Raw genomic sequence first — 72089 nt, 5'->3', positions numbered from 1 at the left:
CATCCTTCATTTCCTTCATAGTCCCCACCATCACCACCTTGCCCACTGCTACTATTGAGGTTAGATCCGTCACCACCAGCATCATCGTCGTCATTATCATCATCACCACCAAAGGGCATAGTGGATGAAGTTCCATATCTAGATCCAAGATCCATTTGAGAAACATCACTACTAGATATTACTTCTTCTACCATTACCTGATTAACATCAATGCCAAAGTCATCTTATGCATTCTTGGCCATTTGTGGATAAGGACTTTCGTCTTGTTCATCAAGATGGGATGGCCTAATCCATTAAAAAAGTGGATACTCATCCTCATCACCCAATTCAACTGATATGTCAAGAAGGTCCAGGGGAACTTGTTCAGCCACTTTGTCCATTTTAGCCTCCATATCTCTTATTCGAAGCTTTATGTTGTAATAACAAAAAACAAGCTGATGAAGTCTGGTGTAGGCTAGTCTATTTATTTGCCTTGTGTGAATGAGTGCAAATGTGCTCCAATTTCGTTCACAAGCTAATGAAGATGTGGTTTGTGACAAAATGCGCAATGCTAGCTTTCTTAGGATTGGAGCACTTGATCCATACATCATCCACCAATCAGCTGTGCAAGATGCTTTAAGAACACAAGTTAGTATTTACTACTTAGTAGATTGTACTTGAAGTTTGTAACTTTGTATCGCACATTTATATAATAATACTTACCAGGGGCCATGGTTGCCCTAGCTGCTTTAGCAGCTGCTTCTCCAAAGCTTCTTTTAGCATCTCTAAATATAATAATCTAAAAAAATATATTGTTATTGAATAATTAAACATGGATTAAGACTTATTTTATTTAAAAAATATACCTCATTTCCAGTTTGATCCAGGCCCGACGAATGTGGCTCAAGGGTGTTAAAAACTTTATGAACTGCATCAAGAAAATAAGGATCTTCCCCAACACCTTCTTTATATTGACATTTTGGATTTAAGAAATAAGCTGCCAATCAAATAAAGTAAAATATAAATATGTAATAAGTATTTTGATATATGAATTTCTTGAAATTTATAAATATTTTATACATGTTGCATGAAGAGGATGTTCAAGGGTTCTTTCCCACCGATCATTGATGACTTTGAGAACCCATCTTACACTTCTTGCACCTATTTCAATGGCCTCTTTCATCACCCTTATTGCTTCAAATACAACTCCTAATGTTGGTCACACTTCACTATCAACTATACGCAATACTCGATATATAGGCTCATAAATGTTACAAACTTTTGCCACTCTATCCCAAAATTGATGGTTAAGAACTGTACTTTCAATTTCTCTACCCACTTTTTATTCGACTAAGAGCATGCTCAGCCTATTCATCATATGTGAATAGAGATTTTAAACCTACTCTTTTTTTTTTGTAGGCTATCAAGTGCAATGTAGTTTGTAGCAAATCATGTGGCCCCTGGACGCACAATATCCCTTTGAAAGCGCTCCCTCATTTTAACAAGCAACCATCCATGATTATATATAAAATTAGTGATCTGTCTCCTCTACAAGATCATTATGCTTATTGCCTCTTTTTTTTTTATCTCTTCAAAAATGAGATCAATACAATGAGCGGCGCAAGGAGTCCAATACAAGTTGAATTTTTTCATTAATTTTAGACCCGCTTTCTTGTAGGCACTACCATTATCGGTCACCACTTGGACAACATGTTGCTTTCCTACCTCTTGCACAACATGTTGCTTTCCTACCTCTTGCACAACATGTTTTAATAGGGAATATATGTATTCATGGTCTTTTATTTTGTCAGAAGCATCTACCGACTTTAGAAAAATTGTGCTTCTTTTCGAGTAAACCATGAAATTTATGATGGATAATTTTGTAGGGCCTGTCCATCCATCACACATTACAGTGCAACCATATGTGGCCCACTTTTCTTCACTTCTTCTACGTGGCCTTCCATTTCTTTTACCTCTAAATCAAGGTATTTTGTTCTGATTTCATAGGGTGTCGGTGGATCGACTCTTGTTCCAGTTGATTGGCAACCCCATACCATGTTTTTAAAATGAGGTGATTTTGCCTTCTCAAGTGGAACATTATCATATATAAAAAACTTTGAAATCAACCTATTCATTTCTTCTTTTATTTTACCTCCTTTGAATAAATTTTTCAAGTTTCTTTGTTTTGCTGCATCTGACTTGTAATATTGAGAAGGCTTTGAAATATATGGCTCTATTTCTAACCCTCTCACACTTTGAGATCGCCTCATCGGAGGTTGCCCTGCACTACTACTAGCCCCTGAACTGCCTCCTTGTTGGCTACCTGCAAACCTACGAGATTGGTCTCTTTCCCATTCCGTCTGTTTTGAAGCATAGAATGCTTGACGATATTCAGACCTTTCTTAGGAAGAAATGTTAGGCAGGTATACAATATCGTCAACATCATCAACTTCATCAATTTGTTGTGATTGCATCAAGTTCCCACGCAATTCATTTTTTATTTGATCCATTCTTTCTAATTTTTTGGCCTTAACTGTTGTTTTTCTTTCTAAAACAATTCTCATTTCCTGCTTAACTTCTGGAGGTACTTTGTTGCAGAATTTATATTATGTTGTGGGTCGTAATTTGCTAGGTGCATTTTTAATCTTGTTGCACCACCACTCTTCATTTGTATTCCGTAGTATTTGCAAATAAATCCATTCTTTACATTGGGCATCGAGTATCCATGTTCCCATGCTGGATCTTGTTTTCTTCCTTCTGACATTTTTGTAGATAATTTTACTTTCCTACAAGGGAACAATGAATCAAAAATTAGGTGTTAAATTTGTCAACAATTTTAAAAGAAAATTATTTGAGATGTTTTATTATCAATATAATATTAATAAATAAGACAAACATTAAAATATTAAATTAAATTTACAAAATTTAATGATAATGTACAAAATTACCAATAAATTATGGAAATTAAATTAGTCAAATAAATGAAATAATTTAAACTATATTAAGCTAATAAGTACTTTAATTTATTTAATTACTAGGTTATACTGATTAGGTGTTAAATTACTCTAAATTTGTAAAAAAAAAAAAAAATTATTTGGATGTTACTCTACAATTTTAAAATAAAAATATTTAGATGCTAAATAAAGATAAATTAATAACTAAAAGAAATATTAAATTATTAAATTAAAATTACAAAATAAATGATAATTTTTACAAAATTATTATTAAGTAATAAATTTTTAAAATGAATATATTTAAATAAATGAAATAATCTATTAATTTATACTATAATAAGATAATAATAGTAAATTATTCTAATTTAATTTAGTTATTAAATTTACTAGTTATTAACTAATTATTTACTATACTTACTTATTATTTAGTATACTAGCAAAGTAGTAAGTAGTAAGTTAGTAACATTAACTAATTAAGGGGTAAATAGTAAATGGGAGAGGAGGGCATTGCTATAAATATATTGGGGGAAGGGGAGATTTTGAGTAAATTAAAAAACTTAAAAGTTAAAACATGTTATTTAAAATATAAACCAACCTTTAGTTGGCAGCCCTGACAGCCCTTTTATTTCGTGGAGCTGCTGCTGCTCGTGGAGGGAGGGGCGACAGTGGCTCTAAACTCTCATCCCTCATCTCTCGTCTCTCTTCTCTCGGTTTCTTGCTCGCAGCTCTGCGAGAGCCTCAGCAAAAAGGAAGATTGCAGGCTGGAGTTCTTGCGGCTGGCCGCGACAGTGTGCGACAACGATGGAGGTTGAGGCTGAAGCCGAAGGCTAAAGGTAGAGGCTCGAAGGGTTAGAGCAGGAGGGGATTCAAAGGCTAGGGCTTTTCGGAGTTCAAACTTCAAAGGGGAGGTAGGAGGCAGCAGAAAATTTGGAATCTAGGGTTTTTTTTTTAAAGTTTGAAGATGGAAGAAGAAGAAGGCTTAAGGCTTTGAGAGTTTGAGCTTGAGGAATGTATCCGAATGCATGTTAATTTATACAAATAATTTGGGTAGTTGTCGGTGGAATTATTGAGTTGAATAATGGATCTGCAGAGTATCTCTGCGAGATTTTTGTTTTTCACTGTACAAGCTCACGGGTTGCACAATGTGCACAATCACGTGGGAAAAGCAAAAAAAAATATGAGAATACTCAAAATAGCATTGAAATTCCTCCTTCCAATTTTTTTTCCCACATGATTTCCAGAAAATTTCGGAAGAACAGCCGAAATTTTCTAAATTTTTGAAATTTCGAACGAAATTTGTCGAAAGCTCGAAATTTTGGTCAATTTTTTTCAAAATCAAATCTATCTCTCAATTTCCTTTCAGGACCCCTCGAAATTTCGACATTTCGACTGAAATTTAAGTCCTTGCCCATGAGATGGTAGTTAACACGATTAGTTGTAAATGATTGCGTTAATTATACATGACGTAGGAGTGCTAATAGATTCCTATTGTATTTCAAAATGAAGCCTAAGGATAATAACTTGGAGAGTGGCTCCGAGAAGACTGCGAGCAATGAGTCTCCTTCTATGCCTCAAGGGTTGACGAGGCAGGTTATGCGGGAGATCGGGCGAAGTGTTATGATACGTAAACGCTCTCCTACTATTGCGGGGTGTACCATCAGGACGTTCACATGTATGCACCCTCCGACTTTTCCAGGAGGACTCGATCTGATGATAGCGGAGGACTGGGTCGAGAAGACTGAGAGGATTCTGGAGCTCCTACACTACACAAATAAGCAGAGAGTTCTCTATGCTACCTTCCAACTATCTAGAGAGGCGGGGCGATGGTGGACTGCAGTGAGTCTGCTGGAGAAGCAGAGAGCCAGTCCTATAGAAATGACATGGAGTTGTTTCAAGGAAGTGTTCTTTAAAAGATACTTCCCGACCTCCACACGTGATGCAAAGGCAGATGAGTTCTCTGCTCTAACATAGGGAGATATGATGGTGCAAGGGTATATAGAGCTATCCCATTTCGCGCCGTGTTTGATCTCGAATGAGTACGAGAATACTCGAAGGTTTGAGAAGGGCATGAGGAAGGACATCTGTAGATTAGTGGGTATGCTTCAGATCCATGAGTTTTCGTCTTTGGTGGACAAGGCCATGGTGATCGAGACCGGCATCTAGGAGGATAAGGTGGATCAAGAATCGAAGAAGAGGCCAGTATCTGCTAGTTCACAGTCTGGATCTCGCCAGGGATCATGGAAGAAAAGGAACAAAGGCTCGGGTTACCGTCAGAATACTGAGTATTAGAGTTCTCAAGTGAGTCAGTCGAGTGATCGTTGTATCAGGTGCCACAGATGGCATAACAATGAATGCCACCCGTTTGGGGGTAATCGCTACAACTATGGCCAGTCAGGTCACATAGCTCGGGATTTTCATGCACCAAAGAGGGGTACACCTGCTTCAAGTCAGAATCGGGGAAGTAATCAGGTATCCCGGGGAACTTAACAGGCGAATACAACTCCGGCAAGGGTATACTCGCTTACTCCAGTGGATGTTGAGCATATGGGGAATGTGGTGATAGGTACTATGACGTTGCTTTCAAATAGGGTTGTGTTTTTATTTGATTCGGGTGCGACCCACTCCTTTATATCTGCTAACTTTGTAAAACTATGTGGAGTTGAGACCCAAGTCATGAATGAAGAATTATATGCAGCTACACCATCTAGGAGTGTATCGTTCTGTAAAAGGATGTTAAAAAACTGCCCAGTGGTAATTCAGGGAAGGTTGTTACCGGCGAATCTTGTGGTATACAATATGTCTGGGTTCAACGTCATATTGGGGATGGATTGGTTATCCTCCAGTTATGTTGTGATCGACTATCATGGAAAGGTGGTAGTGTTTAGACCTCCTGGGGAGCAAGAGTACGAGTTTGTAGGATCGTGTGTGCATTCGACACCACAGGTTCTATCAGCACTACAGGTGAGGAGGTTACTCTTGGATGAATGTTAGGGGTACCTAGCTTGCGTGAGGGAACCACCGCGAGAGGAGTTAAAGCTTGACGATATTCGAGTGGTTAGCGAGTTCCCGGATATGTTTCCCCGAAGACCTACCTAGTTTACCTCTGGATCGTGAGGTGGAGTTTGCGATAGAGTTGCTTCTTGGCAAGACACCAATCTCTAAAGCTCCATACTAGATGGCTCCAGCAGAACTTCAGGAGTTGAAGGAGCAATTGCAGGAATTACTGGACTAGGGCTTTATCCGACCTAGTGTTTCGCCCTGGGGAGCTTTAGTGTTGTTTGTGAAGAAGAAGGATGGGTCGATGCGTATGTGCATTGATTACCATGAGATCAACAAGGTGACTGTGAAGAATCATTACTCGTTGCCTCGTACTGATGATCTCTTTGACCTGCTATAGGGGACGTAGGTCTTTTCAAAGATTGACCAACGGTCAAGGTATCATTGATTACGCATGAAAACTGCGTAATTGGGCATTTTAACCCAGTCTTAATGGCTTATATTTTTAATTAAATGTCCAAATTTGTCCAATATTTTAATAAAGTGCCAAAATCATCATTCTTGAACTTTATTGCACTATTTATGAAGTTTTGGTAATTTTTTGTCGCATGAAAATTCCCGGGAACCAAAATCGATACCTATTCGTATTTTGTGTATAACTTTTCCATTAGAACTCCGATCGAGACAATTAAAATTTCTAGAGAAAGAGGAAAGGATTATCTACAACTTTTGTGTTTTACATTTTATGAGAAACTAGCTCTAAAAGAGTCAAATTTGTGATGAACAGAGAACGAAAAAAATAAAAAAAAATATAATAATTCGGGTCCTCTAAATGGGTCAAATCTCTCATCCGGGTCGGGTCAAGTTGTGCGGATCCAATTGCTGGGTCCTAGGGATCTAGTTCTCCCTTTCCCCTTTTTATTCTTTTTTTTTTCTTTCTTTCTGGGGGGGCTGTTGGGCGCTGCTCCCAGCCGAAGCCTTCTTCTGTCCTCTTCCTCTCTCGTTCCTTTCTCTTCTCTTCTCCTTCCTATCTTTCTTCTCCTCTCTCCTTCTTCCTCTTCTACTTTGTTCTCTCTTCCCTTAGCTCTGTCTCACTCTCTGTTTCCCCTCTGTTCTCTGAGTTCTCCTCTGCTACACCAACTCCGGCAGCATCTTCAGTCCTGCAACTCAGCCACTGCACGAGCCTCCCATGCCCGTCACAGCCCAACTTGCTGCAACTGCCTGCTACCAGCAACCACACACAGCAACAACCCGAGCCTCCACAGCAACACCAAGAACTCTACGGCAACACCAACAGTAGCATACATGGCTCACTGCATTCTCTCTCTTATCTCTCTCTCTCTCTCTCTCTCTCTCTCTTCTCTCTCTCTCTCTCTCTCTCTCTCTCTCTCTCACTCTATTATTTATTTTTGTTCAGTCTTTAAATACTAAATAAAGTTTAGTTTTTTTAATGTTATTTGAAATTTCTTTTTAAGTTGGACATTGTTAGTAGGAGTTTTAATTTAGTCTTTTTAATTAAGTATGGTTTGATTTCTCATGTTTTTATTATTATTTTTTTTTTTGTTATCGTTTATGTGTTAAATTTTTGTTTGTTTTGTGTTTAAATTGTGATTGTGGTATAAGTTATTGTTTTGGTTAAAGATCCAATTTTTAGTGTGTGTGTGTTAAATCCGATTAAGTTTCCATTGCGTATTTTTAATTCCATGTTTAAAGTTTTCATTTTTAGTTACTGTGCTCCGGTGTTTCCTTAAGTAGACTAGGGTTTCCGTTATTGTTATTTAATTCCGTGCGTGCCAATTTTAGGACTTTAACTTGCATGTGTATTTAATTTGAGTCTCTACAATTTTGAAAATCTCGAATCTGAACCGAGTTCAGTACCATTTTTATTTTCGATTGGAAAAACATGAAGTTTGAAATTAAAATGCATTCCCTGAGGAGACGATCTAGCCCTTGGGCTTAATATTACACGACGCAACTCCTATACTTGGGATAGCTTTTGAGCTGCTCATTTTTTCGAGTGAGTCAATCATCAAGCGAGGGTTCGATCTAAGGATGTTGCGAAGACTGCTTTCCGAACCAGATACGACCACTATGAGTTTTTAGTCATGCCTTTTGGGTTGACGAATGCTCTGTTAGTGTTCATGGATCTCATAAATAGGGTTTTCCATGAGTACCTGGATCAGTTCGTAGTGGTATTTATTGATGACATTCTGGTATACTTGAGGAGTTTGGAAGAGCATGAAAACCATCCGAGGTTGGTGCTATAGATTCTACAAGAGAGGAAGTTGTATACCAAGTTGAAGAAGTGTGAGTTCTGGTTGAATCAGGTTTCATTTTTAGGCCATGTGGTGTTTAAAGGCAGTATCTCAGTTGATCCTAGCAAGATCGAAGCTGTGGTCGATTGGGTGAGACTAAAGAGTGTGCAGGAGGTTCTGAGTTTTCTAGGATTGGCGAGTTATTATCATCGGTTCATGAAGGGATTCTCTAAATTTTCTGGACCTCTGACACGATTGACCAGAAAGGGAGTGAAATTTGACAGGACCGAGGATTGCTAGCAGTGTTTCCAGGAGCTGAAACAGTGATTGGTTACTGCTCTGATTTTGACCATTCCTTTGGGGGATGGCGATTTTGTGATCTACAGTGACGCATCTCTAAAGGGTTTGGGATGTATGCTTATTTAACAGAGTAAGGTAATAGCTTATGCTTATCGAAAATTCAAGGAATACGAGAAGAATTACCCTACGCATGATCTGGAATTGGCTGCTGTAGTTTATGCACTAAAGATCTGGCGACACTACCGGTATGGTGTTCAGTATGAGATTTTCACTTATCACAAAAGCCTCAAGTACTTTTTCACACAGAAGGAGTTGAACATGAGGCAGCGGAGGTGGCTTGAGCTGATCAAGGACTACGATTGCACCATCAGCTATCACTCGAGGAAAGCCAATGTGGTGGCTAATGCGTTGAGTCGAAAATCAGAGCATGCGACAGTATCAGCAGTGGTAGCTTAACATCATATCAGACGGGATCTGGAAAGCCTTGGTATAGATTTGGTGTGAGTAATCATCAGGCTTTCATTGCTAGTTTGGTGATCCAGACGACTTTGTTTGAGCGTATTAAAGCCTCGCAAGCTAGTGATGCAGAGTTAACTAAGATTGTGGAGAAAGTGCAGCAGGGGTTGGCTACGGATTTTAACATCTCTGAAGGAAGTGTGTTGAGGTTTGGGACCAGGTTGTGTGTTCCAAACGACGACGAGATCAGAAGAACGATTCTAGAGGATGCGCATCATTTGTGTTATGCGGTACATCCTAGTAGTATGAAGATGTATCAGGATTTGCGCAAGACCTTCTGGTGGAGTGGTATGAAAAGTGAGATTGCTCAGCTCGTGGAGCAATGTATGATGTGTCAGCAGGTGAAAGTTGAACATTAGAGACTGGTATGGCCATTACAGCCCTTAGATATTCTAGAATGGAAATAGGAGCATATTTCCATTGACTTTGTGATCGGATTGCCGCCAACACTTCACAGGCAGAATGCCATTTGGGTGATCATGGACAGGTTGACAAAATCTGCTCACTTTTTACCGATGAAGATTAGCTACTCTTTGAGTAGGCTAGCAGATTTATATGTGCATGAGATAGTTAGAATGCACTGGGTACCAGTGTCCATTGTGTCAGATCGAGACCCGAGGTTTACCTCTCATTTCTAAAAGAGCTTGCAGGAAGTACTAGGGACAAAGCTTACTTTCAGTACGACGTTCCACCCCCAGACTGATTGACAGTCGGAGAGAACAATACAGATCTTGAAGGGTAAAATGATAAATTAAGCAAGCTTCGTTAACGAAGCCTGAATTCATCAACGAGGGCCTTTCTGTTGTTCGGTGACGAAATGCAGGTGCTTGTCGACAAGGAGAAGCCGAGAGGTTTCGGGAAATCCAAAAATCTTAGGCTCGTCGACGTGGCCACTGCTTCGTCGACGAACTGTCTACATTGGCTCATCGACGAAGACGCCGCCTCATCGACGAGGTTGGCCGAGTCAAAGGTGCTATAAATATCCATTTGGGTTTCTTCTTAGCTAAGCTAGCTAATTTCTCTCTCTCTCTCTCTCTCTTTCTCTCTCTAAGAACTCGAACCTCACTCTCTCTCTCTTTAGATTTCTTCACCGTATGTTGTTAGAATCGACGATCCAACATTACTACGAGGATCAAGGAAGGATTCTCTTCGAGATTTGTGGAATGGATCTTCGTTTCAAGCGTTTTTGGGTTTTGACCCAAAATCGAGGTAAGGCTCGGTTTTCATTTCTGTTTTGGTAGTTCTGTAGGGAATGGAATTTTAAGTATGTTTCGTACTGTGATTTATAGTTTTTGGGAACTCAGTTTACTGTTTAAGATCCGTAGAGTGCGAGTTTTGGATTTTGGGGAAAGGTAAGGGGATTATGTTTATATCGGTTATTTTCAAAATCAGATTCAGTAGAACTATGGTTCACGATCCTGTGTGTGTTTTGACTACTCATTTGGGGAAATCTAAAGGGTGGAAATTACGGGGTTTTCATGTTACGATTTTGGGAAAAAGGGGGCATTGGGTTGCATCTCTGGTTTCATTAGAAAATCGTGAATATATTGTGATATATATTGTGTTATGGAGATGGTCGTGCTTTGACTTGTTTAAACTGTATTTTTAGAAAACCATGATTTTTAGATTACCAAATGGGTGTGGATTGAATTTTTATATGAACATGCATGAGTTGTGATTTTTTGAAATGAGAAATAGGAACGGGATTCCGAATTGTTCTAGGTTGTGAAAGAGTGTCCGGCTCTATATCCGAGGGTGTGACATACCACCTTCCAGTGGCAAGAGTGTCCGGCTCTATATCCGAAGGCGTGAGCCTTACCGGCTGATCACCGAAGGGTGTGGATCCACCAGTTGTATTGGTACGATGCCATGGAAGCCTGAGGCTACGCCATGTGCCGGGGATGCCATGTAATGCGAGCCGGCTTTGGGCCAAAGGGTGTGACGACATCGGTTACTTGATTATGTGTGTGAGTGTGACGAACACTATACTAGAACTGTTTTGTGAAAATACTGGAATTGTATTGAACTGTGTATGTTTATGTCGTGATAGCACTCATATGCCACACACCGATATAACCTGTATCTTCCATACTGAGATGTGTCTCACCCCTATCGTACGTACATGTTTTCAGGTCCTTCGAGTAACGGGAACTAGCGTCCTTGTGTTGGGAGCATAGTGATCGGTGTACTACGTGAAGTGCTTGTGTAAGTACTAGGACTATATCGGGTTGTCATTTTGGGTTTTGGCTAGCACCCGAGTTAATGTTTTGTATTATGAAGCTTAGACTCCTTTTGTATAGACTTTGGTATGGTACAATGTAAGTATAGAAAGAAGAATTTCCGCTGCGTATATGTCATGTATGTGAATATGTCTAGGGTGTACGGGAACCCTACGGGGTTGGACCCTTATCCATTATTGTATCATTGGTGTTTTTTATGATACATGGACAGGTTAGGTTACTAATTCACCCCTGGGTCCCATTACCGGGTTCGGGACGTGACAGCTTTCACCGTGCAAATCAAAGGCAAGGACAATAATATTGAAAAGAAGAAGGGAAAGAATAATAAGAGATTTTCTGGTACGTGCTACTACTACAATAAAAAGGGGCATGTAGCCAAGGATTGCAGAAAATGTATCCACGATGAAAAGAACCACACGTTGAAGCCTACGTGGAATTTCAGATAGGTAGCAAATTGTGTTGAACGAGAATTAGATTTTTTCATGGTTACTGAAGAAATGTGCTCAACTGCTCAAATAGTACTAGGAGATTGCTCATGGGTACTTGATAGTGGAGCTTCTCGACACATGACCAGAAAAAAGGACTAGTATGGTTCCCTTAAGCCTCTACATGAACTTATGAATGTGATTGTAGGAAATAATACAAAGTGTCCAGTAGAGGGCACTAGACCCATTTCTTTAAAAACCACGAATGGCCAAAGTAAAACTTTTTTAGATGTCCTTTATGTTCCTCAAATTAAGAGGAATCTTTTATCTATAGCTATTATCACTGACCATGACTATGAAGTACGATTTATGAAAAGAAAAGTTGTGATCATTGATAGCAATGGTAGCATTGTGGGCAAAGGTATTCGAAAGAATAACCTATATGAGTTTGTGGCACTTGCCGGAACAACTAGAGGTACAACAAGTAGACTTTGGCATGAAAGATTTGAACACATCTCCAATGCAGTTTTGAAGGAGATGCAGAGAAAGGAAATGGTGGTTGATCTGCCTGTAGTAGTTAATACTGCATAGCCTTGTGAAGCTTGCATGCTGGGCAAGAAATATCGTATGTCATTTCCACAAGAGAGCAACAACAAATCAAAGCTTCCTCTAGAGTTGGTACATGCAGATCTCTGTGGTAAAATGACTACTCCTGCACTAGAAGGATCTTTCTATTTTATGATATTAGTCTACAATTATAGTAGAAAGATTTGGGTGTACTTTCTTCGTGATAAGGCTGAGGCTTTTGTAAAATTTAAAGTGTGGCATAAACTTGTTGAAAACGAGACAGGTTTGTAGTTAAAGAAACTTCGAACAGATCGAGGTGGCGAGTTCACATTAGGGGAGTTCAACAATTATTGCAGTGCATTTGGCATCAAGCACCAATTGTCGGCACCAAAAACTCCACAATAGAACGGCGTTGTGGAATGGCGAAATCGCACTGTGATGGAGATGGCTAGAGCAATGATGAAGGCACAAAACCTTCCAAAATCGTTTTGGGCAGAAGTTGTTAATACAGCTGTGCATATCCTCAACAGATGCTTCATTGAAGCTTTGGGGAACAAAACACCTCACGAGGCTTACTCTGGTAAGAAACCCTTCGTTTCTCATCTTAGAACATTTAGTTGCAGATTTTTTGTGCATGTTCCAAATGACAATCAAAGGAAGTTAGATGACAAGAGTCGCAAGTGCATCTTATTGGGATATAGTATAGAATCGAAGGCATATCATATGTATGATGTAGAGGCAAAAAAGATCGTCACAAGCCGAGATGTGGTATTTGATGAAGGACCACACTCTGTGGGAGATAGAGATCGGCCCACTTTATCATCAACCGATAAAGTAACCCACTGTGTGCCTCACTCAGAGCAGCAGATTGAGGTGAATGATGAAGAAATTCAAAACTAGCCTATTGTACTAGTAGTTCCTATTCAGAAGCCACACCCTAGGTGGGTACAACAGTTCTTTGATGAAGGCAATCCCGAATGTGTGAATCAAAGTTCACAAACTGATGGACCTCGAAGGTCGAAGAGAATAGAGGAACTACATCGATTAGCAGAACACTTGGTAAATATAGCCTTAATAGTTTATATAATCAATACAGTTAAGGAACCAAGTAGCCTAGATGAAGCGTTGGCTCATCAGAAGTGGAGAACGACTATGGAAGCTGAATATGAAAGTATAATGAAAAATGATACTTGGGAGATTGTGGATCGTCCAACTCATAAGAAGGTAATCGGCACGAAGTGGATATGGAAGGTAAAATATAAAGCTGATGGTACTTTAGAGAAGTACAATGCTCGCCTTGTTGCACAAGGATTTTCTCAAGTCCAAGGTTTTGATTTTATTGAAACCTTTGCACCAATAGCTTGCATGGAAACAATCTGTCTGGTTTTGGCTACTACTGCACACAGAAGTTGGGTGCTATTTTAAATGGACATGAAGTCTGCATTCTTCAATGGTCATCTTAAAGAGGAGGTTTATGTGATGCACCCACCTGAATTTGAATTTCCAAATTCAGAAAACAAAGTGTGCAGGTTGAAGAAAGCCTTGTATGGGCTGAAACAAACCCCTAGAGCTTGGTACTAGAGGATTGATTCTTTCTTCACCAATTATGGATTTTGTAGAAATACCCCTTATGCAAATTTATATGTACTGAAGGAGAATGGGATGTATGTAATAATTGTACTATATGTAGATGATCTTGTGCTTACAGGTGACCACAAGGAGAATATCAACAACATCTATGAAGACCTATGCTCAGAATTCGAGATGACAGACTTGGGGCTACTCCACTTCTTCTTAGGCATTGAAGTGTGGTAGCATCCAGGAGAAATCTTTATTTCTCAACAACGATATGCTCAAAAGTTATTGAAGGCATTTGGGATGGCAGAATGCACTCCTATGGTTACTTCAATGAAAGTAAACATTAAACTCTCCATTGAAGATCCCTCTCCACTTGTTGATACAAAGAGGTACAGAAGCCTAGTTGGGAGTTTAGTGTACCTATGCAACACAAGGCTATATATCAGTTTTGCAATTAGTATTCTGAGTAGATTTGCAAATAAGCCACGAGAAATTCACTAGAAGGCTGGAATGAGGGTCCTTAAGTATATAAAAAAAAATCCTCATTTTGGCATCTCTTATACATTAGGGAACTCCCTAATTGGATATTGTGACTCCGATTGGGTAGGAGATATTGATTCTAGAAAGTCAGTTTCTGGATATTGTTTTCTCTTTGGGAATGGAATTATCTCATGGACAAGCAAGAAGCAACCAATAGTGTCACTATCATCCGCAAAAGCCAAGTACAAGTCATCTTGTCTCACCTCATGTGAAGCTGTCTGGATAAGAAGACTTCTTACTGATATTGGAATAATGATAAATGTTGCAACTCTGATTCACTGTGACAATCAAAGTTGCATAGCTATCAGTAAGAACCCAATGTTCCATGCAAGAACCAAGCACAATGAGATTCGGTATCACTACATACGAGAATTCATTGAGGATGAGGTTGTTGAGATGGAGTATTGTCCAATAGAAGATAATCATGCAGATATCTTCACCAAAGCATTGGGTAGTTCCGACTTCCAAAAGCATCGGGATGCTCTTAGTATTGGTTCAAGAGCGTAGGTGAACATTGAGGGGGGTTTGGGTGTATATGTGTGCAATGCCCACCTCCCACAAGTTAATTGGCACACTTACCTAACGTATGGTTCAGATGAGGTCAAATCGGTAGATTGCAATGGTACTACGAAGACAGAAGACGTTCCCCTCTGAGACACAAGGGTTTGAGGGCAGTGCCCCCAGTGGGGGGGTATAGGGGCAACACCTCCCTAGATGGTATGGCTTATCCAATGTGAATGATGGACACAGTATGTCAAAGACGGCCACTAATGTCAAAGACGGCCACTAATGTCAAAGTCGGCCACTAATGTCAAAATTAGCCACTAATGTCAAAATCGGACATGGTAGATGAGCTACCACCACCTACCATCGTAGGTGAGCCACCCATGTGCTTCTTCCACGAACCAAAGGCTATAAATAAACCCCTCGCCCCCCCGCCCCCCCCCACCGAAGCAACACACACATCTCAACTGCAAGATTGTGTCCTCTTTTATTTTTCTATTTGTTGTCCTTTTTCCATTGAAGCTCATTTAATGAGTGCATGGTTGGACAAATTGTTGTAATCCAATTGTTGTAATAAAAATTTGTGTTATCTCTTCAATCGTTTCTTCAAACAGATCTTGGTGTTGTTATTCTACACTCACGCGTCGAGAGCTCTCATATTGAATCCTTCCTTGACTTGGGATAATTGCTTAATCAGGGAAAATAATTGTTATGTCCTCCTTTCTTGAACAATCCATCCATACTTGTGATCCAGTATTGTGTCTCTTAAAAATTTGGATTCTACTTCTCATCATAGCCTTTTTGACCCTTTCTTGAACTATTATTCATTCTTTCTTTTTCACTAGTTAAGGATATGTATAAGTGAAGTGAGAAGGCCAAAAATGAGATATAAGAAGATAAAAGGCCGAGAGATAAATCATTTGGAGAAGAAGAATGGTAGCAAATGAAAAGGTTAGGAAAAGGAATTATTTGGAGAAGCATAAAGGTAATAGAGGAGGGGCATTACTAATTAAAATTAAAAACCTCTTAAATAGTTAGGGCAAAATAAGTATTATGAAATTTGTCACAATGAACTACCGAAAAAATGTTTTGTGCTTTTAGAAGTTGTGTACTAATGATTTTATAAGATCAATCAGTTCTATATTGTCTAAAATTCGCATTTAAATGTATTGCATTTAGTTTTCATATTTGATCTGTAATAATGCATTCCATGCATGATATGATTGAAAGCTCAGGATGACCATAGACCGACCATATGGAATCAAAACACGACCATAGATTGACCCTAGGTCCCAAAACTTTTCATGAAAAATCCCCTAACTTAAATACCATACTCATACATACAGGGATGAAATTTTGTAAAGTCAAAACTAGGGCTAAAATTAAAAAATTTACACAGTCTGGTCGACCGACCATTCGCGTTATAAACACCTCAGTCAACCAACCTCGGCCGACCAACCTATTATCAAAGGCTCAAGCACAGTCGACTGGCCTTCATATTTGAACAGCTTTCTTTGATCGGCCAACCAACCACTTAGTTCAAATATGCCACCGCCGACTGACCTGTATGAACAGTCAACTGGCCTTGTGCCTAGGTCGACCAAACCTACGAAGGGTTCAAAATCGCATTTGGGCAGTTGCCCATCACTTTTCAAGATCAACCGAGCTTACTTTGAAATTTCATTTTTTTTTTGGCTTGCACGATCGACCGACGATGCCCTAGGTCGATTGAACCTCTCAGGTTGACTAAATTTTCAGCGCTAATCAAGGTTTAAATTTTTCATTAAACAAATTTTAAAATGCTTAATATATCCCTAACAGTTAGATTTTCTAAGAAGTCTATATATACCCCCTCATTACTTAATTTTCAAACAAGAGATTAGATTGAAAATCCTCTAAAATATTTTTGAGCTTTATTTTCAAAATCAAGCAAAAAGGTTTTATACTCTCTTACATTATTCATTTGAAAAAAAAAAAATTAAGAGAGTTTTAATTTGTTCTTTTTACTCTCTTCATTGGCAAATTTATTGCTCTTGAGGATTGTTTAAAGAATCATTTGTTTGGGCATATATTTTTAAATTCAAAGCATTTTCACTCTCATTTAAGCTTTTCTTTTTTAAATCATTTTGAGAGTATTTCTTGAGTTATTCCCATATTATTTCTTTAATAAATATTTGTTGGGAAAACTCTTCTTAGCCTATGAATCTTTGCATTTTCATTGCAAGATTCATAAGCTTACATTGTGTTTATTGCATAAATCTTTTTGTAAGAAAATCTCCAACTTCTCCTACACTTTATTTTGAAAAACATTTTAGGAGATAATTTCCTTTGGGCTATTGATCTTTGAAGAACACTTATTGAAATTTATTTTAAAGATCATTATCCTCAATTTCTCTCACATTTTTCATAACTATATTTTTTAGAGAAATACCACACATTCTCACTTGAGCTTTTAATTTATATTATCTGAAAGTGCATTGTATTTCAAGTCGTACACATCTGCTTTTGAGAAGCGTTTCATTGTACGAAAAATTTTCATTTAATATATGTTGTATTCCCGATGTGTGATCGTCGAAAGGGGGAGACTTGCCCTATTAAGAGTCCCGGATTGGTTCAGACCCAGTTAAGAGAGTCTTGGATTGGCTCAAACCCAGTTAGGAGAGTCTTGGAATGGTTTAGATCCGGTTGAAGAGTTCCGAATTAGTTCAGACCCGGTTAGGAGAACTAGGTGCACCGTCTTGTTGGGGTCAGCCACGTAATGTGACCTGGGGTATTCTTCGCCCAATAAGGAGAGGAGGTTGTAATTGGTATCGCTCCATCCGTTAAGTGAGCATTAGTGAAACTCTCTTATTTGTGAGCTTGAGGCGGGGACGTAGGCAAGATTGGCCTAACCTATCATATCATGCTGTGCTTTTTCTTTACTATGCTATTTAAATTTCCGTACTTGAATGTTTATATCTTAAGTATTGTGAATGATTGGGAAGTACTTAGCATGTTTGATTTGTTTTATTTATCTGTTTAGTTTTATATTATTGGATAATTGGTATTTGCTTAGACAGATCCTAGGTTTCGAATTACTAATTGTGGATTTGAACCTAACCTAGGAGAAATTTTTTTAGATCTCACAATTCACCCCTCCCCTCTTGGGATCACACCAATTACATCATCTTCCTTTTTTAGCTCTAAAAATTTGTATTGTAACACTCTTTATTTAAAGAAAAAGATAAATATCCATGGAAATATTTTAAGGATCTAAAAATTCACTTAGTAGATATGGTTTTTGAAAATTGTAATATTTTTAAAATTAATTTGTCAAATTATTTATATATCAGTGTCTGAAAAATGTTGCTATTAAATGATAATTTTTTATGAATGTTTTTTCAAATGTGATAAGCAAAGAAGTGATAAAATACATTGGCTTCATTTTTTTCCTCCAAATTTAATTTTTACTTATAGGATGAAAAATGATTAATAAAGTTATCCCAACTCTTTCAAAACTTTTGTTGCGAGCTAAAAGTTTATGAAAGCCTCCCCCTCTCTCTTACAACACGTTTGGTAAATAGGAATGCAATGAAATGAAATCGAACAAAATCAAATCAAATTTATCACTTAAAATTGTTATGATCACTATTCAAAATTTCACCATTTTTCCCTATTTCCTCTAATTTCGCAAATCAAACATGATATTATAGTTTGAACAACTTTAATAGCATATACCGTTACAGGTTGTGATTGATAGGGGTGGGCATAGTTCAATTAACCAAACCGAAGTTTCAATTCTCTAGAAAATGCGAACCGAAACCAAACTATTTAAAACGGTTAACCAATTTTTAGACCAATATCCTGGTTAACCGAACCAAACCATTTAGTATAATTTAAAATTTTAAAGTCACTAAAAATAATATTTTTTTCCCTTTCATAATAATCAACATATAAATTCCAATTATTTAAATAAAAATTTAAGCATAAATAATAGAATAAAACAAATTTTAAATTTAAATTATTAAAATTTCTGTGTTTGTATTATGTATTTTATTTGTGCATTTATAATATATTGGTTCAGCTCGAGTAATTATGATTACTGAATGAGTGAAACTAAAATCAAATCAATAACTAAAAAATTAAAATTTTCAAATCAGAATTGAACCAAAAAAAATGGTTATCTAATTTTTTTGATTTGAGTTTACTATTTAAGTGGTAAACCGTTTTAAATTTGAGTTTTGAATGAGTTGAAAAGGGTATGAAAAGAGAGATGGTTCATTTTTTATGAGGCTTTGAGTACGAAGAAGCCAATTGAGACATGATAAGGATGGGATTTATTAGCATTTTCTAAGAACTTAATTTATAATTAAATTAAACAGTGACGTCTTTGGAAAAAATAATTAAGAAGGAAGCAAAGACAATCAAAATAAATCAATAAATAAATAAATAAATAATAAAATAAATTTAAAAGAAATCACGGTCACAAATAGTTAATAGCAGGTAATTCTTTCACCCCTTTGCCCAATCAAAAGAAGGGGAAAAAAGCGCAATAATTGAGAGAATATTTAAATAATTAATCAATTCATGGGGACTAATTTTAATTAATTTTTTTTATTTTAAAATATCATAAATATATAAATTCGCAATAATAGATTCGCCGGAACAGTAATGATGAATGCATGCACATTAAAAGACTTAAAAAAAAAAAAAAAAGGAACAATGATTGAGAGAATATTCAAATAATTAATGAGAAAAATCCATCCAAAGATATTGAATTTTAATTAATCAAAATATCATAAATATATAAATTTGTGATGAGAAACACTAATGATGAATACACGCACATCCTTAGGAATCTGCCACCCCATCATGCCTAAATTATGACTCAGATTGTTATCTTCCTCTGGTCCATAAAAATAAAATAAAAATAAAAATAATATTAAATATGCATATTGATGTAACTAAAAAAAAAAAAGACAGCAGTATTCAACTCGATATTAATTTATATATGTTGTGTGAATAAATATTTTCTTAATCAGGCTTGGCACACACGCACACGTTGAAATAAGTAGGTTTTAGTTTAAGTTTGGTTGTAATTGTTGCATAGATAAAATCATATTCTTATTGTGGTTCATTTATAATTGATTAAAATCTGTAAATTAGAATAAGCATTAAGGTTGTTCACACAACAAGTGGTATCAAAGTCTGGCTATGTGATGGGAATCGTTAAGTTTGAAATATAAAAATTCACCGAGAAAAATGACTTCGGTTTATGAAGGATTAAAATGCGTGTCATCTTGGTACAGTAGGGGCTTGAGGAGGCACTTCTTGGAGAAAAGAATGGGGCTTCCACTTCACAAAAGGGGAAACCAAGTTTACCTTCCACCGACAAAGTGAAGCTCGAAATCCTCTAAAAGGCACATAGTGTCATTATCTTGTCCCTATGAGACAAAGTGTTTAGGGAAGTTGTCAATGAGAATACGGCAACTGGAGTTTGGTCAAAACTAGAAAGTTTGTACATGACAAAATCTCTATCAAACAGACTTCATAAGAAGACTAGACTCTATACCTTTAGAATGACCCTTGGAACATCTATTGATGAACATTCTAAATGAATTTAATAAAATTCTTTTGGATCTTACTAATATTGATATTAGTATAGATGAAGAAGACCAGACAATTCTTTTATTGAGTTCTCTTGATTCCACATATGAAAATCTTAAAGAAGCTATAATGTATGGGAGAGAGAGGCTAACTTTAGAAGATGTGCAAGCAGTTTTGCGCTCTAGGGAATTGCACACTAAGTTTGAGTCTAAATCAGGGTCAGGGGAAGGGTTAAATGTGAGAGGTAGGTCTGAAAAGAAGGACTAGAAAAGAAAAGGCAAGAGGTCTAGATCAAAGTCTAAAAGTAAAGCAATAAAGTGTTTTTCCTGTCACAAGGAAGGGCATTTTAAGAGGGACTGCCCTGAAAAGAAAAAGGTTGTCAATGCCACCACCTCTGAATCAAAGGGTAAGGCAGTTGCAGTTTTAGATGGATATGATGGTGCAGAAGTGTTGAACGTGTCTGAGAAAGATTCGGGAAAAGAATGGATATTAGATTCAGGATGTTCCTTCCACATGTGTCCATTGAAAAACTAGTTTGAGTCCTTTACATGCTTAGAAGGAGGTCATATTGTCCTAAGAAACAATAAGTCATGTAAAATACAGGGTATTGGAACAGTGAGGCTTCTAATGCATGGTGGGATTGAAAGAGTGCTAAGAGATGTGAGGTACATACCTGAGCTAAAGAGAAACTCGATTTCTCTTGGTAGCTTAGATAAGACAAGGTAGACGTTTAAGTTGAAAGGAGGTAGCCTGAGTGTAACGACCTGCTAATTAAAACAATAATAATTTATTTATTTTTTTCATCCATACTGAAACTTACTCTGCTTTAATACCTACCAATTCAAGTATAGCTGACAACCTAAGCAGCGAGAAACTGAAAATATATTAAATCCACAACCTTATATTTTAAATACAATGCCAGAGTACTAGATCATTCCAAAAGCACACACATACAACTGAACAAGGGCTACACAAAAATACTCTCCTCCCCAAAAGACTCACCCTACTGATAGGGCAGTACTGTAGCCCCTCTATATGCAAGCCTGGTCTGCTCGCCTAATTGGATCACCTGAAAAATATCAATTTAATGGGATGAGACGACGCTCAGTAAGACAAAATATGTTATTACTAGTGTGTGGCAAATGAGTTACAATTCTATAAAATCTTGTTTCTATATAATCATGTATAACTGAGTCTGTAAAATACGGTATAAATAGTAAAAACCACCACCTATATCCATGTTGCTTAACATATCCGTATTTTAGGTTTCTACTCATAATACTTCTAATGTACATACGTTATCCTCTGTTTCTGTAAAACTATACATGCATAATAATAATAATAACTGAAAAACTTCCCTGGATGGATAATTGTATGTCATGATTTAACCCCTCATGACAGGGTTGTGTGGCCCGTAGGCGGGATTTATCACTGGCTGGCCTACCAGGATAAACCACTATACTCCATCAGTCACATCAGCCCTCCTCAACCCATATCTGATGGGGAGTCTATCCACTACAAGGCACAATCGACTTATCTACCACATATTATCTGAATACATGGTTGCACTCTGAACTGTATATAGTTACGGTATCGTGCTTTGTAAACTGTATCTGTAATGGTCTATTAGGGTCTGATACTATATAATATGTTTCTGTATATAACTATCTGTTTTACCATGATTCTGTAATAACTGTATTAACCATGATGTTGAAATAAACTATATCTATATCAACTGTATTTCTAAAATTAACTGTAAATCTATATGTCATGGTTCTGTAAAACTATGTATCATGGTATACTATAAAGCATATTCCCTGTCTATATATTCTGCAAAACATAATCCTAAAAATACTGTAAAACATGTTTCTGTATAAACACTGTAAAACACAATTCTATACTGTATCCATATTCTCATGTCATATGGTAATTTAAAACATATTAAAAATAACTAATAAACTGTATAAAATCCTGATGTGAATTATAATCTGGTAGAATATATATTTTATACTGAAAATCATTCTAAAATTTAGCTAACATAGCATATTTCCCTTACCTGATTCTTGCTAAAATCCCCTACTGTACGGGTCTTACCCTCGCAGGGCTCCTCACTCAGCTTCCTGAAAACAATATTTGTCAGAACAAAATATTACTATTTCTTCATCTACTACATTTCCTATAACTGCTAGAACGTCAAATTTTGACAACAAGACCTTACCCTGAATCTGGGATGAAATCCAACTTCGTCTCACCGATGATCCGCTCCGACAGACGTAGGGAGAACTTTCCTAAGAGTGTCATGGTAGCCTCAGATCGTCGATCCGGCAACTAACGGGGCCAAAATCAAAGAGAGAGAAGGGAGACACTATAGAGAGAGGAGAGAGAGGGTTTCGGTCGATTTTCCTGCGTAAAAACTAAGTTTAGCACTATTTATACTGTGGGCTTCGTCGACGAGCTACGTCATCTCATCAACGAGTCCAAGAAGGAGGTTCGTCGACGAACGCCATCTTCTCGTTGACGAAATTCAGAGCTTAGAAAACAACCTCTCGGTATCTTCTCATCGACGAAACATATCCTCGTCGATGAGACCCTCTTGTAACCTTGTCGACGAATCCCCTGTGTTCGTCAACGACACCATTAGAAATTTTCTTAGGTTATTACACTGAGAGTATGTAGAGGTCCACTGGTAGTGATGAAATGGGTGCTAAAGAATGGGTTGTACACCTTGGTAGGAAAGATAGTGATTGGTGAGGCTTCACCTATCAATCACAGGGTAGAAAATCAGGTTTCCTTGTGGCATAAAAGGCTAGGACATGTTAGCCAACAGGGCCTAAAGGAGCAAGAGAAATAAGGGCTACTTGGGGATAGGAAACTTGAAGAATTGTCATTCTGTGAGGAGTGTGTCTTGGGCAAGTCTACTAGGGTTAGCTTTAAGAATTCCACTCACACCACAAAACAGACTCTTGATTACATATATTCAGACTTCTAAGGGCCTGCTACGATTAGTTCTCATAGTGATTCTAGGTATTTTATGTCAATTATAAATGACTTTTCTAGGAAAGTATGGGTTTATATTCTAAAACATAAAAGTGATACTTTTGAAAAGTTTAAAGAAATGATAACCTTAGTTGAAACTCAAGTTGGCAGAAAAGTTAAAACATTGAAAACAGACAATGGATTAGATACTTGTCAAATGAATTTTCTGAATTTTGTAAAGTTGAGGGCATTGCTAGACATAAGACTGTTAGGGATACTCCCCAACAGGCTGGATTAGCTGAAATGATGAATGGGACTATTTTGTAAAGGGTAAGATGCATGTTAGCCACTTCAGGTTTGCCCAAGACCTTTTTGGGCAAAGGTTGTCACCACTGTTGTATACCTTATTAATAGGTGTCCCTCCTCAGCTCTAAACTTTAAAACCCTTCAAGAAATCCGGTCGGGTAAGCCTGCTAATTATTAGGTTTAAAAGTTTTTGGGTGTGTAGCTTATGCCCACATTAGAACTGATAAATTAGAGTCCAAGACTATTAAATGCATTTTTGTGGGATACCCAGAGGGGATTAAAGGCTACAAGCTCTGGGTTACAAAACTTGGAAAACAAAAATATATTATTAGTAGGGATGTAGTTTTTAATAAAACTAAAATTAGGGGAAAACCAGAAAATTCAAATGAAATTGTTAAGCACTCTATGTAACGACCCGACCCTTTATATGGACCCAGGTGTCACTCACTTATACCAAATATGTGTACTTGTTCAAGATACGTAAACAACCCGCCCTAAACAGGGACATACGGGTATAAATCATACATAACTTTGATGTAAATGTTGCGGAAAAACATAAACATCCATTGGGATTTCTATCAGTCTTATACCAAAATTTAGTAATACATCCACAATTACATAAAACCAGACATAGAATAAATCTTGTTATTACAACACTCCAAAAAGGACTTTCATCTAGGTTTAATACAAGATTCAAATGCTTATGTAAACTAACCAAAAATAATCTCCCCAATCCCTTTAGCTATTAGGACCGACGTACTGATGGACCTGAAAACAAAGGTTGTATGATAGGGTGAGGCATCTCTCAGTAAGGAAGAAAATGTTACAACAGTGTGTGACTGCATAAATGCACATTTTCATACAAACTCATACATTTGAAACATTTGTTTATAATACTGTACCATATAACATTTATCTGCACATCAAATATTTAAATCATGCATATGATTATTAGAACACCTCCAGCTTGATATGACAATTTGCTTGTTTACTCCGTGGCACAGGTTGTGCACTGATTGCCTCTGACAGTGTCCTATTCGGGCAAACAAAGCTGAGCATTTTTATGATCCGACCGCCCCCTGGTTTATTTTTACCAACAGCTTACTAACTCCTTGCAGGTCGACCATCTAATATACCCATACTGATTTTCTCATGTATGGTTGCACTACCAGCATCGGTACCTAGCCCTAGGAGTTTATTTCAACCCCCGAACTGGAGTATCTTTCAGCCCCTTTTTTTGAAGTTTTTTTCAACTTCTTTTACTGAAGTTTCTTTCAACTTCTTTTGGTCACAAGTTGTGGTTCTAGTATCATATATACAATTTATAGCAAAATAGTAATCTGTGCAATTCCAGTATTTTTCACAAATTCAGATAATCACATTGGGTTCAAACCGGCGCCTTTCCACTCAGTTTACCCCTTTTTATTTACTGATTCAACTTGGTGTATCACCAACCTCCGTTTTTCACATTCTCAATATAACAAATTGGAACTTCGTTCCCATATGTATATCAAAAGTAAAGAAAATTCATACATTTTCATTTCAACATATTCAGTATAACAAATCGGAACTTCGTTACCATAATCTAAATCAATAGTATAGAAAATTCATACATTTCCATTTCAACATATATCACACAAGTTTAATCCCAAAACCCGCTAATAGAAATCCAGTAAACATCATTTAAATGAATAAGTAAAGGATTCGATCATCTCCTACTATAGTATACATACAAATAAATGATTTTTGTAACGTTTGGAGATTATACGCCGAAATCCTCGTTTTTACCAAAAATTGTAAAATCATAAAACCGGCATTTCTACTCTTTAGAATTTAGCAAATAAGCAGTTAAATCATACATAATAACATAAACTAATTTTTTAGCGGTTTGGTTTTTCCAAAAGTGTTGTTGTAATCAAATTCCCCTTACCTTACACTTGAAACGAAACTTCGTATGAAAATGATCCAAACTAACAACTCAGAATCCCGAAAACCTAAAACCACATAACATAATCTTACTATATTTTCTACTACTATCCAAATATCCAATCAAAACTAAGATCAGATCCCTACCTCGATTTTTGGGAAAGACCCAAAAATCTCTGAAACGACGATCTGATCCGCTAGAATTGTAGAGTTCCCTCTTCTGATCCACGCAGTACCCTCCATTTTTGGAAATGGACAACAAACGGCGAAGAATCGTAGAGAGAGAGAGAGAGAGAGAGAGAGAGAGAGAGATTCGCAAGTTAGAGAGAGAGAGAGCTTTTGGGAGAAACTTAACTCTTAAGCAACTCAAATTGGATATTTATAAGGCCTTTGACCAAGTCCAATTCGTCGATGAGGAGGAGTCTTCGTCAACGAATTCGCCACACAGCTCGTCGACGAGGCCATCCCTTCGTCGCCGAGTTCAAGTACCGGATATTTATCTCATCCGCTCAGTATTTGCTCGTCAACGAGGCTCTAAATTTATCGACGAGGATTTGAAGGACTTCATCGACGAACGTGACCCTTCGTCGATGAACCCAGCTTATACAAGTTTGGGTCTCTATAATCTCCCCTCCTTATAAGAATTTCGTCCTTGAAATTTACTAATAATTATTAACATAATCTTTTCTTATTATTCAACTTTACCAAAAAGTCGACCGTCACCTACAAAGTGACTTTGGTCCAAATTCATTACATATCCTCACATATGGTGGAAGAATACTGTGGTTACACAAAAGATACTTCGGGAGATTATATACATAAAAAAAACTCTCCCAAAGATCATACCATTCAATCTATACCACTTACACTACTATATACCTACGTACTGTCAAGTAACTACGAGTATTTCTAGCATATTTCAGATTCTAATTTCCATGAAACTTCTTCCACTGCATGGTTACGCCATAATACCTTTACAAGAGGTATTTCCTTAGTCTGTAACTGTTGCACCTTCTGATCTAATATTTGCACTGGTACTTCCTCATACAACAAGGTATCACTGATCTCTAGAGGTTCGTAACTCAGTTCATGTGATGGATCTGGTACATACTTCCTCAGTATAGACATGTGAAATACATCATGGACTCTAGATAATGCTGGAGGTAGAGCCACTCGATAAGCAACCAAACCTATCCTTTCTAGGATTTCATAAGGTCTGATATACCGAGGACTTAGCTTCCCCTTCTTCCCAAATCTCATCACCCCTTTCATCGGAGCGATTCTCAAGAATACCATATCTCCTACCTCGAATTCCAACTCTCGTCGACAAGTATCAGCATAACTCTTCTGTCGACTCTGAGCTGTTTTGATTCTTTCCCTGATCAATCCGACCTTCGCAGAGGTTTGCTGAATAAATTTTGGACCCAATATATGCCGCTTACCTACCTGATCCCAGTACAATGGAGATCGACATCGACGACCATACAAAGCCTCATAAGGTGCCATTTCTATGCTCGCCTGGTAACTATTGTTATATGCAAATTCAACAAGTAGTAAATATCGTATCCAACTATCACCGGAATTTAGTATACAAGCCTGCAACATATCCTCTAACGTCTGAATAGTCCTCTCTGACTGTCCATCCGTCTGCGGGTGAAAAGATGTACTGAACGTCAGCCGTGAACCCAAGGCATCCTGTAAACTCTTCTAGAAATGAGATGTAAAACACGGATCCCGATCTAAAACAATAGATATAAGGACACATGGAGTCGTACCACCTCTTGCACATAAAGTTCTTTCAGTCTATTTAAAAAGTAGCTGACTCTGATCGGAATGAAATGTGCAGTCTTCGTCAACTGATCTACTATAACCCATATGGCATTCTGCCCACACATCGCCGCAGGTAAACCCGTCACAAAATCCATCAAGACGTGTTCCCACTTCCACTCAGGGGCGTTGAGTGGCTGTAGTGGTCCTGCCGGCCTCTGATGTTCCGCTTTAATCCGCTGACATGTTAGGCACTGCTCCAAAATGGGCGAGATCTCTTTTCATGTCGAACCACCAGAAAGATTCCCTCAAATCTCGGTACATTTTCGTACTACCAGGATGTACAGTGTAAAGTGAATGATGTGCTTCCTCTAGAATGACCCGTCTAATCCCGGCATCATTTGGTACACAAACCCTGTCGCGAAATCTCAATATCCCATCACTAGAGATACTAAAATCCGGCTTTAACCCCTTTTGGATTCCTTCCGTAATCTCAATCAACTCGGGATCCTCACAGATCCTCTCCTGCAAAGTCGGTTATACCACTAAGCTAGCAAGGACAGCTTGACGGTTTCCTCCCACTACCTCCAAACTCAACCTCTCAAGGTCCATACAGATCTGATGCTGAACCTCCACTGCTGAGACTGACGCATCAACAGACTTCCGACTCAGAGCATCAGCTACCACATTAGCCTTTCCTGGGTGATAGCTAATAGTACAGTCGTAGTCTTTAATTAATTCAAGCCACCTACGTTGTCTCATGTTAAGCTCCTTCTGAGTGAAAAAGTATTTCAGACTTTTATGGTCGGTAAAAATCTCACACCTTACAAGTAGTGCCTCCAAATTTTCAGTGCAAACACTACCGCTGCTAGTTCTAAATCATGCGTCGGGTAGTTCTTCTTGTATTCTTTGAGTTGACGAGAAGCATAAGCAACTACTTTTCCCTGCTACATTAGAACACAACCAAGACCCTTTTTCGAAACATCACTATAAATAACAAAACCACCATCACTGGATGGGAGAGTCAGAACTAGAGCCGCGACCAGTCGCCGCTTCAACTCCTCGAAACTCAGCTTGCACTCATCCGTCCAATCATATCTCATGTTCTTCCACGTGAGTTTCATCAAAGGACTTGCCAAACTAGAGAACCCTTCCACATACCGACGGTAGTAACCTGCAAGACTCAAAAAACTTCTGACCTCCTGAACATTCTTCGGTCTCGCCCTGTCCACTACTACTTCTATCTTACTCGAGTCTACCGATACACCTTCTTTAGACACCACGTGCCCCAAAAATGCAATCTGTTCCATCCAGAACTCGCACTTCTTTAGCTTAGCATACAACCTCTTATCCCTAAGCATTTGTAATACTAGCCTCAAATGCACTTCATGCTCTACAGCGCTCCTAGAATACACTAGGATGTCATCGATAAATACCACAACGAACCGGTCTAGATATTTATGGAAAACCCTGTTCATCAAATCCATAAATGCTACAGGTGCATTAGTCAAACCAAAAGGCATAACCATAAATTCAAAATGGCCATACTAGGTTCGAAATGCAGTTTTCGAAACGTCCTCCGCTTTCACCTTCAGCTGGTGATACCCAGACCTTAGGTCAATTTTAGAGAAAACCTGTGTGCCCTAAAGTTGGTCAAACAAATATTCGATCCTAGGTAGCGGATATTTATTCTTTATCGTCACCTTATTCAGTTCTCGGTAGTCGATGCACAACCTCATCGACCCATCCTTCTTCTTCACAAATAACACTGGTGCTCCCCAATGAGAAACAATGGGTCGAATATACTCCTTGTCAAGCAGCTCCTGAAGCTGTTCTTTCAACTCTCTTAGCTCAGCTGGAGCCATACGATACAGAGCTTTCGATATCGGCGTCGTACCTGGAGCTAACTTGATAGCGAATTCCACTTCACGGTCTGGAGGTAAACCAGGCAAGTTCTCTGGAAACACGTCTGGGAACTCGCGCACTACAACAATCATCTCAAATTCCCATTCTTCTGCTGGCGTGTCTTTCATAAATGCCAGATATCCTTAGCACCCCCTAAGAAGTAGCCTCCTAGTTTGCATAGCAGAAAGGATTCGTGGTGCAGAACGCACACATGATCTGAGGAACTGGAATTCCTGCTTTCCTGGCGGTCTGAGCAACACCTCCCTCATGTGGCAATCAATACTGGTATAACTAGCAAACAACCAATCCATTCCTATGATGATGTCAAAGTCATACATGAAGTATACCACAAGATCAACTGGTAGTATCCTCCCCTGTATGTCAACCGGAAAGTCACGTACTACACTGCTACACCCGACCGCAGACCCGGAAGGTGTAGCTACTACCATTTCATAACCTAACAATTGCACTTCTAATCAACACAATTTAACAAAACCTCTGGAAATAAAAGAATGTGTTGCCTTGGAATCAAATAATACTACAGCTTTATAAGAAAGCATGTAAATGATACTTGTGACTACGTCACCAGCGTTCTCAGCGTCACCAGGAGTTAGAGAATACACCCTAGCCTAGGTCGTACCCCCTTGTTGACCATCACGCTGTGTCAGAGCATTCCCTATGTATTTCTGTTGCGAGGCTCCACTATTCCTCTACATCTGACAATATCTTATCTGATATCTTTGCTTACAGCACCGCATACAAGCCCTCGTAGATAGCCAACACTGCCCATGGTGTTTCTTACCACACAAAGAGATATGTTGAACACGTGCGGTATTCTGGGACATACCACCACTGTTCTTCTTCCACTTACTCGGTCCCGGACAAAGAATTAGGAGGCACTGGCCTCTTCTTCGTGACCTGAACCTCTCTGTCCTCCAACAAACACTTTTCTGCTACCGTGGCTTTATCAACCAACGTGGCAAAGTCCTGCAACTGCAAGATCGGCGTCTGCTTACGGATCTCGCTCCTCAGTCCCCTCTGAAAATTCCAGGCCTTCTTTGCTTCATCCGGTATTACGAATGGAGCAAATCGGGATAGCTCCTGGAATTTGGCAGCGTACTGCTGCACTGTTAACGATCCCTACGTCATATTTATGAATTCCTCCATCTTCGCATTTCTAATTGTGACCGGAAAATAATGTTCAAAGAAGAGCTCTTTGAATCGGGCCCACGTCAACGTTATTTGTATCGGTCGGTGTTCTTCCATCTACTTTACAGACACCCACCATCTCTCAGCCTCCCCTGCCAACTTGAACGTGGCGACGGTGACTTTCTTCCTCTCAGTGCAGTTCAACTCATCTAGGATCTTCTCGATCTCTTGGATCCAATTCTCAGCACAAACTGGATCTGCACTACCCACAAAAGTCGAGGGCTTCAACCTGGTGAATTGCTTAATAGAGCAACCCAACTCAGTCGTTGGACGATCTTGCCCCCTATTCGTCTGCACTACCTTAGCCATAAGCTGCTGTGCGAAGTCACGCAACACACTAGTGGAATCATTACCAGCCTCAGGGCCGGCACCCTCACTACTACTGCCACCCACGTTGGCAGTGATATCCTTGGATTCCATCCTGAAAACATTTACGAGAATCCATTAGAAAGTAATAGCCTACCCGTCACTACTACTATCATAATATAAGGTCAATTCTCCAAGTTCACATTCTTAACATTGACATACTCCATAAATTTGACATCCTCATTCTAACTCAAGTTCCACTCTTCTACTAGGAAACAAAACCGTCAATAGATTGTCGTGTGACCAGTGCAAACTGCAAGTGCACAGTATGGTAGTTTTATAATATAATGATGTGTAGAGTATCGTCCTCAGGGATTGATGTCTTAATTTTACCAAGTACCGAAATTTTACTAACCTTGATTTTATTTAGACAAATTAATAATTTTAGACTGCGAAATTCAAACAAAGCTACTTTAAATAAACTATTCAAGAGAATTTAAAACTGGATACCGCTTGTCAAATTGATGATGGTGAAAACTTTTAGAAAACCGATTTCACCTAGTTTCTCACTATGCTTTACTCATTTAGCTAATTCAACTTCGTTTTCTCTATTTGTTAGCAAATCGCCAATTTTTCCAAAAGCCTCTTTCGATAGTCAATCAGAACCTATTCTTGTTTATTATTTAACATAAGAGTATGCAAATTAATAATGCAAGAATGCAGTAAGACCCTTGATTTTTAATGCTACGTAGGTTTATACAAGTCTTTCGATCTCTATATTTACCTACGCTGAATTATCCAAGATCTATCCTATAATCCCCCCTTTCGGTAGCAAATCACAAGACTAAAATCATTAAATTAATGGCCAATTAATTAAAAGCATTAGGTACAGAATAACTCAAACAAACATTAATGAAAACTACTTCAGATTAGCATCAAAAAGTAAGCATAGTTTGAAACTGGCTACATCGTTTTCCTAGAATACAAAAATTTAGTTCATTTCGAAAATTAAATCCAACATAACAGATTTCACCATATTTTCTTCTATTTGGAGCGTACGGGAAAGATCAACACTCACAGCACTGCCGTCGCGCGTCACGAACACCCCGAACACCGCCTTTGTTCGCCGCCTTCTGATTCTGAAAAGATATTATTTTTGCATTTCTCCAACTCTCCTTTCCTGGCTGTGTGTGTATCTTTGCAGCACCCCCAAAAGAAAATCACAAGAAATCTCCCAAAAAATAATTTTTCAAAAAAAAACTGTGTGGTCCGGCCTCCCTTCCGTGTCTCACCAAAAAAATAATTTCTTTTTTTTCTCTTGTATGGTGTGGCCTCAATCTCCAGCCCCAAAACACGCTGCCCCCTCTTCTCCCATCCAAAACAACCTTCTTGCCCACAGCCTCCCACAAGGAAACCCTAAGCCTATTTTTCCTTTGACTTTTCCAACCTCCTTTTTCTTTCCTTTCTTTTCCTTTCTTTCATTTCCTTTCCTTGCCTTTCTTTCTTTCCTTTTCTTTGTACCCAACGCCTCATCCTACTGAATTGACCCAGCTGCATGGCTAGGTCACATCTCATTTTTTTATTTTTTTATTTTTTTATTTTTTTATTTTTTATTTTCTTTTTTCTTTTTTTCAAAGGTACACGAACTGCCCTCCTCTTTCAAGTCCACTTTCGACCCTCGTACAACTCGTAACTCTCAAATCTTAAAACAAGAAAGGTGTATAGATCTTTTTCAAATTTCCCTTGAATTTTGAATCGACTTGATCGGAGCTCATATGAGAAAGTTATGCCAAGATTACGAAGAATTGTCGAAATAATCCATAAAACGGCGTATGCTAACTTCACGTCTAATTTCGATCTTGATTCATCTAGTATTTCGCAAAATGCAAAACATGAAAATTTTAGAGCATTTTCTTATATTTCTATGGCATCCTAAATCATCTGAATCGAAGGTTGGATGAGAGAGTTACGCATAGATTAAAAAGTGTCGTCGGTTTTTAGCTTCCGATAATTACCTTACAATAAAAAATACCAAAATTTCATAAATTACTCAATAAAACTCAAATATTATAAATAGAACACAATGTTAAAATATTGAGAGTAATTAGGCATTTAAATACAAAATATAATTCGCAATGTATGAATTAAAGCACCTAATTACGCAATTTAAACGCGTAATCACAGTGATTTTCTTGAACCTTTCGATTGATCCAGAAAAACACAGAAGTCTATCAATGGATTTACGTCTCCAAGTATACAAAGCAAAACTCAAGGTCTTATCAATGTCCTATACTCTGGTATATTCTAAACTATCAAAACTAGGAAATCCTATGTTCTGCACATATCCCTAACCAGGCAGCATGAAACAAATCATACTTTCGACTGGCTATGGCTCTGATACCAACTGTAACGACCTGGCCCTTTATATGGACCCAGGTGTCACTCACTTATACCAAATACTTGTACCTATTCAAGATACGTAAACAACCCACCCTAAACAAGGACATACGGGCACGGTCTGTACCATATAACATTTATCTGCACATCAAATATTTAAATCATGCATATGATTATTAGAACACCTCCATCTTGATATGACAATTTGCCTGTTTACCCCGTGGCACGGTTTGTGCACTGATTGCCTTTGATAGTGTCCTATTCGTGCAGACAAAGCCGAGCATATTTTATGATCCAACCGTCCCCTGGTTTATTTTTACCAGCAGCTTACTAACTCCTCGCAAGTCGACCATCTAATATACCCATATTGATTTTCTCATGTATGGTTGCACTGCCAGCATCGGTACCTAGCCCTAGGAGTTTATTTCAACCTCCGAACTGGAGTATCTTTCAACCCCTTTTTCTGAAGTTTCTTTCAACTTCTTTTGGTCACAAGCTGTGGTTCCAATATCATATATACAATTTATAGCAAAACAGTAACCTGTGCAATTCCAGTATTTTTCACAAATTTAGATAATCACATTGGGTTCAAATCGGCGCCTTTCCACTCAGTTTACCCCTTTTTGTTTACTGATTCAGTTCGGTGTATCACTGACCTCCCTTTTTCACATCCTCAGTATAACAAATTGGAACTTCATTCCCATATCTATATCAATAATATAGAAAATTTATACATTTCCATTTCAACATATTTAGTATAACAAATTGGAACTTCATTCCCATAATCTATATCAATAGTATAGAAAATTCATACATTTCAATTTCAACATATATCACACAAGTTTAATCCCAAAACCCGCTAAATGATAGAAATCCAGTAAACATCATTTAAATGAATAAGTAAAGGATTTGAGCATCTCCTACTATAGTATACATACAAATAAATTATTTTTGTAATGTTTGGAGATCGAACACCGAAATCCTCGTTTTTACCAAAAATCGTAAAATCGTAAAACTGGCATTGCTACTTGGTAGAATTTAGCAAATAAGCAGTTAAATCATACATAATAACATAAACTAGTTTTTTAGTGGTTTGGTTTTTCCAATGTTATTGTAATCAAATTCCCCTTACCTTACACTCGAAATGAAACTTCGTATGAAAACGAACCAAACTGACAACTCAAAATCCCAAAAACCTAAAACCACAGAACATAATCTTACTATATTTTCTACTACTAGCCAAATATCCAATCAAAATTAAGATCAGATCCCTACCTCGATTTTTGGGAAAGACCAGAAAATCTCCTAAACGACAATCCGATCCACTAGAATTGTAGAGTTTCCTCTTCTGATCCACGCAGTACCCTCCGTTTTTGGAAACGGACGACGAACGATGAAGAATCATAGAGAGAGAGAGAGAGAGAGAGAGAGAGAGAGAGAGAGAGAGCTTTTGGGAGAAACTTAGCTCTTAAGCAACTCAAATTGGATATTTATAGGACCTTTGACCAAATCCAATTCGTCGACGAGGCGGATTCTTCATCGACAAATCCGCCACATAGCTCGTCGACAAGGCCATCCCTTCGTCGTCGAGTTCAAGTACCGGATATTTCTCTGATCCGCTCGGTATTTGCTCATCGACGAGGCTCTGAATTTCATCGATGAGGATCTGAAGGACTTCGTCGACGAACGTGACCCTTCGTCGACAAACGTGACCCTTCGTCGACGAACCCAACTTATACAGGTTTGGGTCTCTTCACTCTGATACTAGTGACCTGCAGCTTGAGGTGGAGCAACCCTCCACTTCTCATAGCCATTAAAAACAGATGCTGCAGATTTGGAGGGGCAAAACTCAGAAATAAAAACCTCTGAATTAAGTAAAACCTACCTTCTATCACGAGATAGGGAGAGGAGGGTCATAAGACCTCCTCAAAGGTATGGTGAAATTAGGAATAGCTTCCCAAGAGGGGGGGGTGAATTGGCTTTTAAAACTTTCTTTTAACTTCTTTTAAGAATCCTTAACTTCTTTAAACACTTAACCAATTCTTTAACTTATTTGTTTAATTTCACCAATCACACAACAACTTAATTAAACAACCAATCAATTAAACGCAATCTTCAAACCAAACAATCAATTTATTTTCCAAGTATAAGTCAAACAACAAACAACCAGACCAAGATATAAAGTATTTAGCACTTTGGTAATATAACAACTCAAGATGGTTGTTTGTTTATATTTGCCAAATTTGAACCAAGCCCTGTAATGAATGAAAATTTATGCTTGCTGATGTAAAGCCCTGTATAGATGAATCAAATCACTCTTTCCAAATATTTAAAACTTAAATAAACTCTTAGTAAATTTATCTTTGGGATGTTAACCAAGTAACGTACTCCCGTAAGGTTTCCGCAAGATATGGTGTCACCAACGTACTCCCTTTGGGTTTCCGCAACCCAAATCAAAATTAAACCTTAAGTTTGTTTGATTTTCCAAATATATGTAGTTTATATGATTCCCAAATTTTAAACCATCCACACAATTTAAATATGCTGAAAATAAAGAGTAAGGGAAAAAGAGAATAAGACAGAGATTTTTACGAGGTTCGGCTTATACCCAGCCTACGTCCTCGCCTTTGGAAAACCACCAAAGAATTCACTAGTTCAGTTCCATTGACGGGTGGAACAATACCGATTACAACACTCCTTGATTAAGGTTAAAGCCCGCCTTCTCCAAACGATATTCCCTCGTTCGGTCACTCCTTACATAGGCTAGAGCCCGCCTCTCTAAGCAATATTTCCTTGCTTAGCCAATGATCCAAACAACCCTTGGAACGTCAAAGAACAATAAGAAACAAGATATAATCTACATACAAGTATACTCTCTCAAAGAGCAAGTTAGTACAATTTCAGCACTATGTACTTTGAATGTAAAATACCAATGTGAAATACAATGAAGCTCAAGTGTAGAATTCACCAATATCCTTCTTAGATAAGGATTAGAAATAGAAATTCAAAGGAGGAAGAATTAGCACTTCAGAATTTCTCAGCAAAATAGATTTGCAATGAGTGAGCAAGAGAACTTTTGGAAGAACAAGAATACTTTCAGCTTCTCAAAACAGATTTTTCAATTCTTGGATATGTTTTGATTTTCAAAACCATGTATTTATAGGATTTCAAACTTGTTTCCATGTTGCAAAAGTTTTCTTTGAGTGTTTCCCAAAATTTTGGAAAGTTTAGAGCTTAAACGGCTATATTTTAAAAACAAGAGTTTTAAAATTTTTGCCCGTTGAACAATGTTCAGTTGACTGAAGTCACAAGTTCAGTCAACTGAACTCACTGCTGCAACTTTTTGCCTGTTCTGGAAATACTTCAGTCAACTGAACTTATTCTTCAGTCGACTGAAGTCACTTGTTCAGACATCTGAAGTCCCTCCCGTGAACAGTGTTCAGCTGACTGACAGCAGTGACCCCACTTCAGTTTTTTAGACATAACTTTTTATATATAATTCCAAATTAGGTGTTCTTGGTGTCAAATGAAATCTAAGATAAAATCCTACAACTTTCATGTTCATAATTTTTTAAAATAATGAAGTTTTGATAGTGAAAAATACACCTGAATACGACTATATAAAAACTGACAGCAAACAGAAAAACCCTTTTTGGTGCTTTTTATTCTAAAAATGATTCTAACCCTTTTAAAATAATTTTTGACTTTATAAAATTATTTTAAAGATATTTTAAAAGGTATTTAGGTCCAAGAAGTTAACCTAAGAGCTTCAAAATATTGCAAACGATATTTTAAACATTTAAAGTACTTACATGAAAACTTCTAAAACTTTTCTCATTCTTAAGTTTTTATGTTTTGTTTCTTCAAGCTTCTATCTTTTCTTCAAACTTTCATATTCTTTGAACTTTATCACTTTGCCTTTCTGTGGATCTTTTAGTATTCCTTGGCTTTCAACAACTCATTCATGTCTTCATATTCTTCAAGATTTAATATATCATCTTTAAATCTATGCTTGGACTCTTTTAAGCTTCATTTGATCCTCTTGAACACTTTGACCTTTGCTTTCTCATATATAAGCCCTAAAATATCATTACTCACACAAATACATTAAATTTCACTTGTTTGTTAGCATCAAAACAAGATAACAAGATTTTAAGCCTTGTAAGGCCAACATATGGGGAAGCTGATATGACAATTTTTTACTCTTTCTGTTGTTGAAACAGAAATTGAGGTGGAATCTAAGACTTTTAGAGAGGCCATGGATAGTAAAGAGGCTGAAAAATGGATTCTTGTAATGCAAGAAGAAATGGAGTCTTTAAATAAGAATAAGACATGGGTGATGGTACCTAGACCGGAAAAATAGAAACTCATAGGATCCAAGTGGATCTTTAAGAGGAAAGAGGGAATCCCTGGAGTTGAACCACCTAGGTATAAAGTTAGGTTAGTGGCTAAGGGATTTACACAAAGTGAAGGGGTAGATTATAATGAAATATTTTCCCCTGTCGTGAGGCATAGTTCAATTAGAATTCTATTATCTTTTGTTACTATACATGACTTGCATTTGGAACAACTTGATGTTAAAACTGCTTTCTTGCATGGTACTTTAGAAGAAACAGTTTATATGCAACCTCCTGAGGGTTTTGATTCAGAAATGAATAAAAATCATGTATGTTTATCAAAGAAATCTTTATATGGGTTGAAAAAATCACCTATACAATGGTATAAACGATTTGATTCTTACATGATTCAAAACTATTTCTGTAAAAGCAATTATGATGACTGTGTTTATTATAAATCATGTGATAAATGCCATATATATTTGCTATTATATGTTGATGACATGTTGGTTGCTTGAGGAGACTTGGATATGTTAAATCAAGTTAAATGCATGCTTAAATCTGAATTTGAAATGAAAGACTTAGGACCTGTCAAAAGAATACTTAGTATGAAAATAATTAGAGAAAGGAATAAAAAGCTTCTCTACTTGTCTCAAAAGTCTTATGTTTTAAAGGTGTTAAAAAGATTTGGAATGAGTCATATTAAATCTACTTCTGTTCCCGTTGCACAACATGTTAAATTATCTCGAAAACAGTATCCTGAAACTGAAAATGAGTCACTGTTTATGAATAGAATACCTTATGCTAGTATGGTTGGTAGTGTAATGTATGTTATGGTATGTTCTAGACCTAATCTATCTTATGTTATAAGTCAAGTGAGTAGATTTATGAGCAAACTTGGAAAACCACATTTGCATGCTTTGAAACAAATTTTTCAATACTTGTCTGGAACAAAACAACAAGGATTAATATTTGGAAAAAGGGATATGCATTGTGAAATAGGGTTAACAGGATATGTAGATTCTAACTATGCTAGAAATCTAGATACCAAGAAGTCTTTGTCTGGTATGGTCTTTTCTTTTTTAAGTAGTGCTATTAGTTGGAAATCACACATGCAGTCGTTGGTAGCCTTGTCTACCACAGAGGCTGAATATATTGCCATGACTGAAGCCTTTAAGGAGGCTATATAGATAAAAGGATTGTGTCTAGAGTTAGGTATATGTAGTGGAATCGTTATAATTTATTGTGACAATCAAAGCACTATTCATTTGGCTAGGAATCATGTTTATCATGATAGGTCCAAGCATATAGATGTTAGGCTGCATTTTGTGAGGTATATTATTTCTAGTGGTGAAATAGAAGTAAGGAAAATTCCAATAGAGGATAATCCTTTTGATATGATGACTAACGCAATACCTAAATCCAAGTTTGAACATTGTTCAAACTTGGTTAAGCTTGGAAGTTGCTAGTGTTTGTTTTGCAGGAACTGCCATAGGAGATGCTAAGGAGGTGCAAGAGTCACAAGCTTGCCAAGGTGGAGAATTGTTGGAGTGTCAAGCATGAATCCAGGCCATCCATTTTATTAGAGATCCAACGATTGCTGTTTTCTTTTCTTTTCTATTTGGGGGGCATTGATTTAATTTGCTCCTTAATTAGTTGTAAATTGAAACAATAGGGGCGGGGGGGGGGGGGGTTTAATTTGGTTACTTTAGAACAGATTTCAGGAGAGAGCCTTCGCCTGTGAGAGAGCACCTGCAACCCGAGTCTTCACTAGCCAAGAGAGATCTTTCAGCCGCTGCGCAAAAGAGAGGGAGACAGCAGGAGGAGGGTTCGGCGTTGGGGATCTCGAGCTACTAGCGGAGGTTCATGCATGGGTAAGGGGAAGGTAAACACAGATCTAGGTCTTGAGAGGGTTTCTTTCATGGAAATCAGGGAGGAAGATAGTAAGAAGCCTAAGGTTCTTCGCAGGTGCGAAGAGGGTTTTCTTGGATCGTTCTTGAGCTGATTTCAGAGGAGATTGGTAAGCCATAGAGGTAAATTTGTATACATGTATTTATTTCCACCGTCTTTAATAAAGTGTCTCTGAAGGTGAGTTCCTGCCGTGAATGTAGGCCAATTTTTGGGTCGAACCACGTAAAAGCGTTCTTGTGGTTTTTGTGATTTTGCATGTTTATATTTTGCTGAAATTATTGTGGTTTTGCTAAATGTTGATTGGTGAATAAATATTTTCTTGATCAAGCTTGACACACACGAACACGTTGAAATAAGCAAGTTTTGGTTAGGTGTGGTTGTAATTGCTGCATAGATAAAATCATATTCTTATTGTGGTTCATTTATAATTGATTAAAATCTGTAAATTAGAATAAGCAATCAAGATATTCACACAACAATATAAGATCAAAAAAGGAAAACGCATCAATGAAGCAAAAGAAAGAAGGTAATGTTCGTTAATTGAAGTAAGGGATAACATACCAATCTTCACTCCCTAATAACGAGAAATTATCTTCACTCCCTAATAACAAGAAATTATATAAGGAACCACCCCCTCCACATGTCCGTGTGTCTGTTTTCTAAACTTTACACTAATGACAATTCACGTGGATGGGAAGGTTCCCTGTATAATTTTCCCCTAATAACATATCTATAATCAAAATGTAACCCCTACAATGTAAATGAATATCCATTAAAAGAAAAATCAAGAAGGAGATATCTCCAATGTTTATAAAAAGGACCTCCTAAGGAAATTAAGACATCTTATCTCATTCTAACTCGTTATAAATGTATAATTCTTCCAAATTTCCTAATTAAGGCATCAAAACAGTCATTAAAGTACACTCCGAGTCCTTCAAGCAGTTTTTCTTTCATTCTTGACAAGTGATTGAAGTTGTCATTGATCCAAATTATTCAAGACAAATTTTGGTAGCAGCAAACATGTTTGATAAAAGTAAGTATTATTTCAATGAGATTATGGTCATCTTTGAGTTGAATTTTGTTTTAAAAGAATAAAGAGAAAATATATTTTTTTATTATATTTTATGTTCATATCAAATAATATTTAAAGTAAAAAATGATCAAATGTGATTAAAAATTAAATATTAATCATAATTTTATTCATTTATTTGTTACACATTTTATTTTTCTCTTTACTTTTGTGGATAACCAAACATGAAAAAGTAAAAAAAATAAATAAATTATATTTTCCTTATGTTTTATAAGTTCCAGATCTACAAGTTAAAAAGTTAAGATTCAAACTATTATGACATGTTTGGATAAATTTTTTTTTTTTTAAGAAAATAAAATAAGACAAATTAAACATGAATGATGTATAAAATTACGTTTTTCGCTAGTTAATTTTCTTTTTACTTTTCTTGGTAATCAAATATGAAAAATTTTATTCATTTGTGTTTTCAGACCCACTCACGATTTTCTATACGATGGTATCTGAAACCCTTTAGACACTTTACTAACTTACTTGAAACGAATCCATCTCTTTTTATATTATTGTCAAGTATCAAAGGTAATGAATTACTTGAGGTCCGATAAGAAAATTATAAACATCTATTGAAGTTTAAAATTTGTACAGACTCTGGACATGGACTCCAGAATTTCATGAACCTCCTTTGACATTTGATTTTTAGGCACTTATATCTCTCATTAAACTTATGTTTTTGCAAAACTAACTGAAGGATTGTATGTGTGTGTTTTTTTTTTAATAACCTTAGATATAGGTTCTTAAAATTTTTAGGAAATATTTACATTCTTTTTAACAAATCTAATAGAAATTTGTATAATTTTTTAAAAGAAAAATCTTTTTGCCAAGTCTATTAAAATCCAAATACAAAATTAGAAATTTATACTAGATAATCTTTCTTTTCTTTGGAGGGGGGAAGGTAATAAATTTAAAATATGAATTTTAATTAAGACCAACAAACAATACGTTAAAAAATAAAAATAAAAAAAGAAGAAGGGCACCGCATCGTTTAAAAGCCCCTTTCTTTATTACCAAGGAAAGGACGAGGAAACTTCCTAAATAGTTAAAATAATCCCTCTTTCTCACCTAACAGTAATCTTTTATTTTATTTAATTTGAAAAATAGTGGAATATTCTCCAGTATCGACTACACCACAGGCTGTCACCTACGGCCGGCCTCTCGTCGCTGGCCACCGCCCCACGGGAAAGTACAGTCAAATTACCGTACCACGTGTAACTGCCACGTGGATCAACGGTTGAAGATGCTGGCCATTTTTTGACGTGGATAAATTCCATTGGACAATGACATGTGGCCCCGCGGCCTCTAAAACGACGCAGGATAGTGGGAAAGAAGGGGAGGCGACTTTTAGACCTATAGAAGCGCTCGTCTTTGGACTTCATAAACAGTAGCCAAAATGCCAAATCACCAAAAATAAGCAGCCGAGCTTCCACACTCTCTTTCCTCTCTCCTCGCTCTCTCTCTCTCTCTCTCTCTCTCTCTCTCCAGAGCCCTCCAAATCTGATAAATCGAAACCCTAACGCAATCTCTATCTAGATGCTCTTTCTTCGAATTTGCAGAGGTCTTGTGTCTCCAAATCTGATAAATCGAAACCCTAACGCAATCTCTATCTAGATGCTCTTTCTTCGAATTTGCAGAGGTCTTGTGTTCTGAGTTCTGATCAGCCATTTCTCTTTTTTTTTCTTTGGTTGAATTTCGTGACGTCCTTGAACTCCCGATTGTGAGGTTTCCTGTCTGTCTTTGCAAAATTGGATTATGAAATCGTGAAAATTTTACTTTGAGATTGATTTTCAGATCCAGTTTGTTCGGGAATTTGCTGTTGAGTCGAATGGAGATGGGAAGAGGAGGGCAAAACTACGGAGAAGGAGACGGTACTTTAGGTAATTCGGTGAGCCGGGACACGTTTTCCGCTTGGTCGACGGATGGTCGCGAATGCGAAGAGAAGCTCGGGGTGCAAAGGGAGCGTGGACTGTCGGCGGAAGAGGTCGAGAGGCGGCGCGAGATCTTCGGCTGGAACGATCTGGAGAAGCACGAGGGCCCGTCCATCCTGCGGTTGATATTGGATCAGTTCAACGACACTCTGGTGAGGATCTTGCTCGCTGCCGCCGTTATATCGTTCGTGTTAGCGTGGTACGATGGCGACGAAGGCGGCGAGATGGAGATAACGGCGTTTGTGGAGCCTCTGGTGATATTTTTGATCTTGATTGTGAACGCAATTGTTGGGGTTTGGCAGGAGAACAATGCTGAGAAGGCGTTAGAGGCTCTTAAAGAGATTCAATCTGAGCACGCGACGGTGATTAGGGATGGCAGAAAGGTTCCAAATTTTCCGGCAAAGGAGCTTGTGCCTGGGGATATTGTTGAGCTTCATGTGGGCGATAAGGTACCTGCCGATATGAGGATTCTGAATTTGATAACCTCGACATTCCGGGTTGAGCAGAGTTCATTGACTGGGGAGAGTGAAGCAGTTAATAAAACTGTGAAGGTTGTTCCAGAATATTCAGATATTCTAGAGAAGAAGTGTATGGTTTTCGCGGGTACAACTGTGGTGAATGGGAACTGTATTTGTTTAGTTACACAGACTGGTATGAGTACGGAGATTGGGAAGGTTCATTCGCAGATCCAAGAGGCATCGCAGAGTGAGGAAGATTCTCCATTGAAGAAAAAGTTAAATGAGTTTGGAGAGACTCTGACCGCTATAATTGGAGTAATTTGTGCGTTGGTTTGGCTTATAAATTTGAAGTATTTTCTGACATGGGAATATGTTGATGGGTGGCCTAGGAATTTTAAGTTCTCGTTTGAGAAGTGCACATACTATTTTGAAATTGCAGTGGCATTGGCAGTGGCTGCCATTCCTGAAGGTCTGCCGGCTGTGATCACGACGTGCTTGGCTCTTGGGACGAGAAAGATGGCTCAGAAGAATGCATACGTTCGAAAGTTGCCTAGTGTTGAAACTCTTGGTTGTACAACTGTGATTTGTTCAGATAAAACTGGTACCTTAACAACCAATCAGATGGCGGCGGCAAAGCTTGTAGCTATGGGTCAGAGGAAAAATATTCTTCGGACTTTTAGCATTGAAGGAACAACATATAATCCTTTTGATGGCAGAATACCAGACTGGCCATTTCAAATGGATGCAAATCTTCAAATGATTGCAAAGATTGCTGCTGTGTGCAATGACGCTAGTGTAGAAAAAAAAACTGGAAATCAATATGTCGCCAATGGAATTCCTACTGAGGCAGCGTTGAAGGTAAGAAATTTATCAATTTGGGCTGATTCCTTCCATAATTTTCCTATTTGGAATACATGAGATCCTTGTAGCTCATAGAGTTGAAATTCAGACTGCTTAATAATCCTATAGCTGAAATTAAGCGAGGGCAAAGGGCAGGTCACCATCTTTACCAAATTACCACTAATCATCAGTAGTTAATATATCTAGAATTGAACCCAGTCTCTCTAGATGTTGGGTGCACCTGAATTGGTGTTAATTAAGTGGTAGTCATAAGTCCTTGTCTTTGCTTTGGTGCTGCCAAATTTCTCAGGCATTTATGTTAACTGAAACATGATTTGATATTGCTGCATAAAGTTGTACAGCAGAAGCCATTATGCATTTATTTTCTGCTCCTAAATATATTTAATTGTGTTTGCATTCATACACACACCCAAAATATATTTCTAACATATAAACTAGTGGACTCACTGTTTTCTCCAAGCAACGCCTGAGAAGTTGGTAAATTAAATTAGAGGTCTATCTCAGAATTGAGATTCTGAAATGGGAGTGCATCTGGATAGGAGGTTGTAGTAACTGATTGAGGACCTGATTCTGGTTCCTTGTCTTTTCAGGTTCTGGTTGAGAAAATGGGAGTTCCTGGAGGTTTAGATAATGTTCCATCTCAGGATCAGAGCGATGCACTACGTATGTTGCAAATCCTCCTTATTTCAGCCCCTCTCCCCGCCCCCCTCCCAAAAAAAAAAAAAAATCATGTTTTGCTTTGGTGCTAACATTTTTTTTTTTTAAATCTGTTGTTTTTTAAAGGTTGTTGTCAAATATGGAATAGTATTGAATGTCGAATTGCAACTCTTGAATTTGACCGTGATCGGAAGTCCATGGGAGTTATTGTGAATGCCCAATCTGGAAGAAAGTCATTGCTAGTGAAGGTACATTACCATCCATCTTCTTAATTCCTATATGCTCAGCATTTGGTATCAATCAGTTTTGTTCCGTGGTTCAGCTGACCTCCTTGACTTGGTAGGCACGAGAACTTAAAATTATTTTGCATTTATGATCTTAAACTGGAAATCATCATATTCTCACCTTTAGTTCTCCCTTTATGCATGCAAATCAAATTTTATCATATTCATGTCTTACCATTATTTAGGGGGCATATGAGCTCTGAAGCTAATTTTTGAATTTAAGTTGGTGAAACAAGAGAAGCTGTCAGATATAGACAATATAGCAGAAATGAAAGCTAAATGAAATTTGAGCCAGTCTTTTTTTATGTGTGTGTGTGTGTGTGTGTGTGTGTGTGTGTGTGTCACCTAGCCTTCTATCCTTCCAACTACCCTGATTCTGCCCATGACATTACCCATTCCCAGGTGTGTTGAAGATATTTTCATGCATGTAGGCCATAGAATATTGACCTGATATTTTTTGAAATTACCACATGGATCTCTAGTTTCTTGGGCATTTGGATGAATATCATAGATCCGCAGAATGAGAACACATAGTATGCATATGAGAGCAGGCTTTCTAGCCTTTCCTAACAACTTATTCCTTCCATGGAAAACCAAGTGGTTAACCCCAAGAATTTTAATTGCTTGGTTAATGGGCTTTATCAAACCTAGTCTAGCCCAAGGTGGTATTTTCTACCAATGGGTCCGTTTGGTGGGTAGGGTTCTGAAAAAATTATTTTGCATTAGCACTTAGAGATAAATGCTGTCAGTACTCGGTAGTCTCATCTGAGGGTGCTGGACGACATATCATATTTCGGATTGAAAAATGAAATTATGCAATTCCATTTCACACATTTTTTATTGTTTGTTCACGCCATAGTTGTCAAATCGAGATTCAATTCGTGAATCAAAATTCCAATTTTGGAAATCAAGAATTGAATCGAATTGTAAGATTTGGTACAAATTTCCAGAATCATCTTGAAATGGCATGTATATATTGATATATGAATAACAAGCAAAATAGGGGATTACATTTAAATTTTGACCATAAAAAAATCATATTGCATATGTATGCTTTCCCTAAACGAATGAAAATTAAGGGAATGAGTCAAGAAATATTAATTAAAAAAATGAACTTAATGCTGTTTAAGGCAAGGAGTCAAGAAAAAAACAATAAGAAACTGAACTTTGGTTTTATCAACAATTAAAAAATAATAATATTTCATGCTTATTCTTTCTTAGATTTAATTTTTTTTAAAAAAAAAAACTTGAACAATGGTAATAATTGAAAAAACTACTGAAAAAAAAACAACTTTTGAATCTTAACAACACAACAAAACATAAGTACCACCTTAGCTGATGAGTTGTTTGCCACTTTTTCACAATTGCAGTGCACTATGCTCCTCCCAGAGTGATGAATGATTTTGTGATGGCAACATATGACCTAAAGTACTGTTTTCTCCTCTTTTTAGCACAAACTTGACAAGGATTGGAAGGTAATTATGTAAAAATAAAAGCAAAAAATAAAAGAGAGAAGAAATGTTGTTTGGGGGGTTTTAAAGTAGTCGGATTTGTCAGGATATGATAGGCTAGAGTTTTGTGAATTGATAGATTCATATCGATTTTTTAGATTCATAAGATGAATCTATAGATTCAGGCAATGATGCAGTTGTTTTTGGATTCTCTAGTAGGATTCAAATTGATTTGGTGTGGAATTGATACAATTCATATGAATTCATTAGATGCATGAGGTGAATTGATAGATTCGGGCAACGATTCAGTTGTTTTTAGATTCTCTAGTAGGATTCAAATTGATTTGGTGTGGAATTGATACAAGTCATATGAATCGAATCACGTATCGTAAGTGCGAATTTCTTGAAATCCAAATTACTAAAGAATTTATCTGTTTCCCAATAGATGTGATAATGCTACATCTGTTTGAGCATTTTTAGGAGAGAGAGAGAGAAGGTATGTAGGAGAGAGTGAGTTTTCCAACTCGAATTAGAGTGAGGATCTTGATACTTTTGTTTGATTATATCAGCTCGATGATCATTCTTGCACTTTGTCAATATGTCCAAGGATACTATTGTTAAATTGGATAATATATTTATGAGGGTGGAAAAAAACTAAAACCAGCTTTGTTATGCTTCATCAGCCCCTTCCCCCCGACCAAACCTCTCCTTCTTATCTCTCTCTAATTTTTTCCCTCTCTTGGATAAGGAGGGGCCCAGCCATAAATTGAGCAGCTTCCTTTGACACACCTAATGCAGTAATCCCATGCCGTTAGTGCCTACTTAAATACATGCTTAATCCCACGAGGAATCAAAAGCAGGACGTCTGACTTGAGGGCTCACCCTTACCATATGGGCTACCCTACAAGATTTTCCCAACAGTAAACATGTGTGAATTAATGAAATGGGGTCTAATATATCTATTTTGTTAAAGATATTTTGCAATAGGTGTGTTCTCTTGGTGGTACTAAAATATTCCTTTAGCTGTTGAGGATATTCCTGTATAGCTTTCTTTGTGGTGGTTTGATTGGCCTTTTTTTTTGTGCTCTTAGTCAAAGGAAATGTGATCTTGTCAATTGCTTAGCCTTTCCATGGCGCAAGAGTGTGGGAGAAAGGAGCCATCGCTCTTAATTTTTTCTGTGGTTTTTTCCCCCCATTTTTTTCCTGTAGCATGGTTGTGTGGTGCTTCCCCCTCTCCCAGTGTTATGACAAGAGGTGGGGTGGAGGAGTTGTGTCATAACAAGGGGAAGAGAGTAAAGGAGCCATCACTTTTTATGTTTCTTGTTTTTTTCCCAACTTGTTGTGCAGCATAGTTTTGTGGCCCCTGCCAGTTTTATAAGAAGAGGAAGAGAGGGAAGGAACCATCACTTGTCTGTGTTTTTTCTCATCTTCTTCCATAGGTATGGTTTTGTGGTGCTTCCCCCTCTGTTCTTTCGGAAGGTCTATCTGCTAGTTTTCTTTTTTCTGCTTTTACTATATTCAGGTCTCCACGTTAAGCAACCTTTCTTCTAAGTCATTGCATTTATAAGCTTAATGATCCGGAGCTTTGTAATCTATGCCAAAATATATTTTCATTGGCATGCTTTGATGATGACAATGATAAATTTTTGTTGATAAAATTGGTGTTATGTAGAACTTGGGTGTGAGAAGCTTAGAAAGTTCAGGAGGAATGAATGTGTAATCTTCGTGAGCTTCCCCTGCCCCAGGGACCAGGCTAAGGTGAATTTTGGGGTTGGGGGGGGGGGGGGGGGGGTGGGGGTGTTATGGGTTAGAATAAATCACCTCCTTTTTCTTTGTTTTTATCTGTCATCGGCAAATAAAAGATTCTCTTTCTCGATCACATATATTGGGTAAACCCTTAATAATCCAATATTATATTTTCAGGTGACCTCTAGATATTAGTATATTACTTTCCTGTTCATTGACTAACAAAATACCTAATGAGTTTTGGCATGCATTTCTTTTCAGTGACTGATTTTCTGCTCTTCTGCTCATGGCAGTTTGCTGAAGCAATCATGGCTTAATTAAACTGTTGTTTATGGCAGGGTGCTGTAGAAAACCTATTAGAAAGAAGCTCTTATATTCAGCTAGTTGATGGTTCTGTTGTAGACCTTGATCAGAACACAAAAGATCTTATTTTACAAAGCCTTCAGGAACTTTCGACAAGTGCATTACGTTGTCTGGGCTTTGCATACAAGGAGGACCTCGTAAAATTTGATACGTATAATGGTGATGAAAACCATCCGGCCCATGAACTTTTACTTGATCCATCCAATTATTCTTCAATTGAGAGTAAACTCATTTTTGCTGGCTTAGTTGGGTTAAGGGTGAGTTGACTCTGTTTGTTTGAATTCTTTACCTTTTGTGCCCATTTTGTCTAAATATGAATTTTCTTCCTAATAATATTCAGCCCGATGAATTTGCATTTCTATATTTTAAATTATAAAAGGATCCTCCCCGGCCAGAGGTCCGTCAGGCGATTGAAGACTGTCAAGCAGCTGGCATCAAAGTCATGGTAGTTACAGGAGATAACAAAAATACAGCAGAGGCTGTTTGTCGTGAAATAGGTGTTTTTGGTCTTCATGAAGATATCCGTTCAAAAAGCGTGACAGGAAAAGAGTTCATGGAACTTTCTGATCCAAAAAGTTATTTAAGACAAAGCGGAGGCCTCCTGTTCTCTAGGGCTGAACCGAGACATAAACAAGAGATTGTAAGGTTGCTTAAAGAAGGTGGCGAAGTGGTTGCCATGACTGGTGAAGGAGTGAATGATGCACCTGCCTTGAAGCTGGCTGATATTGGCATTGCAATGGGAATTGCTGGGACAGAGGTATTTGCTTTAGATACTTCCAGAGTTTCAGTAAAGTTATTTTGTGATTTTCAGTTGTACATTTATTTGTATATTGCTTTACATATTCCTTGCTGTTCAATGGCAATATTCTCTCTAAAACCATAACTTTTAGGCCCTTTCTTGACACTCAAAACTAAGTTATTTTTGGCTTTGCACTTTTTGAACCTTCATTTGAACCATATTACCATTCTTGTTGCAGCCTGTAGCCATCATAGGCAAAGATTGTGCATTATCCAGTAAAAATATATGCATACACACACAGACATGCATGAGCACAAATGCATTTTAGCATATGATGATTTTTGGATTGCATGGGTGATGCGGGACAGCATCAAGGATCTATAGTCATGAGAAGAAATTAAAGACAGGAAGGTAGGGGAAGATAGGAGAGAGGATGTAGATACCTTCAAATTCAAATTCAACAACCAACTTCCACATGGCTTCACACACTATTTGTAAGAAAGCTTCTATCACATGAAATTAAACGTTTAGCCCTAAAACTAGATGAACTTGCAAACATACCCCTAAAATACACAAATATTGCAAACTAGCCCCCAAAATACATAATCCTAATACAAGCAAACTAAACTCACGTAATTAAAAAACTAACCAAGCACATTTGGTTTAGAACCCAATATTCCATTCACCCTATTCTTCGACATAGGCCTCCAAATTGGATCAAAATGATCCATCCAAGTACTCGCTTCTTGCCCTATATCAATTCTCTCTTTTTGAAAGAACTCAACTGTGTTGAGTTGGGGAAGGTACCAAGGAGTCCATGAACAGGAATAGAATTATCTCGCTTCATAAGGAACTGGCTGTACTCTTCAACTTGGTGAGTGGAAGAGCTCAAGATGGCATCAACTTATACTCGTAGTGAGGGAATAAGAATTCTCATATCCATCATATGCTGTCCTGTCAAACAACCATGGATGATCCAGAAGGATATGAAAATTTTTTAGAGGACGGAATCACATTGCATCGTCTCCATAATGGAATCAATCTTGTTGGTAAGCAACTATCATGGATCTTTAAGTTGGTATTATTCACCCAAGCAATTTTGTGTGGATCAGGATGAGATTCAACCTCCAAATTTAACTTCATAGCTTCTTTAGAAACTACTTTTGTACAACCACCAAGATCGACAACCAAAGTACAAAGCTGCTTTTGGCAAACCACCTGAGTTTGAAAGATGGTTAACCTTCATTCTTATTTTTCTTCAACCTTGTGGGAAGAGAGAATGTGTTGAAGCACTAAACAGATTTTCACATTGTCATCTTCTAAGGCACTTGGGATCTCTATTTCAGCTTCAACGGCTTGACGACCACCACCATCTTCTTCTTCTTCTTTTTCTGCAACAACCATGACTTGGTTCGCCATTGTGCAGCTCAATACCCAAAATCTTGACATTTAAAGCATTTGAATGACGGTTGGTCCTTTGAAGTTGTTCTGGAATGCTCAGGAATCTTCCAATGGTTACTAATCTGAACTCCTTTACCCTATTGCTCAACTGTCTTTTCTCATACAACTCCACTAGTGTTCTCAAATTGAAGGGTTGATGTTCTGCTGCATACCTTCCTCAGTCAGTGGCAACCTGTACTGCATCCCCAACTATAATGAGATGAAATGCAACAAATTAGGAGGCAATAGCTGGCTTCGACCCTTTTCTCTACAAAGTTGTCATCACATCCCCTTTCCATTTTATGTTGTCACAAGTAGCCAAATGATAGAATCTACTAGTGCACTCTTATCACCGTTTTTCCTTTTTGCTTCAAAATTTAAATCTAAGTGCTGGAGATGAACACGCTGCTAATAATTGGGAGGCGCACAATCTATTCTTGCAAACCACATATCCAATTCCCAATGTGCAAGAACTATCTTCAATTCACATGTGGTCTAGAGCCCATGCAAAAAGTAAGCAAATTCACAAATTCAGCAATGTAAATTGTTTGTTATTGCTGACATTGAAAAATCCACAATCCAAAATGCTGATGCTACACTAATTCTTCAATTTCTAGCCTTTTGTAGCAAATATTGCAATTGTTCACAAAATATCATGCTGCATATCAAAATATCGTGGAATAAAACCCAAAATATAGTTGGGAGGCAAAATCTCGCAAAACTGGAAAATGCAGAGTGTTTGGGTACAGTCATATGCATGTTGCCAGAACGTAGGGTGCATGTACTGCCAACAATGATTTTCTGGAAGGTGGTAGCTCTACAGGTGGTGAGTCGAACTGAGAATGATTTCCTGGGAAGTTTGGATTTTAAAAGGGGTTGATGGCTGGAAAATGTTTGGCCGCGCATGGGCCCTTTAGGAGAAAGGGTTTCGAGGGATTCTGATAATGATGTGGTGTGGGAGGTTTCATGAAAATCTTGTAAGGACTGGGTGTTCAAAAAATGGGGACATGAATGGAATTTTAGAAAAAGATCAGCTGCTCTTCAATTTTATTTATTTATTTTTTTGGGGTGGAGTGTGACTGCAATTTTAGGGCAGAGAACAAGAAGTTAAGATTCAAAGAGATATAGAAATGAGGGAATGAAGAAGAGGAAAGAAAGAAGATCGAAGAAGGGAGAAATATGATGAAGAGAACAAATTAGAGAACAGAACAGAGAAGAAAGAAGAGAGGAGGAAGAAGAGAAGAGAAGACTGAGGGGGAAATGGACGGATTAAAATGGAAGAATGGAAATCAAATTTGGCTCTGATAACAAATGATGCAGGACAGCATCAAGGATCTCCAACCATGAGGAGAAATTGGAAGAAATTGAAGAGGGAGAAGAAGGGGAAGAGAGAATCGAGGAGATACAAGGGGCTAAATCACATATTCACCTTCAAATTCAAATTCAACAACCAACTTCTATATACACAGTATTTATAAGAAAGCCTCTGATACATGAAATTACACATATATCCCTAAAGCTAGATGAAATTACAGACGTACCTTTAAAATACACAAATATTACAAGCAAGCCCTCCAAAATATGTAATCCTAATACAAGTAAACTATGCTCACATAATTAAACATACTAATGCACATTTGGGTTTAGAACCCAATAATCCATCGACCCTATTCTTCAACATGGGCCTCCAAACTGGGTTGTGAAATGATCCACCCAAATACCTGCTTCTTGTCCTATATCAATGGGCTTTGAGACAAATGCATCTGCTTATTTTATTTTATTTTATTTTTCTTGCTTCTGACCCCTTCGTCCTCTCATTCCAGGTTGCAAAAGAAGCCTCTGACATGGTGTTAGCAGATGATAATTTTAGTACAATAGTTTCAGCTGTTGGTGAAGGGAGATCGATTTACAACAATATGAAAGCTTTTATAAGGTTTGATTTGATTATTTTGTTAGTTTAAATATTGCATTGCATCTCAAAATGAAGCAAATACAGGGTCTTCTTTTTGGTTTGAATAGGTCTTATGTGACACACTACCCTAATCTTCGTAACTTTCAGTAGTGGAACCAACTCAATTGGGAGCTATATCCCTGGAAAATTTTCATCAATGTTCTTCATTTTGAATTTTTTTTGTGTATTTTCATTATTGTTCTATATGTTAGGTGGACAAATTATATCTTGTTAACTTTTCCTTTTATTTTAACTAATTATATGACCCACACCATTGCAGATACATGATTTCCTCAAATATTGGTGAGGTGGCTTCTATATTTCTGACAGCAGCTTTGGGGATTCCTGAAGGTCTGATCCCTGTGCAACTGCTGTGGGTCAATCTTGTTACTGATGGACCTCCAGCCACAGCTTTGGGATTCAATCCACCAGATAAAGATATAATGAAAAAACCCCCTCGAAGAAGCAACGATTCATTAATAAATCCTTGGATTTTATTCCGCTATCTGGTATTACAAACATTTTAAGAACAGTGACTCTTTATCTAAATTCCTAATCCAGTAATTCTGTGAAAGAAAATGTGATGGAATTTGCTCATTCTTAGTAATTGCTTCATTTTTAACCTTGTGCAGGTGATTGGGTCCTATGTTGGTATAGCTACTGTAGGAGTATTTATCATATGGTACACCCACGACACCTTCTTGGGCATTGACCTGAGTGGAGATGGGCATAGTCTTGTCACCTACTCCCAGCTTTCCCACTGGGATCAGTGCTCTTCTTGGGAGGGTTTCTCGGCATCACCTTTCACAGCAGGGAATCTAGTGTTCAACTTTGACAGAGATCCATGTGAGTACTTCACGACTGGGAAAATCAAAGCCATGACTCTCTCCCTCACTGTCTTGGTTGCCATTGAGATGTTTAACTCCCTCAATGCTCTCTCCGAGGATGGCAGCCTCTTGTCAATGCCTCCATGGGTCAACCCATGGCTTCTTGTTGCCATGTCCATCTCATTTGGCCTGCACTTTTTGATCCTTTATGTTCCATTCCTTGCTCAAGTATTTGGCATTGTTCCTCTCAGCCTTAATGAATGGCTCTTGGTATTAGCCATTACTTTCCCCGTGATTTTGATCGATGAGGTTCTCAAGTTCATTGGAAGGTTTACGGATAGATTCTGTACATCTTGTGCAAAATTTTCAAAGCACAAGGCAGAATAAAAGACTGAACAAAGGAGATCATTGGCGTAGAAGATTTTGCCATTTATAAAGTATTCATGCTGCGGGATTATCTGTTAAAGTCTTGGTCCCCCTCAAATCCTCTTCCTTTCAAAATGCGGAAGGTTTGGTTGGACCTTGAATGATTTGATAAATTTGTTTTAAGACAGACTTGTATTACTCTTTTACCGTAGAAATGGCCCAGACAGAAAGTTAATCTTCTTTTATGTTGTGTTTGATTTGTGAATTGAAATGGCATAGGAATAGAAAGGAATAAAAAATTAAATTAAGAATATCTCAAAACTCAAAATCACATATTTCATTTTTAATGTAAGATACATTGTCAGAGTTCAGTTTACCTTAAACTATATATGGTCTTTTTATGTTGGAGCAAATGACATTGTCAGTGTGGTTCCTCTCTGGCACCTTAACCGAGTAAAAAAAGGCAATTAACAAATCAAAAAGCTCAGCCCTAATTCATATGAACCAAAATCCAAATGACCATCATCAACAATCATCATTGAGTATACAGGTTACCATATGTTCCAAGAATAAGCATTCAACTGGTTAAACCCCCATCAAGAAACTGAAACCCATGAGTTCAATTTCCAAGTTTGATCTCAAATGAGCCTTTTGGCAATTGGAATTCATCCAAATGACAGATGCAAAATTGCTTTTTGCATTACAAATGAACAATTTCAATGAACTCTTTTGCCCTTTGACTTGAAAATTGTTCCGTCACTATTTTAGAAAGCGATGAAATTGGCAAACCCAAAATGTCAAATCTCATAATTCAACTTTATCTTTCATTGGTCATAAGGTTGATAAACTCATTTCTTAAGGTATTCAGATGAATCAAAGACTTCATTGTCTTGATTCCAGACTTGATGATATGTACTCTAGCCTGAAAAGGAAAATCAATAGTCTTGATGCTGAGCTCAAACAGTACATTGACGCAGGATATTATGGATCGATGTTCAATGAAAAGGAGACAGAGATTAACAGACTCAAAGACCAATTGTCTCAGATGGAACGAGATCTTCATCATTCTTCACCAATTCCTTATGTCCCTAAATCCTTTCCATAAACTCCATCATATTCCTCTTTTCCATCTCATTCACCACCATCTCCGTCCTACTTACTAGATTACTCTAAGCATTTCAAATCAACTATTGATTTCCTCAAAAGGCATTCTCTCATACCATCCAAAGCCACTTCCCCAAGACCCCCAGCTTTGGCCAAATCAGAGTCTTCCAATCCTACTTCTGTTGATCAAAAGTTTAAACCACAAAGGTTAGATTACGAGTATCCACTGTAAAGTTATCCCTCATGAAATCATGAGAATATTACAAGTTCATAGAAGTGAAGCTTAGAAGCCCTTTTGACAAATAGCTCTAGGAAAAGAGAGAATTAGAAAGTCATAGATAAGAACACAAAGGTTTTATTTCTCAAACTTGTTCCAACGTTCTGTTTTACAAACGGGAAGACAGTCCCTTATATAGAGCCTCAGGGATAGGCACAAGAACAAAGCTTTCTCCTGACTTGACATAAAGCAAAGATAGACAAAGACTTAAAGTAGACAATGACATAAAGATAAAAGTGGGTGAAGACTTTACTATGCAAGACTCTCAAGATCCGATGGACACAGATGACCTGTTCCTTCCTCCTACCTATCATCACCCCATCTATGGAGAAATCTCGACGAGGACACGACAAGTCTTCTCGTTGTTTCATTTGCAAAAAGAAAGGACACTATGCTAAACAATGCCCTGCAAATCGAACAAAATCTGCAAAGCTTGCTCAACAGTTACAAACTGAAGATCTCAATGTAGATGCTAAGTAAGCTTCCTATAGTGGTATAAATACGGCATGGACCTGCAAAATAGAAATATACCATAGAACATTAGTATCAAAATACGAGGGCTTGATGATGTATGGATTCAGGAAAGGATAAGATGGAAAGGTGAGGTGATGTCCAATCTTGTCAGCATAAGATTGGTAGTGGGTCATAGCAAAAGAGTTTAGCTGGGCTGTGTTCAGACTTTGTGAAGGAAATTCAGGAGGGAAAGTCATTTGAGTGGAGGCACTAAGGTGAAGTATATCTATGGAGGAGGAGGAGGAGGATGCCATGAGGATCAAATGGATGGCTTGATGTTTTGAGATTAGAAAAGAAGTTTTCCGAGGGCGAGAAAGCATATCAGCAAGAACATTGTGATCGCCTTTTATATGTTTCACAGAGAAATCATATCTGGAAAACCAGTCTTTCAATCTGAGGATCTATGGATTAGGGAGAATCTTATTCTTGAAATCAAGCATTTTGGGAAAAGATGAATTGTTCATTTCTACCGTGAAATGCTGGGGGTGTGCTGGAGGAAGCACCATCTTTCGAATCAAACATAGTTTTCACAGTTCCATCTAGAAGTCTCTGAAATTTCGGATCTGAAAAATGAATTAGTATGGAATGTTGGTGAAGTTGCTCATTGCTGGTAATCCATTCTAAAGGAATAAGTTGTTTTAATTCATTTCTAGGAATTTCTTGGTATCTGCAAGATTGTTGGCACTTCATCCTCTCTTTCAGCAGTAATGAGGATAGTGTTGTCAAACTGTCCCGGAAAGGGGAGATCAACAGCATGATCTTGTAGTCTATAGATGAGCTAATGGTGAAGAGTGGCCATACAGATAGAGGATTTATGAGGAGCCCCAGTGATTTGAAGCTGGACCTTTATAATTCTTCAAGTTTCTATCCCGTAAAGGAATATTGAAGTTGGGAAAAAAGGTGAGACAGACACTTCCAGCTTGAAGTGTAGTAAGAGAAGTCCCAATAGCAGCATGCTCATACTGAGTATAAGTGGTGTTGAGGAGAGTAATTCTTACTGTAACAAGAAGTCCTTTTCTGCCATGCAGGGTGAGGAGAAGACGAACAACACCGAAGTGAAGGTGAGTATAACCTTCTCGGATCCATTGGTTGATCAAATCTTGGTCAAGCTCAAGATCAATATATTATCCTCTGGAAGAAGCTAGGATAAGACACTGGTCAAGAGCTGTGGTCTAAACATACTCTTTGACCTGAGATCTATTGTAGGAAATAAGAAGAGTATGGAGTTGGTTAGCTAAGGATTTCTTTTTTCTGAAGATATTATAAGGATTAACAAGATGAAGAGAGGTTTCCTAGATCTGAGCAGATTCAGGAATATAGGAATATTCAACTAAGTTGGTAATTTTTGAAGAAGTGGTTTTTTTGATGGAGGGAGGAAGAGAGATGGAAGAAGAAAGACGATTGGAATCTTAAGAGGGTGTATCCATGGTTTGCAAGTTTTCCCTGCTGCTAATTGTACCTCGTTCTTCGAAAATCACTTCTATGATCTTAACTTTCCTGGACTCCAGGAAAGAAACATAGCTTTGATACCACACAGAGTCAGGAGCCCCTTGATCATCCAAAGGAAAGCAAACTGTCCTGCAAACCATTTCCCCCTCACAGAAGGCCTGATGATCCAAATAGCTCATGGATAGGAACTCGACATCCAAATCCTAAACCTAAACCTCTATGGATCTATGAAAGAGCCCTTGAAATTCTTCGTCAAGAAGGATTACTTCCTTCAAAAGAACCTGATCCAATTCCTTACCAAAATCCAGTACGTAGCTAGACTCAAGCCCAACCTATTCCTTGTTTCATGGCATCCTCATATGATAAAAATTTTCCACCATTGGAACCCAGGTCACATCCAAAATCAAATCTTCATTCTAGACCTTTTGTCCAACCAGATGGTTCCAGGAAACTCCCCTCACAAGCTGAACAAGTCTTAAACTGGCAAACCCAAAATGCCACATCTTTGAATTCAACTTTATCTTCCATTGATCATAAGGTTGATAAACTCATTTCTCAAGGTACTCAGGTGAACCAAAGACTTGATTGTCTTAATTCCAGACTTGATGATATGTACTCTAGCCTGAAAAAGAAAATCAATAGTCTTGGTGCTGAGCTCAGACAGTACATTGACACAGATATTATGGACCGATGTTCAATGAAAAGGAGACAGAGATTATCAGACTCAAAGACCAATTGTCTCAGATGGAACGAGATCTCCATCATTCTTCACCAATTCCTTATGTCCCTAAACCCTTTCCCTACACTCCGTTATATTCCTTTTTTCCATCTCAATCACCACCATCTCCATCCTACTTACCAGATTACTCTAAGCATTTCAAATCAACTGTTGATTTCCTCAAAAGACATTCTCTCATACCATCCAAAGCCACTTCCCCAAGACCCCTAGCTTTGCCCAAATCAGAGTCTTCCAATCCTACTTCTGTTGATCAAAAGTTTAAGCTACCATTTTCATCCCTAGATCAGCCACCATCAATGCTTGCTGACAAAGTTTTGTCCATCCCCGAAGCATCCTCCGAAGATTATGATGAAAGCAATGTCTCCATTGAAGCATTATCAGAAACTCTGTCCACACTGGATGATGAGATTACAGATCTTTCACACATGCTAATAGCATCTCCCACTGATCCAAGATCTTGCAGAATACAAGAATTTAATGAACAGACTGATACTACAACTCCAATTGTAGAAGAACCCATTGAAGTTGATTCAACCACAGCTGACTCAACCCTAAAGCAATATGTTCCTCATAATGGTCCTTGGTTCTCATTTGAAGGACTCTCACCCACAAAATGAAGAGATAGAATTGGAGAATTTGGTGTTTGGATTGATCTCCAACTCTCTAAACCAGGCAACAATCTCGAAACAATTCTTTTAGAATTTATTTCTAGATTTACTTGAACGTTAAGAGATTGGCTCCAAAGTCTTGGTGATTACAGACAATTACAGTTCATCATATCACAATCTCCCTCTCATGCCCTTGGAACTATTTATTGAGAATTTTTTGGAGACCCTGATGCTCATGCTAATGAAGTTAGACAAGATTACTTTGAGATGCATTGTTGTTCATTGAAGAGAAAAGATCTTGATTTTCATTATCAAAGAATGTCCAAACGATATTATCTTCTTGGCGGTCTTAATGATGAAAAGCTCATGTAGGTTTATGTCAATTCTCTACCAGAAGATATTCCACCTGAACTTCAAAGGAGACTCTCTTCTCTCCAAAGATCTCTTAGAGACATCTCTCTTGGAGAAATTCATTAACTTGCCTTGGCCTCTCTTGAAAAATTATATGACACACACTAATTATTCTCAAAGATGATGAAGCAGAACCACAAGTTCACTAAGCAGTGCAAGAAGCCTTATCTTCAGATCAAATGCAAAGAAAAGGATTGTATCTGTAGTCCTAAAAAGAAGAAACACTTCAAAGATTATAGTTCTGATAAGCGTCTCAGAAAGGATTCCGAAGGGAAAAAGAGATTTAGATTCTTCAAAAAGAAATCTCGACGAGGACACGACAAGTCTTCTTGTTGTTTCATTTGAAAAAAGAAAGGACACTATGCTAAACAATGCCCTGCAAATCGGACAAAATCTACAAAGTTTGCTCAACAGTTACAAACTGAAGATCTCAATGCAGATGTTGAATCCGTTCTTTGAGAACAAGAAGAAATGACAGAAGAAACCATTCTTGTCCTTACTGACTCGAAAAATTCTGATTCAGCTGATGATTCTCATTCAGATGAAATATTTAATGTCCAACCTCTCCTCTCTTCTGAAGAATCACAAATAAGTTCTCATGTTCAAATCCAACTCCTTCCTAAAAAATATGGTAAACTCATACATGTTGTTGCATACATTGATACAGGTTCCCATAAGACCATGATTAATCCAAAAGTCCTACCTTCGGATTGTTGGTCTTCCCACACTCAATTCTTTAGAGCTGCAAATGATCAAATCTTTACTACCACTTTGATTTACAAAAGGAAAATTGGAATTAAACTCTTTCCTAACTGCATCATTTGGACACATGTTATTGGGAGTTCTCTCCCACAAAAAGATGTTCTTTTAGGACGGGGTGTTTATTGTCTATCCAAATCCCTAAGGATTCTTCCCACTAGAATTAAGTGCAAAAGAGAATTCAAACCCTTTACTCAAACAAACAAAATTTATTCTATTTCCTATTCCTCTCTAGATTTTCAGCCCATTCAAGAACAACTCGTGAAATTATGTGCTGAATGCCATGATCAGTTTATCCATGACCATCCTCTTTGGAAAAATCCAGAGTTTTTTATTCATATCCCTTTCAAATTAAATGAAGATGTCAGTCCTACTAAAGCCACCCATCCAAGAATGTCCCCCTCAAATCTTCAACTTGCAAGGGAAGAATATCATTCTCTGTTAAAACAAGGTCTCATTGAGCCGACTAGCTCTTCTTGGGCATGCCAAGCATTTTATGTTGAGAAAGGTAAGAGAAAATCAGAGGAAAGAAAAGACTAGTCATTGATTACAAGTCTTTTAATACATTCATTATGGATGATAAATTCCCTATTCCAAAAACCAGGACACAGTTCGTTCATCTTGCTCAGGCAACGATATTTTCCAAGTTTGATCTCAAAGGAGCCTTTTGGCAACTTGGAATCCATCCAAATGATAGATACAAAACTGCCTTCTGCATCCTAAATGAACAGTTTCAATGGACTGTTTTGCCCTTCGGCTTGAAAATTACTCCTTCACTATTTCAGAAAGCGATGACTAGGATTTTTAATCTTACCCTGCACAGTACCCTAATATACATTGATGACATCCTGCTATTCTCTAAATCCCAAGCAGATCATTATCAGCTTCTTCGACAGTTTGAACAACTGGCAAAATCTTATGGGATTATGCTTTCAGGAAAGAAAAGCACAATTGGACAAAATACAATTGACTTTTTTGGTATGTAGATCTCACATGGGACAATCCGTCCAGGTCCCCATCTTGCTGAAGAATTATTGCATTTCCCTGATAAAGATCTCTCCGTAAAGCAAATTCAACAATTTCTTGGCATCATCAATTACGTAAGAGACTTTATCCCCCATTCCAGTCAGTATATCACTACCCTGTTATATCTTTTAAAGAAGAAGCCACCCCCTTGGGGCCCAGAATAGACACAAGCTGTCAAAAATCTCAAGAAAGCTGCAGAGAATCCACCACCTCTGACTATTCCATCCATAGGAAACCTTATCTTATAGTAAGATGCAAGTGACCATTATTGAGGTGCCTTACTGCTTGAAGAAAAGGATAATAAAAAAATCTTTTTGTGGACATGCCAACGAAGAATTCAAAGATTCCCAAAAACATTATCACATTGTTTTTAAAGAAATTCTTGCGATGAAAAATGGGATTCAAAATTTTGACTTTTATGTAAGATCAAAGCATTTCACGGTTGAAATGGACAATTCATCTTTTCCCATAATGCTTGATTTCAAAAATAAGATTCTCCCTGATCCACAGATCCTCGGATTGAAATGAATGATTTCAAGTTCTACTCTGAAATCCTCCATGTCATTCCAGACATCATCCCAGCACCTAAACCACCATCTTACAAAGCTACTATGTAAGACTCTCAAGATCCGATGGACACAGATGACCTGTTCCTTCCTCATACCTATCATCACCCCATCTATGGAGAAATCACCAATGAGGACTACATCAACCTCAACTTGTCGCCACCACATCACATGTAGCTGGCTACATATCCTGTTCCACTATTTATCTGTTTACTTTATGTATTGTTGGATAAATAAATCTAAAGTTGTTGGTCACTAAAATCAAAAGTTGTTGGCTCTAAAGTCTAAAGTTGTTGGTCACTAAAGTCAAAAGTTGTTGGCCGATGAAAGGTGGCAGGAAACCGCACAAATGCAGCCGCCCATATGCTGTCACCTTTTGTCATCCGCCAATCGTCACCCCTAAATTCTTCACCCACTTTTATCTTTATGTCATTGTCTACTCTAAGTCTTTGTCTATCTTTGCTTTATATCAAGTCAGGAGAAAGCTTTGCGCTTATGCTTATCCTTTGGCCTCTATATAAGGGACTGTCTTCCCGTTTGTAAGACAGAACACGTTGGAACAAGTTTAAGAAATAAAACCTTTGTGTTCTTATTTATGACTTTCTAATTCTCTCTTTCCCTAGACCTATTTGTCAAAAGGGCTTCTAAGCTTCACTTCTATGAGCTTGTAATGTTCTCATGATTTTATGAGGGATAACTTTACAGTGGATACCCGTAACCTAGCACCTCTGATGTTCATGTCATGGCGTCGAGTATACTTTGTGCTTGCCTCTAAAGAGGATCTTGCAAATCAGAAAGGTTCTACGGTCCGCATTAACCTCCTTTGGTAAAACATTGGTTGAAAGACCCGAGTTCTCCTGTTGAAAGTCCATGGGAGGGACTGTGTTGGAGATATGGTCGTAGATTGGTTGCTTTCCTTTGGATGATCAAGGGGCTCAAGTTAAGATCATAGAAATGATTTTAGAAGAACAAGGTACAATTAGCAATAGGGAAAACTTGCAAACCATGAATACACCCTCTCAAGATTTCAATCATCTTTCTTCTTCCATCTCTCTTCCTCCCTTCATCAAAAGAACCATTTCTTCAAAAATTACCAACTTAGTTGAATATTCCTATATTCCTAACTCTACTCAGATCCAGGAAACCTCTCTTCATCTTGTTAATCCCTATAATATCTTTAGAAAAAAGAAATTCTTGGCCAACCAAGTCCGTACTCTTCTTAATTCCCACAATAGACCTCATGTCAAAGAATATGATCAGACCACAGCTCTTGACAAGTGTCTTACCCTAGCTTCTTCCAGAGAACAATATATTGATCTTGAACATGGACTTTCAACAGTAGAATTCGGGTCTTTCAACCAATGTTTGACCAAAGGAGATCAATGGTGTAATAATTCCAAAAATGGTTATACAAGATTAGTGGGGTGATTCCCAAAAAAAAATTAAAAAAATAAAATAAATAAATAAATAATTAATTAATTAATTAATTTTAAAAATAATAATAATAATTAAAATTTATTTTTATTTTTATTAATTAAATATTATTATTATTATTTTATATTTATATATATACATAATCCTCCTAAAGCTTCCTTTAGGAGGATTTCACTAGGGGTGAGCAAACGGTCGGTTCGGCCAAATTCGGGTAATTAACCGAATTAACCGAAAAATTCGGTTAAACAAAAGTGTTAACCGAACCGACTGAATTGGTCGTGCAAACCGAACCTTAACCGACCAAATTACCTGAACGGGTAATTCGGTTAACCGATTTTAACCGATTTTATTTAAAATTGATAATTATACAAAAAAATAAAAAAACCAAATCCAGCTTAATTAAATACCTTATTTATTAATTTTATTAATAAAAATAATATTTTACCATAGAACAAAGAACCCAAAATAAGAAAAACAACAATAAAATAATAATAATAATAATAATAATAATAATAATAATAATAATTTCTACTGGAAATTAAAAATGAAGCAGCAAATATGTTGATAAATGCAAACCCAAAAAACGCACATAAATATAATAATAAAAGTGGAAGAAGAAGAAGAAGAGGAGGAGGAGGAGAGGAAGAGTTACTGACTTACTGCCACTGGGGTCCGGCTTTGCACGGCGAGGTGGTGGGCCGGTGGGCGGTGGCTGAGACTAAGAGTCCGAGACGCTGTCATGCTGAGGAGTGACTTTGAGGACCGAGACGGGAGGCTTCAAACGTGGTTCGATGACTCCGATGGAGAGGCAGCTAGGCAGGAGAGGAGAGCTGCGGCCTGCGGGGCAGATCAGCACTCGGTAATCGGCACTCGGCAGAGTCGGGCAGACCACAGAGAAACTGAGGAACAGAGCTTCGCGATGATAAACCCTAACTCTAATCCCCAAATCCCCGATTCCCCGCTGTGAGTGTGAGTCTGTGAGAGTGTGAGTGACGTGAGTCTATGTGTGTATCTGGGGAGTGTGGAAAGTGATTGAGATTCTGTGAGTGTGGTGGACTGTGGAGTGTGGACGGATCACGGAGTGAAATGAGCGAAGGCCGGAGGCGTGGAAGGCACCGCACGGCCCGCACGGAGCCTTTTTTTCCCACCAGGCCCAGGCCCCAAACCCCAAGCGGGCCAAGCCCGAGTCGCCTGCCCACCCCTCCGGCCCGCCCCACCTTATTATTAATATATAATAAAGTATATTAAAATTTCGGTTAATCGGTTAACCGATGTTTTTTTAACCGTTAACCGAACCGAACCCGATTAACTGAGATTTCATAAAATTTTAACCGAACTGACCGAATTGACTTTTTGACCCGAACCGAACCGGTTAATTTCGGCCGGTTAATTCGGTTAATTCGGTTTTCACCGAATTATGCTCACCCCTAGATTTCACAACAGAAAGGGATACGGAGAGGGAGCAACGCGTAGAGAGCCCCCTTCACCAGTTCTCGTCTCTCACTCCTCATTTTCTCTCCCTCTCTCCTCGTTTTCTCGACGAATACTCGCCTGATCGGAAATCGAAAGATACTGCTGGATTCTGTTTTCCGTCGCCGTCATTTTTACAGGAGCAGATTGGTGGTAGGAGTGGCGTTAGCGTATCTCTTGGAGTAAGTTAAATCTCCCCTTTTACCTCAATTTCTTGTGAATTTTAAGCCCAATTGACGATCGGACACCACCACGAGAATCTAAGGATAATTCTCTACAAGTCTAGCGAAACAAATTTCTCGTGGGATCGTTGTAGGCATAACCCCAAATTTGGGATAAAGGGGTTATTAAGGGGCTTATTATTATTTAATTAATGTTGATTTAGAAATTCTAGAATATTGAGCATCTGAGGTTGAAGTAGGATTTTTGATATTTAGGGCCCGGGTGAGCGTCGCGAGTGTAATTTCGGGACCACGCAGGCATAATTCAGAAAATTAAGTGAGGGTGTTAAATATAGTTTAAATGTTAATTTGGTATATATGGAGCCTAGGGAAGATAATGTGGGTACTCTTTTGGGGAAATGAGTTAATTAATCTGGGAAAAATGCAAATTGTAGGATTTGAGTTTCGAGCGCCAAGGGCATAGGATTTGGGTTCTAACGAGACTCTCAGTAAGTCAGGTAAGGGGAATAAATTATAACAGTATTTTTAGAACTACTATTTGAATTAATATGTGAAAATGAGTATATGGTATTTTGTTTGAAAATTATTATGATATAAATATCAGATAAATTATGTGGCATATGACATATTGAAAAATGTGAAATATAACAATGAGTAATTTCTGAGAAAATATTGAAATAAGAATTATTGATGTGATTAGTGGAAAATAACGAAATATGGTATTTATGTGTGAGTAGAAATGATTTGCATGAAAAATGAGATTTTGCGAATTACTTATATGGGTAATTTGAGAAATGTGGAAATACATGAAATATGATATATACTTTTATGAGATGAAAAAATGTGCACAAAAAATTATGAGAACATTTATATTGAGATGAAATGAGATATACTGATATGAGATTAATGATATGGAAATATTGAAACGTGAAAATGAGAATGTGAATTCTGAAACGTATATACTAAAATATGATTAATGAAAAGCCAATACCGCATAATGATTGTGGGTATGTGGTAGTGAACCCTGATGGATGGTTATGGAAACCTTAATGATGGGTTGTTATATTGAGCACGGTACCGTTACTAGTGGTGTAGTGCAACCACACGGACTCTTGGAGCATGTGGCGTGACAGTCGACTGAGCTGTTTAGTAGAGTTGTTGTGCCCCCTGAGTCCGGATCAGGGCTATAGGTCAGCCAATCGTACTACAGACACGAGATATGTGATATGATATTTTGATCTAACCGGGTCGGCCAACCGGGGTTAAATCCAGCCTTCGGACCGCACTACCTTGACCATGGGGGGAAGCATGACATGGAAAGAAAGATCCTCAGGGTAGCCATGAGTTACTGACGCGATGTTGGTACTAGATATCAAAGATACTCATGAGCCGAATAGTGAAATGGAAATGGAAAGTGAAAGAATGATAAAATGGACTAAAATGAGAAATGAAAGAAATAATGAAAATTGATAAATAGAGAATGATAAAATTGAAAAATGGATCTGTGTGAGTTAATAATATAAATAATTGAGGCGAAATGAAACTCTCTGCCTGAGGGCTTACGGAGTAAGGTGAGTGCACTGACAGGTATCAGATGTGGCCATACCTGACTGCATAACGTGTTAGGGTAGAGGGAAGCCACCTGTATGGGCGGGTAATCTTTCCTATTCTCAAGAACTTCGCAGGTAAATATGTGTGTTGGAAATGATTGAATTTGAGGAATGATTTTTGAGCTTATAAAAGCTTGTATTGTATATCTCTATGATTATGAGAATATGTTATCAGTACACTTTTCTCAAATGAAATGTTGATTTGAAAGGTAAAGTGTGTTATAACTGAACTCATATGGCCACACACTGCAAATAATTTATTAACTAAACTCATATGGCCACACACTGTAAATAATTTATTCCTTCTTACTGAGATGTGTCTCACCCAAATTATCTAAATTTTTCAGGGAACAGGGATAGGCCAGGTGATAGAGCTCCGAGACCATAGGTGTAACGACCCAAAATTCCTCCATTTTTTTTTAAAACATATATATATAGATAACCATTCCTACGCAGCGGATACATAAGTCATACAACCATTTATACCATATAATACTAGAACTCAGTATATTCAAACCATAGTCATATAAAACAACTCCCTCCGGTATCACCTACCCCAAAAATACAAAACTCTGTCACAAACTCACCCTACAACCAGGGTAACCAAGTAACCTCTCTATCTGCGAGCCTGATCTGCTCGTCTAGCTGGCTCACCTGAAAAATGGTAAAGTAATGGGGTGAGACAACGCTCAGTAAGTGAAAATATGTTATTACTAGTGTGTTATAACCGAGTGGTATAATTATAATAATAGTTTTTAAAACTACATGATATGAAAAATCTGTAAAACACATATATCACATGTATAGTAGCTTAAAATAGTTCTATCATCTGAACTTTATATCATTCATACTGCTAATATCATACTATATACAACAAAAGCTGTAAAACTGTATACATATACATAACTGTGTTCTTTCCCTGGGACTCTGTATGTCATGATTTGACCACAGGGTTGTGCCGCCCGTAGGTGAGACTTAACCTGGTCGGCCCTCTAGGTAAGTCACTAAACTCTACAATACCTCAGCCCGGCCAAACTACATCCACTCCTAAGCTCGGGACTGGCTACTACCTCGTCAAACTGACCCCCTCAACCCAGTGAACTGGGGAGCTGCATCCTCTCCAAGCACAGTTTGACGGTACCACACACCATCTGAGATATGTGGTTGCACTCTATTCTGTATATAGTAACGGTACCATGCTCTGTAAATTGTATCTGTCTGTAATCTTTCCACAGGGATCTGATACTATATACATATATATACTATACTATTTTACTGCTTTCATTATGTTTCCAAAATAACCATAACACTATTAATTTGTACTGTAAATACTGTAATATCTGTAGCATCTTGATGCTATAACTGTATAATATGTCTGTGCTTTCTATCTGTATAATCTGTCTGTATACTCTGAGTGTTATGGCATTTAGGAAAACATAACATTCTGTAAATACTATGTATACCGCTCTGAATAAACATCTGTGTGTGTATATATATCCATCTGTGAAACTATCTGAATAAAAATGTATATGTACATGCATCTAACTGTATAATATCTATAAATATTTGGCTATATCTATATGTTCTGAATAAAATCATATACTGGAAAAACTATATAAAATTCTACATTAAATAATATCTACTCAAGCCACAAATGTTTTATACTCTCATATTTTGTAAAAACTACATAATAATTGGTATACATGCAACTGTAAAATTTTTGTTAACGAAATCAAATCTCCTAGCATAGCATATTTCTCTTACCTAGTTTCTGAAAAGCCCTCACTGAACTTCGGCCCTGCACCCACAGGGTTTTCCACTCAACACCCTGAAAACGACATCCCCCAGAACAAAACATCAGTATTTTCTTACATATAACATTTCCTATAATTGCAAGGAAAGCATATTCTAAATAAAACACCTTACCCTGAATTTGGGATGAATTTCAAACCAACTCCACCAACGATCAGCTCCAGCAGACATGCAGAGAACTTCATCAGGAGCGTCGTGGTGGCCTCTGATCTTCAATTCGATGAGAAACGGACCCGAAATCGAAGAGAGAAGGAGTGGGAGACGTTTTAGAGAGAGTGTGTGTGTTTGCTGCACCAGTTCCTACAATTTAATTTGTATTTTTACTATTTATAGAGCCGAATTCATCGACGAGACACGTCACCTTGTCGACGAGTCCTGAAGAAGTTTCGTCGACGAATCTTCTCTCCTCGTCGATGAATTTCAGACAGTCATATACCCCCTCTTGGTATCTTCTCGTTGACGAAAGCTGTCCTCGTCAATGAGATCCCCTTGTATCCTCGTCGACAAATACCCTGGGTTCGTTGACGAGAACCTTATTAATTTCTTGTGTTGTTAAAATAGGGAGTTGGGACCCTAACATACAGGGTAAGTTCTTGGACTAGGGAGGTGTAATTTTCCTAGGATTGTGTTGTTTTGGTTCTGTGATGGTGATGTATATATATGTATGTTGATACTCTGGGTATTGTATTCTGACTGTTATGTATATACTATCTTCCGCTGTTAGGTTGTATATATGAAATGACTTTTTACCCGGTACCCAATGCGGGTCGGGTCATATGAGTGGTAACATGGTTGTTGACGTGGCCGATTGGCGAATATTGTTGGTGACGAGTGACTATTTATTTATTATTGTAAAAAAAATTGTATGAAAATCAGGGCGTCACAGTTTGGTATCAAAGCCTAAGTTGTTAGGTTCTGTAGACTTTAGTAAACAGTAGAATACAATACCAAAGTATAGGAGTGGATTTTAAGAGAAATAGAAGATGGGTAGATTGAAATGTGAGTTAGTGATTGTTAGAGGATGAGGTGGTAATTTAGGATTCTATCTTGTGGCCTAGAGACAAGAGTACCGGGGTTGTTTATGTGTTTTTCCTAGGGTGACGATTTTAGGAAAACCATGGATACTATCACTAGGTCTTGTTTCTGAGTGGTAGGGCTGAATCCTAAATGGGGATTAAGGATGTGAAGATAAATGGTCGTGGAAGAATAATTTATGAATTATAGCAGTGTATTGGTTGTGTGATAGTAATTGTATGCTGAAATTAGTTGCTTCCTTTGCATGATGGATCCGGGGAACAGTAACACGAGTGTGGGAGGTGATGGAGTAGGACCTTCCAGTATGGGTGGTGGAGACCCTGACGCAGTGTTGCATAGCGTCACTCAACAAGTGATGGCTGAGATGGCCAAGAGCTCAAGGGAGCGGAGTTGCATGATCATGCAGTTCACGTGTATGCGATCCTCGTCTTTTGCTGGAGGAGCGGACCCACTAGTAACAGAGAACTGGGTTCAGAAGATAGAGGACATACTGACAGTTCTCTCATATATAGACGAGTAAAGGGTGTTATTTGCCACATTTAAGTTGACTAGGGATGCAAAGCGCTGGTGGAGGTCAGTGAGATTACTAGAGGAGCAGAGGTCGGACCCTATAGCGATGACATGGAGTCATTTTAGGGAGATTTTCTTTGAGCGGTACTTTCCCGCTACGGTCAGAAGTGTAAAGGCATCATAGTTTCTGTATCTAACACAAGGGCCTTTGACGGTGCAGCAGTATGCAGTGAGATTTATTGAGTTGTCCCAGTTCGCCCCATATCTGGTGCCAGATGAGGAAAGGAAGGTAAGGAAGTTTGAGGAGGGCCTGAGGCAGAACTTGTATGAGCAGGTGGTAGGTTTCCGAGCTCGGACCTTCTCAGAGATAGTTAGATAGGATTGCAGTGATTAAGAGCGGCCTATAGAGAGGTGCAACAACACAGAGTCAAAGCAAGAGGCCCATGCCTTCTGATTTTCAAGCAGGGTCCGGTCGAGAGCCGTGGAGGAGATATGATAGCAGAGGGGGATGATGACAGGGAGGAGGAGATTGAGCAGTACGGGGCAGACATATGTCCCCTCCTTGTCCCAGATGTTTGAGGAGGCATCCAGGAAAGTGCCGAGTGAGGAAGGTTGTCTGCTATCAATGCCACCAGCCTGGGCTTATCGCGAGGAATTGTTAGGCACCACCAGTGATAGAGGCTGCTCCTCGACCATATAGAGGAGGCTATCAGGCACCTCGAGGTGGACAATAGAGGAATACTGCTCCGGCATGAGTTTATGCGCTGATGCTGGGAGATGCTGAGGCGGCAGAAGATGTGGTGACAGGTACTGTTTCAATACTGTCATTTAAAGCTACTGTTTTGTTTGATTCTGGGACGACTCATTCTTTTATCACACAAGAATATGTGAAGTTGTGTGGGTTTGAACCTTAGTAGTTAGATATTAGTTTGTTTGTTGCTACGCCAACTGGGGCTGCAGGGATATGCAGAAAGGTACTCAAAGACTATCCAGTGGGTATTCAGGGGAGGTCTTTGTCAGCTAATCTGGTGATTTTAGACATGTGTGGGTTTGAGGTAATCTTGGGAATATACTAGTTAGCTGCCTACTATGTCAGCATTGATTACCATCAGAGAGAGGTAGTATTCAGACCCCCCAGGGAGACAAGAGTACAGGTTCGTGGGATCATGTGTGCGCACCCCACCTCTGTTACTATCTGCGATTCAAGCACGTAGATTGCTATCAGAAGGCTGTCAGGGATATTTAGCCTGTGTGAAGGTAGTATCAGAAGGGGAGCTGAGGGTGGAGGAGATCCCAATGGTGAGAGATTTTCCTAATGTATTCACCGAGGATTTGTTGGGACTACCTCCTGATCATGAGGTAGAGTTTGTTATTGATCTGGTTTCAGGGACAACTCCAATTTTGAAGGCGCCGTATAGAATGGCACCGACAAAGCTGAAAGAATTGAAAGAGCAGTTGCAGGAACTATTAGATAAAGGGTTTATTCAGCCCAGTATGTCGCCCTGGGGAGCACCGATTTTGTTTGTAAGGAAGAAGGATGGGTCGATGAGGTTGTGCATCAACTACCGGGAAATAAATAAAGTAACTATCAAGAATAAATACCCGCTCCCGCGTATCGATGATTTGTTTAATCAGTTACAAAGGACACAGATCGAAGATAGACTTACGCTCTGGGTACCATCAGGTGAAGGTCAGGGAAGAAGATGTTCCAAAGACGGCATTTAGAACACGGTATAGACACTATGAATTTCTGGTTATGCCGTTCGGTTTGACGAATGCTCTTACAGTGTTTATGGATTTGATGAACAGGATCTTTCACCAGTATTTGGATCAGTTTGTGGTAGTATTTATTGATGATATACTGGTGTATTCGAAGAGTGCCAAGGAGCATGAGAAGCATCTAAGTATAGTGATTCAGGTGTTGTGAGAGAAGAAGCTATATGCGAAGCTCAAAAAGTGCGAGTTCAGGTTGGAACAGGTTACCTTCCTTGGACATGTTATATCCAGGGGTGGTATTTATGTTAATCCGAGTAAGATTGAGGCGGTAGTACACTAGGTACGACCAAAGAATGTGCACAAGATCAGGAGTTTCTTGAGATTGGCTGGGTACTACAGCAGGTTGTTGAGGGCTTTTCTAGACTATCAGGCCCATTGACCAAGATTGACCAGGAAGGGAGTAAAGTTTGAGTGGTCCGATGAATGTGAACAGAGCTTCCAGGAATTGAAGTAGCGACTCATCACTACGCTTGTGTTGACCATTCCTTCAGGAGAAGAGGGGTTCGTAATTTACAGTGATGCGTCCCATAAAGGGATCGGATGCGTGTTGATGCAGCAAAGGAGAGTGATTGTCTATGCCTCACGACAGTTGAAAGAATATGAGAAGAACTACCCTACCCATGATCTAAAGTTGGTAGTGGTTGTTTATGCTCTAAAGATTTAGAGGCATTATCTATATGGGAGTAGGTGTGAGATATTTACTGACCATAAGAGTTTAAAGTATTTCTTCACACAGAAGGAATTAAATATGAGGCAAAGGAGATGGCTGGAGCTAATAAAGGATTACGACTACACTATCAGCTACCGCCCGAAAAAGGCTAATGTGGTCGCTGATGCTTTGAGCCGAAAATTAGTGGATTCATCTATATCTGCAGTGGAGATTCAACATCCGATCCAAATGGATCTAGAGAGGTTCAGTGTGGAGCTGGTAAAGGGTGATCACCAGGCGTTTATTGCTAACTTGGTTTTGCAGCCAACTCTTCAAGAGAGAATTAAAGTAGCTCAGAGGAATGATGCAGAAGTAGAAGAGCTTATGAGGAAGATACAAAATGGTCAAGAAACAGAGTTCAGCATCTCAGATGATGGAGCCTTGATGTTCCGTACCAGGTTATATGTTCCTACCGACCTTGATATCAAGAGGGTTATTATGGAGGAAGCACATCGGTCCCTGTATA

At 38.1% G+C, this 72089-nt stretch overlaps 1 protein-coding gene across 1 annotated transcript; it reads left to right on the top strand.

Moving 5' to 3' along the window:
• Positions 1-41913: 41913 nt before the first annotated feature.
• LOC131147971 (calcium-transporting ATPase 4, endoplasmic reticulum-type-like) lies at positions 41914-53876 on the top strand. The gene is made up of 8 exons (XM_058097672.1): positions 41914-43806; positions 44400-44472; positions 44593-44714; positions 48286-48567; positions 48690-49067; positions 52313-52422; positions 52721-52949; positions 53073-53876. Exons 1-8 carry the CDS (start codon positions 42388-42390, stop codon positions 53652-53654), a joined length of 3195 nt encoding a protein of 1064 aa, XP_057953655.1. The 5' UTR covers positions 41914-42387; the 3' UTR covers positions 53655-53876.
• Positions 53877-72089: the final 18213 nt, after the last annotated feature.

This window comes from Malania oleifera, chromosome 2 (assembly GCF_029873635.1).
Source record: "Malania oleifera isolate guangnan ecotype guangnan chromosome 2, ASM2987363v1, whole genome shotgun sequence".
Lineage (NCBI taxonomy): Eukaryota > Viridiplantae > Streptophyta > Magnoliopsida > Santalales > Ximeniaceae > Malania > Malania oleifera.
Note: the sequence above shows the minus strand (reverse complement) of the source record. Positions and strands in the feature narration are given on the sequence as shown.

Coding starts and splice junctions, on each gene's coding strand:
- LOC131147971 (XM_058097672.1), top strand. CDS start 42,388: ATGGAGATGGGAAGAGGAGGGCAAAACTACGGAGAAGGAGACGGTACT. Junction 43,807..44,399: donor CTACTGAGGCAGCGTTGAAG/GTAAGAAATTTA, acceptor TTGTCTTTTCAG/GTTCTGGTTGAGAAAATGGG. Junction 44,473..44,592: donor GGATCAGAGCGATGCACTAC/GTATGTTGCAAA, acceptor TGTTTTTTAAAG/GTTGTTGTCAAATATGGAAT.